This window comes from Ammospiza nelsoni, chromosome 15 (assembly GCF_027579445.1).
Source record: "Ammospiza nelsoni isolate bAmmNel1 chromosome 15, bAmmNel1.pri, whole genome shotgun sequence".
Lineage (NCBI taxonomy): Eukaryota > Metazoa > Chordata > Aves > Passeriformes > Passerellidae > Ammospiza > Ammospiza nelsoni.
In genome coordinates, this window is record NC_080647.1 from 19,543,425 (window position 1) to 19,602,361 (window position 58,937).

Consider the following 58,937-nt stretch of genomic DNA (forward strand, 5'->3'; position numbering starts at 1 on the left):
CACAGGTCAGGATCCCCCCCTCTGCAGGATGGAGAGTATGGCCTGGCAGAGGTGCTTGGAAACCGAAGGGCAGGTCTGAGAGCAGGTCTGTATAGCTCAGGTTTATACTGGGTAAAGGTAGGGTGGCCATGCTGGCACAGGGCTGGAATACATGCTGCTGCTTAAGGAGCAAGGATGTCTGGAGCAGAGAGCAAAGAGAGCAAAGCTGCGGCCAAAGCTCAGCTCTGCTTAGGCAGCAACTGGGAACAGAGATTGCTTGTATTTCCTTAGTGAATTTCCGTTCTGGCAGGCAGTGAAGACCAAGCGGAGGCTCAGTCCTGAGCTGGGCGGGAGGGACAGGGACAGAGGAGGATAATGAGAGATGAGAAGACGCTCCGTTGTGGGCGCTGGAATCCCCGGGCTGGAGTCACGAAACAGCAGCAAGGGAATAAACCCCTGACTTCTGCCGGCAGCCTCTGCTCCGCTACGGAGCCACTGCTGTTGGACTTGTGGGGACAAAAAGGGGAAAAGGAGGGGCAGGGAGTCCCACAGCCACCCAAGGCCGGGCTACCCAGGGGCTCCCGGCAGAGCCCAGGGCCCACCTCGGCCGCTCGCGGGCCGGCCCCGTGCGCGGGAGGGGAGAGGAGCCGCGGCCGCCTCGGGCACGGGCGGGGCCCGACCGGCCCGTGGCTGAACGCTCGTCCCCACCTTGTGGCCACGCGGGGACATTGCACGGACCGCGGGGACATTGCGAGCCCAGGGAGCTGCGTCAGCGCGCGCCGGCACGGGTGTTAGAGACGCGCGGTCCGTTATAGCGTGGGACGGTATGGTATGGCATGGCATGGCATGGCATGGCATGGCATGGCACGGCATAGCACGACATGGCATGGCATGGCACGGCATGGCACGGCACGGCATGGCACAGCACGACACAGTATGGCACGGCACGGCACGGCACGGTACGGTACAGAATGGTACGGTACGGTACGGTAGAGTACAGAATAGTACGGTATGTTACGGTACAGTACAGAATGGTACGGTATGGTATGGTATGTTACGTTACGGTACGGTATGGAATAGTATGGTACGGTATGGTACAGTACAGTATGTTATGGTGCGGTACGGTATGGTACGGTACGGTATGGTATGGTATGGTATGGTATGGTATGGTATGGTATGGTATGGTATGGTATGGTATGGTACAGTACGGTATGGTACAGTATATTATGGTACGGTACGGTATGGTACAGTACGGTACGGTACGGTACGGTACGGTATGGTATGGTATGGTATATTATGGTATGGTACGGTATGGTATATTACGGTACGGTATGGTAGGTATGGTATATTACGGTACGGTATGGTAGGTATGGTATGGTATGGTATGGTATGGTATGGTATGGAATGGTACGGTATGGTACAGTACGGTACGGTACGGTACGGTATGGTATGGTATGGTATGGTATGGTATGGTATGGTATGGTATGGTATGGTATGGTATGGTATGGTATGGTATGGTATGGTATGGTATGGTACGGTATGGAATGGTACGGTATGGTACCGTACGGTACGGTACGGTACGGTACGGTATGGTATGGTATGGTATGGTATGGTATGGTATGGTATGGTATGGAATGGTACGGTACGGTATGGAATGGTACGGTATGGTACAGTACAGTACGGTACGGTACGGTACGGTATGGTATGATATGGTATGGTATGGTATGGTATATTATGGTATGGTACAGTACGGTACGGTATGGTATATTACGGTACGGTATGGTAGGTATGGTATGGTATGGTATGGTATGGTATGGTATGGTATGGTATGGTATGGTACGGTATGGTACGGTACAGTACAGTACGGTATGGAATGGTACGGTATGGTACAGTACGGTACAGTACGGTACAGTACGCTATGTTACTGGGATGCCAGCACAGGTAGTAACAGCTGTGTAGGACACACAGGTCAGTGGGTGCAGGAGGGGAAATGGCTCAGGAACAGGCACTGGAATTGGGATGTCTGCATCAGGGGTGGGCAGGAGCAGCTATGGGACACTTCTGTAGGGTGAGGCCACTTCCCTGAGCATGGTGATGAAAGTGATGCACAGGATGTGAGAACAGCCTCAGGACTTCTCACCCAACTCACACGTGTTCCACTCTGCTCTCCAGAAGCTGCTGGCTGAGTGCCAGGACCAGCAGTGGTGCCAGTTCTCAGTGCACAGCCAGGTCTTTGGGCCAGACCCATGCCCTGGGACACACAAGTATCTCATCGCTTCCTACAAGTGCCGGCCAGGTGAGGTGGAGCACAGTCTGGGCATGGGCTCTCCCTGACCTCAGCTGCTCAGAAAGGGGCAGGGAGGAGAGCATGGCTGCTCCTGCACCCTGCAGCCCTATTTCAACCCTTCCCTTGGCCTAAGAGAGGTGATTCAGGATGCATCAGGGCACTCAGCGATGTCACTCTCTAGGGAACCATCGGGTCAAGACCGTGTGCGAGAATGACAAGCTCAGGCTGCAGTGTCGACCAAAATCCATCCTGGCCATTTATTCTGCAAGTTATGGACGATTCCTGCGGGGCAAACCAGAATGTGATGTCTTGAACACTGGAGAACACCATATAGGTATGCCAGAATGGTTTGAGACAGAAATGGGGCAGGAGTCATGCAGAGTGTGGCACAAGTCCACCACTGGGCTGTACCTGTGTCCCTTGGCCTCTGCTGGCTGATGCCCAGCAGGGAGAGGCAAGCAGCTCTGCCCATGGGTCCATGCCTCATGTCTCTGCAGAGTGTGTGGCTCCAGATGCTCTGCGCAGGGTCTCCAAGAAGTGCCACCGCAAGGGGAACTGCACTGTGGCTGCTGACAAGGCCACCTTCGGAGACCCGTGCCTCCCTGGCATGAAGAAGCAGCTGCGAGTCTCTTACACCTGTGGTGAGAGCTCCCCACAGAGCCGGGGGCCACTGGTGGAGTGTCTCTGCCCACCCCATGCCAGGCAGGCAGGGGTATGGGACCCCCCAGGGAAGCAGGGACTGCAGGGGAGGAGCAGGGTGGTGATGCTTGGTGTGTGCTCTCCTTGCAGTGCCCAAGCAGCTGCTGGAGGAGGTGGGCCCTGACACCTCGGACCCTTTCCTGCTCTCGGACTACATACACGGTAATGTGGGGGGAAGAAGGTTACACCACAAGCAGTGTGACACCATGTCTGTGCTGGGGTGAACCAGCCCTTCCATGGTTTGTCTGCATCCCTGGTACCAGCCTAGCATCCCTGTCCCATGGTGGAAACCATCCCTTGGTCAGTGCCTATTCTGAGGGGATGGAGGTGGCATCTACTGAAAGCAGGGGAGAGGAAGACACACAGGGTCATCCCTGTGGACAGCAGACACTTGTGCAGGAAGGATGGAGTGTGGTATGGGGAAGGACAGGCAGGAGCAGGCACCCGGGACACGGGGCACTGAGAGCACCTCGTGCCTGAGCCTGCACCCCCTTGTCACTGCAGGTGGCTGGTACAAAGGGCCCAGGTTCTCCAGGCTCCAGGAAGACCGCATGATTTTTTCTAGCTCTCTGGCAGCTTTTGCTCACCTTTGGGGTATGTGCCCTCCCTGGGTCTCATGCAGTACCTGGGGAAACAGGACAGGCTGGGGGGGTGGCTGACATCACGGATGGCCCCAGCTCAACCCAGGGCTCATCTCAGAGGCAGCCAGACCCCAAACCTCTCCAGCAGGGCCAACAGGCACACAAAGGAGCAGGGCACCAAGCACCCCTGCTGGGTTTGGGGTGGACAGGTAGAGTGGGAGCTCAGAGGCGGAACAAGCATCAAAGACCCACAGCATCAAGAGTCATGGTGTGCCTACAGTCCTGCCTGTGGACCTTCCTTTTCCAACAGGCCGCATTACCCAGTGGGTCTTTTCCTTCCTGCCCTGTCTGCAGGCCCTGATGGAGACCACCTCTCTGCAGGCAAAAAATTCCCTTGCCAGAGGAAATTACTCATTTAATCCCACAAGGGATTATTCTTTCCCCTGCTCTGCCTACCCCACATCCCAGTGGAGGTTTCCTTTGGGGAAAGGCCCATTTCAGGACTGGTGGATGCTGATGAGGGTCTAGGTGACACTTCCATGATCACTGGGGCAGGGTCTGTCCTATCTCTGCAGCCTGGGTGGTGAGGGCATCCCTGCTCCCCTCCTCTTACTCCCATATGCCTGGCAGAGGGGCTTTGCAGGCACTGATACCCCGCAGACTGCAGAGCAGTTTGTACCCCGGTGTCTTTCTTTCCTTTTCCCTTCAGGTGTCCCAGAGAAAGTTGCCCTCTACTTTCTTTGTGGAGTCTCAGGAGGCCTCATGCTGCTGCTGTGCATCATCAGCCCCAAAACAACCTTCCTCCAGGAGGTGGGGGAGGCTCTCAAAGACCCAGAGCTGGGCAGCAGCTCAGAGCTGGGCAGGACCAAGCTGCGGGATGAGCAGGATGAAGACATCCCTGATGACAGCTCCTCAGACTCCTCCTTCCGCCGCCTCACCCGCACCTACCGGGCCACTGACAGCATCTTCGGCCCCGAGCTGACGGCAGCGATGGAGGGAGCAGTGGAGCACCAGGACCACAGTGGGGAGATCTGGATGCCCAAGGAGTCAAGCCCATATGCCATACACAAGATCAAATCGGCCACCAAATAAGAACTGGAAGAAAATGGCTGGAGTGCAGCAGAGGGGTGCAGGCTCCATGGGATCCAACATCAGAGAGACATAAGAGTTTAGGCTCCTTGGGGTGACTGGACATCCTGAGCAGCAGCAGGGTCATGGCAGCTCCAGTGTGTCCATCAATCTACTGCTCCACCAGCTGGGTGTGACATGCAGACTCTCAGTGTGATGAGGGGCTGTGTAATGGTTCTGTGGGCCATGGGCTTCTTTGCCACAGATGCCACTAACCCTAACCTAACCTCCCTGTTCTCAGCTTGCATTGTCTGGCTCTAGAGTTTAACCCTGATCAGCTGTGCCAAGCCTATCCTGAGCCCTTTGAAGCTGCTTGCTCCTATTTCTCCTTGGGTACTGGCTTCCACTCCTGGTGCTGCAAACACACCCTGCACTTAGGCACTATGTCAGCAGCAGAGAGGCAGGAATGGCCAGGACATAGGAAGAGGCAGGTGGAGTGGGTGCGCAAGCACAGCAGGCATCACCAGCACAGCCCCCCAGGGTGCATGCCATGCAGCCCTCTGTGCCAAGGGAGCTGCTCCCCAGGCTGGAGCCATTGGCAGCTCAGCATAACCACAGGCTCTCACTACCTGCAGGCATTCAGGAGCTCTGTCATCCCCTGTGGCTCTGTGCTTTCCTCTCTATTTTCCCCAGTGGCAGGAGACCCCAAGTTTTAACTTGCTGTGTTTTTTTCCAGTGAATAAATGCAACAGCTCTTAGGCACAATATCTCTCCCTGACCTTGGTCATTAATAATGAAAAGGGGAAAAAGAACAAGGCAAAGTTCAGCCCTCCTGTGCAGAGAAGTACCTTGCCTCCCATCAGCACTTCTGGCACTAGGCCATGGAAGGCAACAAGCTGGGCCTGTTTTACCACAGGAAAGAATAAGGGGAAGGGAAAGGGGAAAAGCAGTCCATCTGGGACCCAGGAATGATGCTTCCCTATCCTCGCTGCTCTTCTTCAGCCTGGGGCTTCCTCTCTGGCAAGCAATCCTGGAGCAAAGCTCCCCAGATACCGTGCAGAGGGGCTTCTCAGCAGTCCTACAGTGCCAGGAAGCCACGCTGGGGCTGGGGTCTGCTCCAACTCGAAAAGGCAGCACAGGCTCTTTTAGTGCTGTGGGAAGAGTCTCGATGGAAGCAGAAACCCAGCTTTCCTCACGAAAGGGACATGCCAGGCACAAATGCTCTTGAGTCAGCACACAGCAGGAGTCTAGCGAGAGGAGCCAAGGACCTGCATTCTCCCTGATTTGGGGGTTTGCTAGGGGAATGTCGGAGCCCAAGCAGAGCTTGCGGAGGTCTCACCTCCAGCTGCCCCCCAGCATCCATAGATTGTGAGCAGGACTGAGGCCACAGCCTTGCCTCAATACTTGGACAGCTGGCACAGCTCCTGCTGCACACCCATGGCTTCACCTTGGCACTTCTTGCTCTCCTCATCTTTTCCCCACACACCCCACGTCCAGGGGCAATTTCAGCTTTCATGGTGGGAGTCATACCCCTGAAGCAGGGCTGGGATTCCCAAGAGCTTTTCCAGGAGCACCAGCATGGCAGTGCTTTGGAGACTGGAAAAGCCTGCTTCCCAGGGCCAAGCCTGGGCAGGATAGGCAGACGTGAACCTGTCCCAAAGCAGGCAGCTCATCCCAGCCTCCACAGGGCTGTGGGCAGACTTGGAGGGGAGTTTTGGCTGAGGATCTTATCCCACAGGATAACCACTGGCAGTGGGATGTGTCCTGGCTCTGCCTGGCTAGTATGCACCCAATCTGTATTTCTGACTGGGCTCTGCACTGCTTTAACATGCACAGGGAAAGGCAGGCTCCTGGATCCCACAGGATCCCAAACCAACAGCAAGCAAGCCCCAGGGAGCCCCCAGGCCAACGGGGGAAGCAGTAACACAGGGGGAGCTGGGTCTGGAGAGGACAAATGGCCAAGAAGGGAACAAGGTGGGCTGGGGCTGCAGCAACTCTGACCAGTTTTGGGGACTGAAGGGACCCAAGATGTGTGGGACCCAGGTTTAAACCTCCACTTAACCTGTGAGCAGAATTCTGCTCCTGGCTGTCCATGATCCAGGTCTTTCTGCTGGAGATGTGTCAGAGCTGCCCGCATGCAGCCAAGCCATGTGCCTGATCCTGCCCACGTAGCCCTTGGGCAGCAGGTTTAAATCCCCCCAGATGCTGGCACTGCCGTATTTCCCTAGCCAGGGGTTCATCAGCTCCACCCACAACAGCAGCACGTGAGTGTGCATTTATCTGAAAGGATTTTCTTTGGTTAAACGTAGGAATTTGAAAGGTTTTTCTGGGAATCTGGTGGCCAAGGGAAGCTCTCCTCTGCTGCAGTGCTGTGCTCTGCTGAGTTCACCTCAGCGGGGGCTTCACTTGTGCTAGAGTTCAGTGTAGTGCTAAAGCCCCCAGGAGCTACTGAGGGCACAGGACCACTGCATGGTGGTGGCATGAAAGCAAAGAACTGTGCTGGAAACTCACAAAGGAGCAGTGATACACTGAGCATCAAGGATACAAACATGGATCATGTGTCTCATCCATGAAAAGTGGGTGGCTTTTCCAGGACTAGTTTATCAAGGAACAAAGCAAGCTGTGGGTGTGAGTGACAGTCTCCTGCATTCCTTTCCTGATACATGAAGTTGACTCCAAGCCAACTGACAGCCTGAGCAAGCCTTTTCCGAGCTCTCCCTGCCCGGCAGCCAGGCTGCATGGCACGGCTCTCCCCAGGAACTGCAATGCCTCAAGGCTGGTCCTTGATACAGGTGCAGTGCTCTTACCCTCAGCAGATGTTCGATGAGCGGCCGGTATCTCGTACAAGCCCATATCACAGTGACTCTGGCGTGTGCCTTGGTAACTCTGACCCTGTCGCTGCGGATGGGGCAGTCCCAGTGAGCCTCACCCTGAACTTGGTCAGTCATGCCCGTACGACACCACATGAACGCTGCTCCTGTGCTACCTCAGACAGTGAAATTAGGGTTAGACGAGACATAAGAAAAATATCTTCCCTGTGAGAAGCGAGGGGGGGCAGGCCCTGGCACAGAGTGCCCAGAGAAGCTGTGGCTGCCCCTGGATCCCTGGCAGTGTCCAAAGCCAGGCTGGATGGGGAGCACCCTGAGCTCGTCTAAAGTGTCCCTGCCCATGGCAGGGGGTGGAACGGGTTGAGCTTAAGCTTAAGGGACAGTTTGGTCCCTTCCCACCCAAACTGTTCTGTGATTATCCGAGCGATCCGAGCCCTCTGTTCCCGACGTTGGGTTAGGAAGGTGCACGGCCAGCACACCCTGTCCCACAAAACACCCTGTCCCCCAGCCCGGTGGGAAAGGGCAGCCCCCGAGGCCTCGGACCCACGGCTGCGGACGGGGGCGGTGGACGCAGTGGAGCCAGAAGCCCGCGGAGGTCGCTCCACCCGCCCCGAAGGACGGCAAGGCCGGGGCCGCTCCTCGGCCGCCCCCACTCTGCGGCCCGGCCGCCACGACGGCCCCGCAGAACGGATTTAAACGGCGCCCGTTCCCACCAATCGCTGCCCGCCCGGCTCGGCGCTCGCCCCGCCCCTGCCGCATGCTCGCCGTTCTATTGGTCATCGGCGTTGAATTTTAAACCCTGCCGCCCTGCCCCTTAGCAACTGCATCCCTCTGAGCCCGCCGATTGGCCGCCGCCTGGCATCGCCTCGCACTGATTGGGCGAGGCTCGGCCAGTGGTGGCCGGCCGCTACCGAACTGCTACTTTCAAAAGCGCCGGGGCCGGAGGTGCGGCACAGCGCACCGGGCATGGGTGAGTGGGGAGGAGACATCCCGGGCATGGGTGACTGGGGGGATCCCCCCCGGCTGCGGGAGAGCGGGCAGCGCTGGGGCCCGTAGTTGATGGCAGGCGTGGGGACCCTGGAGGATGCAAGGGAGTAAGGGTTTCCAAGATCCCCAGCTTCCCTGGGAATTCCGGGGGATGCAGGAGAGAGGGGAACTTTGGGACTCCCGACTCCCCCAGGGGATCCTGAGGGTTGTGGGAGAGTGGGGATCTCCAAGACCTCCAGCTCTCCGAGGAAGTGCAAGCCCTTGCATCCTTCTCTGGGAGGCAGGAATCTGGGAATTGCCTGTCCCCCCTGCCATCTCACCCAGCAGAGTGCTTTCGGTGGTGGTCTTTGGGGTCTGTGTCCCTTCTTCCCTGGGAGCACCTCTAGCCAGATTTGTCCCGAGCCTGGGCTTGTCTTGGGGCACCACCCACCTGCCGTGCTCAGGAAAGGGATCAGTACTGATGTGCTAACCCCCAGGAGGGATAAACCTCCCCCTGTGCTGCCCCAAGCTAGGAGGGTATCCCTGGAGGCAGGTGGGCAGTAGCCTCCATCACATCATGCTTTGTCCCCAGCTTGCTCACAGAGACCGAGGGAAAGGATGCCATTGCCACGCAATGCCAAGGTGTTGAGCACCAAGCAGTCCCGAGCAGGCAAGGCAGGGCCTGCTGCAGAGAACGTCAATCCTGAGAAGGTGAGCACGGAGCCAAGCGAGGGCTGTAGGGGGGGCTCCTGTGGGGCAGCTGACCACCAACTTCTAACAGCCTCTACTGCAGGAGGAGAGCTGTCATGCCAAGCGGTCTTCGTCCTCACCCCAGGGCGGGCCCAAGAAGAGATCAGCGTTTGGAGACATCACCAATGTGAGTGCTTCTGTGAGGGTGGGGGCTCTGGTACCCCCTGTGAGCTCCCCATGGTGGGGGGCATGCCCCCATGCCCATTAGGAAGAGGAGAGGTCTCCCTGCAGGGCATACCTTGCTTTCTGCTGTGCAGCCCCTGTATGCCCCTGTTCTGACCAAACAGGCTCGCAAGAACCAGGTGGTGGCAGGGAAGAAGGAGTCTGCGAAGGTTGCTCCACCCAAGGCGCAGAAGGCACATAATACCTTAGGGGTGGCCAAGAATAATGAGATCAACCTAAAAAAGTGAGTAGCTGGGGGCAGGGGTTTGCTGCAAACTTATCCCATGGGGACAAGTAGTAGGGGCTTCCCTTGGGTGATGGAAGCTGAGCTAGATGCAGGAGGGAACTAGTAGATCTTCTATAAATGGCATCAGGTTGTGGCAGGAGAGGGTTAGGTTGGATATTAGAAAAAATTTCTTCCCCAGAAGGGCTGTCCAGGCCTGGCACAGGCTGCCCAGGACAGTTGTAGAGTCACCTTCCATGGAAGGATTTAAAAGTCATGTGGATGTGGCCCTTGGGACATGGTTTAGTGGTAGGCATGGCAGTGCTGGGGGAACTGTTGTCCTCAGTATCTTTAAAGGTCTTTTCCAACCTAAGTGGTTGTAGGAGTCTATGGGGATATTTCAGGGGTGGTTTTGCCCCTTCCTGAAGCAGCAAGAGTCTCTGGAAGGCCACTTTTCAGCCAAGAAATTTGGTCTTCTCCCAGCAATGATTTATGCTCTTTTCCTTCCCAGGTCAACGAAGAAAACTCCCCCAACAGCTCCTGCAGAGCCCAAAGTGGATCCTGTGCCAGAGAAGCCGGTGTCTGTACAGGAACCGAAGCCCCCTGAGCAGAGGGTAGGGACCCTGGGCTGCAGCATTGCCCCAGGCCCATCACAGCACCGCTCTGTGGCTGCCACCAGTGGTGCTCTGGGCCTTGGAGAGACTTCAGCCAGGGTGATGGAAAGCTGGGGAGGGGAGAGCAAAGTGCACCACCATCTTCCTTCAAGAATCATCCCCTGGGAAAGAGTGGGGCAGGGACTGCAGGGTGATGAAGGCAGGTGGAAAAGGGGTGTGCAGAGGAGCAGCAGCCTTGCCCCAGCAAGGTGACTGGCACTTGCAGGGCCTCCCCCTTACTGCTGCCTCTTCCATACCAGCAGGTGCCAGCAGTGGAGGACATTGACAAGGAGCAGCTGGGTGACCCCTACGCCAGTGCAGAGTATGCCAAGGAGATCTTTGAATACATGCGGGAAAGAGAGGTGGGTGATGCCTGTCCAGGGGGTGACAGCCCTGGCCAGGGAAGGAGTGACTGCAGGCAGGGCCACTGACTGCCCAGAGGCTCTGACCACTGCACAGGGTGAGAAGGGGCTTGTTTGAAGGTGGAGATATTTGCCGTGTCCCTGACAGCTGGCTCTTTGGCAGGAAAAATTCATGCTTCCTGACTACATGGAGAAGCAGACAGACATCAGTGGGGACATGCGTGCTATCCTTGTGGACTGGATGGTGGAGGTGCAGGTGAGAGGGCACAGCTTTCTGCAGAGCAGCCCCTGTGCTGCCTTTGGCATGTGTGACCTCTGTGCTAGCAGAGGTTCCTGCAAGCATTCCCAGTGTGGAGCTGATCCTCCTCCTGTGTGGGCTAGGGATGAACATACATCCCTCCCTCTAAGCCTGGCCCATAGGTACCCCTGGCCTCTGTGAGGCCTGGAAGGGGCTGGCCAGGCCGAACTTCTGTCTGACACTCTGTTCTGACCCCCACTCTCATTCTTGAAGGAGAACTTTGAGCTGAACCATGAGACACTGTACCTGGCTGTGAAGCTAGTAGACCACTACCTGGTGGAGGTGGTGAGCATGAGAGAGAAGCTGCAGCTCATCGGCTCCACTGCCATCCTCATTGCCTCCAAATTTGAGGTGACTCTTTGTGTGCTCTCCTGGGGTGCAGACTCAGAGGGGCTGTGCCTCTATGGTCCCTGGAGGGGGTTTAGGGAAGGCCAGGTTACTGCCCTGAGAGCTGCCAGGGTGGCATGTCTGTCATGTTCCTCCTTCCTGTCCCAAGGGCTGCAAATACAGTCATGATGGGCTGAAACCTGTGTCCTGGTGTCCCTGGAAAGCCAGCTTCTCTCTGCTCTGCATAGACCATCAGGACACCCTAGTTTACTTAATGCAGGCATGGAGCTCAAGCCAAGGGCTGGAGGAGTATGGACATGACAAAAGTCCCACAGGGTGTTAACAGTCCTTGCTGAGTCCAGCAGCACGTGAACACTCACAGGGCCTGCGGGGTGGCGGTGGCTGGGATCTCCTGAGTGAGGCCAGGATGAGCTCCCATTGGGGTGCTGAGCAGTTGTGCCCCTACAGGAGCGGTGCCCACCATGTGTGGATGACTTCCTCTATATCTGTGATGATGCCTACAAGCGAGAGGAGCTTATTGCTATGGAGATGAGCATCCTCAGCACCCTCAAGTTCGACATCAACATTCCCATCCCCTACCGCTTCCTGCGGCGCTTTGCCAAGGTGAGTGCATTCAGAGGGTGGGCTGGGTGTCCCCAGGCACCCCTTCTGTTGGCTGCAGGGGACAGTGACTCACATCACTGGGGCTTCAGGCTCCCAGCTGGCAGCAAGGAAACTTCGTCCAGGTCCCCTCAAAAGGGTTCAGGGTGTGAGGATGGTGGTCTGTGACAGGCTGGGTGTGTGTAATCCCTGACCTGTGCCCCAAAGGCTGTATTCTAGGTCCTAGAAAGGCTGGGAAGGGGAGCAGCATTGCTCAAAAGGCTGAGCCTTTCCCTGCCCTCCGGCTGCAGTGTGCCCGTGCCACCATGGAGACACTGACGCTGGCCCGCTTCCTCTGCGAGATGACCCTGCAGGAGTACGACTATGCCCGCGAGAGCCCCTCCAAGCTGGCTGCCAGCTGCCTGCTGCTGGCCCTTACCATGAAGAACCTCGGGGGCTGGGTGAGTACTGTCCCTGCCGAGGCACCCTGGGAGGCACTGCAATGGAAAGTGAGTGGGGTGATGCACTAGGGCTGTGGTCAGATCTGGATGCTGATCAGGGATGATGATGACTGTCCTGTCATTGAGGACACAGCTTAGCCCCTGCTGTCCCCTTGCAGACCCCTACACTGCAGTACTACAGTGGGTACAGTGCCCAGGACCTGCACCCCCTGGTGAAGAGGCTGAATTTCCTGCTCACATACCAGCCCCGTGACAAGCTGAATGCTGTGCGCAGCAAGTACTCACATAGGTGAGAGTCATGGGGCTCTGTCTCAGGCCTGTCCCTGCTGCAGGGAGTGGCACCACCGGCGTGCACCCTGGGCCTCTGCAGGGATCTGGGAGCACTGGTGGATGGGTGTGGGCTGTGCTGGAGCTCTAAGCCAATGTGTTCCTTCCAGGGTCTTCTTTGAGGTTGCCAAAGTCACCCCCATGGACATGCTCAAGCTCGAGGAGACACTCACTAGCTCCTAGCCCTACTCTGTGAATAAGCCTGTAAATAATGGGGTACCCTCAAGCAGGGTGGTACCATGTACATAAGTAATAGTAATTTTAACTGAGGAAGAGGCGGGGGGGGGAAAAAAGTCATGTGTAGCTGTTAATAAAATGTGTTTGTTGTACATGCTGGCACTGGAGCCCCAGCAATGTAACTTCCATGTGTTGTGATGAGACAGAGGGTGAGAGCATGGCAACTGGTGGGGAGCAGGAAGCTCGGGGGGAAGGCTGGAAAGGTATTCTCAATTCCCTCCTCCCCACCTTCCCCTTAGTAATGACACTATGCAAGCAGCAGCAATCAGTATCTTCTCTCCAAATATTTACACAGCATAAATACCCACATGGGGAAGGGGAAACTTTGCTTTGGCTCCAGCTTGAGCACACAGAGGGTTGCCCCAGGTGACCATCTGACCCTGACGGGGTGGGACTGGTGGTCAGACCACACACCTATCAGGGTAGACCTCTGCTTCAGTGTCTCCAGCCCCACAGGCTGGGGGAGAAGCAGTGGCTCCAGGGTCACTCGGGACAGAGTGGTAAAGCGAGGCAAGCGGGGAGGCTCCATACATATGGGGCAAGGGCAGGGACCTGTTCCCCTACCCAACCCCTGTTCCCTGGGGGCAGCACCCACCCAGCACCTGGACTGGGCTGCTGCCCTGCTGTCAGCCTAAGGCAGGTTGCTGAGTTCCTTAATGGCCTGAAGGATCCTCTTCATATGGCCCACTTTGGTGATCCCCAGGTCCTGCAGGAAAAAGAAAGAGGAGGTGATGCATTTGCAGGGGGCAGCTCTTGGCCCTTGCTGGTAGACAAGCCACAGGGTGTAGGATGAGGCACAGTCCAGCTCCCCATGCTCTCCCTTGCTAGAGCATAGTGCTTGCTTGAAGCCCACTGTCCTCTTGAAAGCACATCCCCATGCCTGAATGCAGCTGAGGGTCGGGTGCTGCTGATACAGCGGGAGGACCAAGGCCACCCTCCTCCCCTGCTTCCCTCCCCTGTGCAGAAGCTGCACAAGCTCAACTCTGCAGATCAGATGCAGGGCCAACCTGCCACCAGGAAGGATAGGGAGAGGAGGGATGGAGGACACCATGCTCCCCAGGGCTGGGAGTCCCTCAGGAGGCACAAGGGGGTTGTACCTTAAGGTCTCTCCTCTCCAGCAGAATCAACTCTGAACCCTGGATGTCATGCCGAACAAAAATGTCTCTGTATTCCCCTAAACCAAGCGTTTCCAGCCAAGCTGCCACCTCCTCGGAGCCCCACTTGTCTGCTAGCAGGGAGGAAAACCACAGTGGTGGGCTGCTGGGGCCTGTGGAGGCAGTGGGACACAGCAGCGCAGGCAGCAGTGATGGCAGCCTGTGGTCAGCAGACAGCATACCCCCTCCCACCCCTGACTCCAGCAGGGCCAGAGGCCACAGCCTGCTCGGGCTGCAGAGGTCTCTCCTCTCCTTGGCTTACTTATGGAGCACCTGAGCTGCTCCCCCACAACCAGACCCCCAGCTGTGGACAAGGGACTTACCCAAAGGTCTGAGCTGTACCAGAGCCCCCTTCTCCCCCTAGCCAAGGAATTATGGGGTTGGGGTGCTCTGCATGTCTGATAATCAGAAAAAGCTTTAAGCGGCTCTTGGTGACAAGGGTGCCACTCCCAAGCAGCCCCGTTCCCCTTTCCTGAGGATTCTTCCCCAGCATTCCCGGAATAGGAGATTGAGGGATAGGACAGCACAGGGGGGTCCTTTCTAGCATGGACTGCACCACCTGTCTCTCCCTGGCACACTGCTCACTTTACCTGGGAGTGCACTGTTGGCTTTCTGCTTCTGCAGCTTGTCCTTCTCCTTCCTGGGCTTGGGGATGTTGAGGCGAAGCTTAAAGCTTCCCTTGCTGGCACCTTCCTGTGAGAAGCCAGGCTTGGTGGGATGCTACAGCTCCCTGAGGCTGGGCTGTGCCAGACCCCGGTCCCTGTGCACCCACCTCCTCGGCAGGGTGGGCAATAGGGCCCAGCCAGTGGATATCCAGCAGCCGCTGCAGCTCCTGGCCCAGCACACTCAGAGGGCCCTGAAGGGCCTCCTCCTCCTGCGGTGAGTCCAGCTGTGGGGGACAGGGCCCATACCCAACCCTGCTGCCACCCCCAGAGGTAGCAGCCTTGAGGGGCTTTGGGTGCTCTCCAGTCCCTCACTCACCGCCTTCCCATCCAGGAATGCCCTGGTCTCAGCCCACAGCTCTTTGATGCTCAGCACCATCTCCACAGCCATATTCCTGCTGAGAAACTGGGGCACAGAGGGGGTAACCCCTTGAGCAGCAGGCCCCCATGGGGCCTGGGTAAAGGCTGCCTTACACTCCCAGTCCCCACTCACCTCTGAAGTGCCAGCAGCTTTGTGGGAGAGGGCTTCACTCAGTGCCAGGGAGCTGGCATTGACTGCATGCGCCAGCTCCTGCTCCATGGCTTTGTGAGCCTTGGCTGCCTCATGGATCCTGTGGGTGACAGGGGCTGGAGCTGCCAGGGCTCCCCTGGGCTGGGCACAGCATGGCGACAGCACAGTTCCCTCCTCCCTGTGCCCACTATATTCCCCTTCCCACAGTCTGACCTGGCAATGAGGGTCTCAGCAACCCGTGAGACCTGCTGCAAGAGGCTGCTCTCCTCCTCGGTCAGGTACTCCATGGACTGCTGGGAGCTGAGCCGTGGCCGTGTGGCTGCTCGGTAGCTCTCCCCTTTCTGCTTGTCCTCCCAAGACTTGAGGGTGCTTTCAAATGCCTGCGGGGGACAGACATGGCCCCTCTGAGACTGTCATACCTCCCCATGTCCCTTAGCATGGTTTTGCTGAGCTCCTCAATCTCACCCGGTCCCTTGTCAGCATCTGGGCTCTGTTCTTGTGCTGGATTTTGATGATGCCAGGTGGCTGGATCCAGGCCTCTCCATCCACCTGCACAGGTACGCCCTCGTCGCCCCGGATGGTGATCTTCACCACGCGGCACTGTGGGGCACACAGCCCAGGGGTGGCATCAATAGCTGCCAGGCTGAGCAGAGCCACACTGCTTCAGGCTCCACTGCTGCCCCAACAGTGTTCAGGCATTAGTTGTGGCCCTGCAGGGTACCTCACCACTACCTGTGCAATGCGATGGTGCTGGAGGTTGATGACCCGTGACACGGCCATCTGGATGCTGCCAAAGACTGCCACCACCTCCAGCTTCTTGTCATCAAAGGATGGAGCCCCAAAGTTCTGTAGAGGATCACTACACATGAAGACATCCATTTTCCCCCGTGTGTGCCCAAGGCAGGGACACCCTAGCCCTGGGGTATCTTAGGACTGGGGAAAGGACATCACGCCACCCAACTCATCTCATGGTACTAACACTCACATTATCCTCCTTGGTGCCTCCCCAGAAGTTGATGCCCCCAGCATAGCTGGGGATGTTGAGGACAGCAATGCCCTGCAGGCTGGGCAGTGAGATAGGCACCCCGTCACACTGCAAGAGAGGGCTAAGCCTGGGGATCTGCTGTAATGCTGCCCCTCCCACCCTTTCCCTGCTCTCCCAGCCCTTTACCTCCAGCTGTACCCGCTGCTCCAGGTTCTTGTAGGTGCGCTGCAGGAGCTCCTTCGTGCCCAGCACCCCATACCACATCATGTTCTTGGTGCGGCTGCTGTGGGGCAAAATGGAACAGATGAGGGGCTGTGGGCTCCCCACTGCCTGTCACAAGCTCCACACCCTTCCTGGGGCACTGTGCTGAACAGTCCCGGATGGCTGGCCCCACCTTAGTTTCCTCAATTCTTGCTACCTCCCAGAAAAGCCAAAGGTGCAGCATGTTGCACCCAGATTTCGACCCTTCCACGCCAGCATGGCAATGTCCCTCTCTCCAGCTGCAGAGCAAGTAAATCCCACCGAGTCCTCAGGTCTTCACCCTTTCTGAGGTGTTTGCAGCCTGCCACCAAGGGGTGCTCATCCCAGCAATGGATGCAGGTACAAAATCTGCTGCAGGAAGGATCTCCAACACAGTAGGCCTGAGTCACCCCCATGGCTCCCAGCAACTTGATGGCACTGGAAAGCCAGGGGTACATGTTTTTTCCTGGGGGAAATCTAGGGGTTCCAGCCAACCTGCACTTCTTGGGGTGCTCATCACGTTTGTTGTTGAACTCCAGGGAGATCTTTGCATCCAGGCCAATGCCAAAGTAGTTATTCATGACACATTTCTCCAAGAAGTGTCTGAAATCAGCAAGAGGGAAAGCAGGTTGAGCAGCAGCCACACATCGGTGACTCTGGGCTGGCACCAGAGGATGTGCTGTAACACCCACTGGAGCAGAGTGGCTGGCACTGGAAAGCCAGAACAAAACTAGCAGGGATGACTGCTAGTTTCCCTCAGTCATCATGGCACAGCCAGGACCTGCCTGCAGGTGGGAACACCAAGCTCAAAGCATCAGCCAGAGATCCCACACCATCCACAGGCAGGATCCCCCAGCATGGGCACTGCTTGGCCAAGGAGGGCCTGGTACCAGGGATGCCACACTGGTGAGCAGCAGTCTCCTCAAAGGGGCAGCATGGTACCAGCTCTGCTCCTGGGCAGCAAGAGTGGGCCAGGGTCTCCGGGGTAGGCAGAACACCTGACTCACAGGGTGCTGGGGTCTTCAGGGAACTGCAAGCTGCCAAAGGTGTCTGGCCGCTCCAGGAGGATGGAGGAAGATGCAGAGGTCACCGTCACCCGCCGGGAGCCTGGCCAGGGTGACAGGGAGGTAGCTGCCACATGGGTTCTCACCCTGAGCCCATCCCACAGCTCACCCCCATGCCCCCACAAAATGCCACATGCCCTGCTGGGATCTTACTGAGCTTCTCCTCCTCCTTGTTGAACTCCTCCGAGCTGTCCTTGCTAGGGCCCACACTGCCCTGGTAGGCTTGGGTCTGCTTGTTCTGCTCATCCACAGCTGGATACAAAGAGGGGCATGACAGGGAGTCTGTGCAGCCCTGTAGCCCCTCCTCGTGTCAGGCCTGTGGGCTCGAAGGGCCCAGGGTGGGGCCACTGCTGCCATCCCAAGGATCCCAGGGGAGAACAAAGACATGGGTCCAGCACCAACCCAGTGTGGCTTCACAGCCCCTGCCAGGTTGCTGCAGCAGCAGGGAAGCTGCCAGGTCCCACCACTCCCTCACCTCTCTCTGTCTGCTCAATGATTTGCCGCAGGGCTTTCTTCAGGCTGTTTGCCCGCAGCATGAGCTGCTCCTTGGATTTGAAGATGCGAGGCTGGGGGTTGGGATTGAAGCTGCCAGCTTTCTCCTGGTCCTTGACATCAGCGTGGGTGGCCTGTGCCATTTCTTCAGGGACCATGATGGCCTGAGCTTCCTCATTCAGCTCCCGCACCAATGAGTCCAGCTTTTCATTCAGCATGGCGCACTGTGGGACACTCACCCCACTCAGTACCTGCCACAAGCTGCTGCCCCCCACCAGTGCTGGGTGCTTCCCTGGGCACTATGAGTGCCTGGATTACCCCCAAGCACCTGGACACCCCATGCCTGGGCACCCCAAGCATGGCACACCCCAATACATGCTCAACGAGCATAGGCCTGCGGAGCAGCCCATCCCCTGTTCACAGGCTGTGCCACCAGCTTGACCCAACCCTCCAGCTCCCCTGCAACACACCTTCCGTGCCATCAGCTCAGCCTCCTGCTTGTTCTCCGTCGCCCTCTTGTAAGCCCGCCCAACTTCAGTCACAAAGTCATTGACAGTGCCACAGAGGAACCTGCCAAGGGAAGTGGCTGGAGGTCAAGAGGGGCACAGCATGGCCAGTGAGGCACAGATGCCAGCCAGGGCGCCTGCTGGGGTAACACCTGCTGCTCCAGAAGGCCAGCACAGCCAGCATTATCTGCCAGGCACCAGCACAGCCGGCAGCTTCTGGAGGCCAGTTGAGACAGCCTGGCCGAGGGGGGTGCAGTGGTCCTGAGGACAGGACCCAGCCCAGCAAAAGGGGCTCCTGGCACCCCCATCAACAGCCCCCTCCTTACTTTGCAGAGGAGATCACCACTGAGTGCTTGTCTGACTCCAGGATCTTGGCCAGGTGGAAGGCAACAGAGTCCGCGTAATGGGAGATCTGGACCTGGGGGACACAGGTGGAGACAGCTGGACACCTGCCACCTTGCCATGTGCCCCGCTCAGGGATGGAGCTTTGCCCAGCCAGCCTTGAACTGTGGATGATCAGCCCTTATTCAGCCCACTCCCCACCACTGCTGCTGGGCAGAGGCAAGGTCAGTCACATCAGGAGGGAAACTGGGGCAAGGGGCTGAACAGGAGCACACAGAAGAGTCCAAAGCAGCTGTCCAGAGGCAGGCTAGCTCTACCTCGCCTTCTGCCTGCTCCCAACTGCATATGCCAGGCTGAGACCTGCCAGGCTCATTTCACTGCATGCAGCTAACTCCAGCCCCCTCAGAGCCCCAGTCCCCAGGGACCCCCAGAATAACCTCTTCCTGTGCCACGCCTCCCTGTGTGTCCCTGAATTGGGTTGAACAGGAACTTGCCCTCCAGCCTGCCCTCCCCATCTCAAGCCCCCAAATGCCAACAGTTCCCACCTGGATGTCGGAGTCCCCATTTTCCTCCTCTTTCAATGCTGAGGGGGACTGCTTGGGGGCCTCATAGGTAAGCACACTCCACCTGCCAAACAGAGACCATGGCTGCTTGTCATCTCCTGGGCCCCTAGCACAGGGACAGGCAAGGAACTGGGACAGGCTTCCCAAGAGATGCTAGGGTAGGAGGGACAAAGAGGCATGTATTCCATGCCCTGCTCACCGGTCCAGCATCTTGGTGGTGGCCCTTTCCAGCTTCTCCAGGATCTGCAGCAGCTGAGTGTCATCGTCACATAGGCTGCCCCAACCCAAGACCCGTGCAAGGTCATTACCAGTCCCCAGCGGCAGGACACCCAGCTGACACTGCAGGAGAGAGGCAGAGTGGGGGGGCTCAGAGCAGCCCCCAGGGGCACCTGTGACACCCCCAACTCTGCTGTGCCCATTGCTTGGCAGCACCTGGGGAACACAGAGTGTCCCAGTGGTGGGGATGGTGCCAACCTGCACTAGTAATGCCCGGCACTCCCAACTCACCTGCTTGTGGAGGCCAAGGGCATCGATCTCAGAGAGCACCCAACCCACGCTGCCATCCCCACCACACACCAGGATTCTGAAGGTGGAGAACTTCTGGAAGAGGCGCAGCCTGGTTGGCGAGCAAGGAGAGAGGGAATAGGTGCTGTGCCAGCTGCCCACTGGGATCCCAGCAAGGCAATTCCAGGGTGCTCAGGCTGGTGCTTACCCCAGGTGTGGGCCCCCATTCATGAGGTCAAAGACTTGGGCTGGGTTGAGGAACTGCTTGAACTTGCGCAGAAACTTGACACCTTGGTTGTCCCCACTCTTGGAGTTGACAAAGGCCAGGAGAGGGCTGGAGCAGGTCGAGGGGCAGGTGGCTTTCCAGAAACCTGCAGTAAGCCCAAACACGAGCCCCAGCTCTCACTGCCCACACACACTTCAGGAGAGCAGAGTATGAACACTCCATCTGTGCCAAGCCCAATCTGTGGGGTGCTGGGGCAGGAGGGGCAGTGATGGGGATGCCCGGGGGATGGTGAGGGGCAGAGGGAAGAGGAAGCACTATGCTTTTAAAGAAATGAGATGGGGAAAGAAATGTGCCCAAGGCAGAGCAGGATTGACAGCTGGCCCAGAGCCCGCACCTGCCTCAGGCACATCTTGGCTATCCCAGTTCCCTGGCTGGTGTCTGCAGGCTTCTTCCCTTGGCAGACCAAGCAATGCTGCAGCAGGGACCATATCAGCCATCATGCCACTGGCACCAGCCCCACAGCTATTGCCCTTAGAGCCCCATGGGCTGCCACCAGGAGCACCCCCACCACAGCAGGAGCATGGAGGTAACATCCCCACAGCCCCCCCCTTCCTGCCTGGCCATTGCTCCATCTCCACTCCCAGCCCAGCTGAGCGCAGCAGAACACAAAGCACTGAGAGCTGCTGAGTCAGAGCGTGGGCTGCAGTGGAAAAGCTTGCTGCCAGCAGCACTCATATGCTGCAGCAGGACAGCATGGCAGGACGAGGGGGGACTGAGGCCTTGCTAAGCTGTTCCCAGTCTGGTGGGCAACAGCCACAGCCACGGATGGCTGTGCTGCTGGAGAGGGACAGGGCAGAGATGCTGCCAGGGATCAGCCACCAGCAGCCGAGGCTCTGGAGCTGAGGAGCAGCCGCGTGATGGTTACCCTGACAGCATCCCAATTAGTAACAAGGCAAATGAGCCACCGGCTGAGCTGAGTGGTGAAAAGCAGTAAAGAATGAAGAAAGAAATATCCGGAGGAGAAGAACAGATTTTACTCAGCGGAGGCCAGCTGGGCCCCTCAAGAGAAGGAGACAGCTGGGGCGGTCCCCCCACGCTCCACATGGCTTCTCCCTGCAGTGTCCCGTGCCAGGGCAAAGCTGTGCTCTGCACTGCCAAAAAAGCAGCTGAGCTTCAGACACTGAGAAATAACCCAAGCAAGAGCTTTATCCTGCCTTGAGAGATGCTGAACCATTGAGGTGCAACAGAGGACAGCCCACCTCAGGGGTACAGGGTCGGCACTGCTGATCCCAGCACAGAGGCACCATGTCCTCAGCCACTGCAAGTGGTGACCTGGCAGGAGCAGCTAAAGCCACATGCAGGCAAGAAATGCCACCCCAAAGCCCACAGAACACCACCAAGCCCTGAAACAGAGTGCAAGGCAACAAACAGCCTTCAACTAAGGGAAGGGCGTTGACTCTGGAGCCTACTGAAGGTAGCGTTCCTGCTGCCCCACAAAACAGGCACAGTGCAACAAGTCAAAGCCTCCAGAAGACCTCAGAAAGCACAGAGCCCTATCCCAAACAGCCTGTCCCCCCCACCAGAGCAGCCCTGTGCCCTCCCCAACTCACCATCAGAATCGATGCTGTTCAAGGCAGTTGGCGGGATGATGGACACTTTGTACTGGCCCAGGGGGCACCTCTTGCCAAGGAGCTCCTTGCAGGCACTGTGAACCTGGGAACGCAGGAATGCCTGTATCAGCAGAGCAGGGGGACGCAGCACCAAAGTCTCAGCATCGGCTTTCCCAGAGATGCACACAGGAGGGGCAGTGCTGTCTGTGCTGGGAGAGGGGTGAGGACAGGGTGTGTGGGTATATCCTTACAATGGCCTTGCACCAGAGACAGCGCCAGTCCTGCAGTCTCCGCACGCTACCACAGGTGCGGTCACAGACAGCACAGCGTGCACTGACAGGCAAGTTCCCCTCCAGCCACTGATGGGGCATGGCCACCTGCAGAGAAAAGCAGCTACCAATAGCATCCTTCACACTTCAGGGAAAGATCATAGGCAACCTCTTTCCACAAGCACCATGGAGGTAGTGCCATTTAGCAGGGCAAGCTGGGTCTGGGACCCCTCCCATGTCCTCTCACCCCTGCCCACCTGGCTGCTTGAAGCCATCAGCATGTTAGGCAGGGCAGACATATCCCCAGAAAATGTCTGGAGGTGACCCCCCTTGGACAGCAAAAAGGGATCCTGATACAGGGTTCCAGAGGAGGTGTCCCCAAGCTACGCCCCTGCAGAGCCAAGCCCAGAGGCCGTACAGTGCAGGGGACAGCTACAGTTTCTTCCTGCTTCCTGATTTGGGCACAGCAAGGCTAGTTCTGATGGAGGATCTGTCCTGCCAGGATGCCTGACAGGGACTCCCCTGCTTACCCCATCCTCATCCTCGATGATTTCAATGCCGATGGAGGCCAGAGTTGTCCACTTGCAGTTGTTTGTGGCTCTCACGGCACAGCGCTTATGTGCCTTGAACTTGCAGACTGCATGGGGAGGAGCAGTGAGGAGCAGGGAAGGTCCCCACAGCATGCACATCCCTGGTCCCAAACCTCTCTGCATCTGGGCAGTGGGCATCACCCTGCACCACTCCTGCTCTGACCCAGCCTTGAGAGGCTGCCCTGCCCTGATGCCAACCCCTCCCCACGTCCCAGCAGGATGCCAGTGCTGACCTTCGCAGGAGAGGCCATGGGAGGTGACCCCTGGAAGAGCTTCACGGCACACGTTGCAGAAGGTGGGGCGGGCGTGAGAGCAGGCGTACCAGTTGTGCATGCCCGAGAAGTGCTCCATGTTGAACTGTGTGGCCTGGAGACACAGCCCTGCCCCATCAGTGCCTGGCACCCTCAGCCGGCACTCCCTCTCTCCCGGCCTCCTGAGTCCCCCCAGCTCAACTCCTCTCCTCCTTGTGGGGCTATGGCAAGGCCAACAGCTCTTTACTGGCAATCAAAGGCACACAGAGGGAAACACACTCCACACAGAAATACAGATCCATTCAGCACCCTGCCCACATCACCTCATGTATCTCCCACTTCTGGACAGATTTCAGGGCCGTGATCCAGTCCTCCATCTCCTTCCGGTTCTCCGCACATAAAATGAGCTTCCTGAAAGGCGTGATCACCTGCAACAGCCACCATCCCCACGTTCTCTGGCAAGGCCACTGCCAGGCCAGCCAGAATCCAGCACAGACCCCAGCAATCTCTGGCACACCAGTGCCGCCTCAAGCAGCAGGAGGCGATGCCATGGAGTGCTCCGTGGCTCTAGGGGGATGAGGGAGGTCTGTAGTGCCTCCCCACACAGTTCCAAGGTCTCCACAGGGTGCAGTTGGTAGCCCCACACCTTCCTCACCGTGAAACTGTTGTTGATGTTCTTGGTGCTGGTCTCGGCCACACTGGCATCAGACAGGTCCACCTCATCAAAGATCAGGGACTGCGAGGGAGGAACCAGAGCCCCAGTCCACCAGGCAGGGATCTCTGTCCCCTCCTGGGCTGGCAAGCTCAGGTCGCCCCCAAACTGGGCATGTTGGAAGCACCCTCCAGCCTACCTTGGCATCCTTAGCATAATAAAGTGTCCTGCCTCGCAGCTTGAAGTATCGTCTCTTCCACCTCTGGAAGGAGCTCGTCTGCTTCAGCAACAGCCCCTCCTTTACGCTCTTCTGCAGAGACCACAGTGTCCTGAGCTCCTGTAGCCCCCCAGGATCACCAAAGCCACCATTTTCCCCTGTGACACCAGTCCCCAGGTCCCCAGGAGCACAGATTGGACATTCTGGGGCTCACTCTCTGCTGCATGTAGCAGGGCAAATTATGTTCCCTGCCTACCATCGCCTGGGCACTGGGCACTGCCTGTGTGATCTGGAAGGAGGCTGCTGGGCATGGCAGGACTAGAAGATGCAGGTCTCCAGCAGTGCAGAGGCTCCCCTGTTGATTCTTCCTCTCCATCCCCAGGGTAGTGCCTGGAGATCCTCACCCTGCTGCAGCTCCCTAGAAGCCAAGGGCAGAACTGGAGCCAGCAGAGCTTCCTTTAAGAGGAGACTAGTGCCCCAGAGATAGCAACTGCATCCTCAAAGTGGCATTACCTGGGCACTGCGGCCCCAGCCGGCTTGGAGAGCAGAGCTGGAGCAGAGCCGGAGTGCAGCCAGCTCTGCCTTGCCCCCACAGCCCCTGGAGAGGACAACCTGGGGCTGAGGGTAGCCTGCAGCAGGCAGAGCATCCCCTACAGCCCAGTGCATCGCTGCAACCTGGCTGCCTGTTCTCTGCCCCCTGCCGAAACAGAGCACCTGCCAATATTTACCCTTCTTGCAGTGGTGTTTACAAGACTCAATTAATTAGTGTTTGCAACATGGCTATGAGCCTGAAAGAGGTGGCAGAGATGCTCTGGCACTGCCTCATCTATGATTGTATCTTCTTTAAACACCACCGGCAGCTCTGTTCAGCTGCTTCTCTGCAATTAGCTGCCACAGTGGTTGTATCCAATCCAGGCACATGATGACAAGCCCCATTTAACAGCAAATTAGCACTGGGCATGAGGGCACAGCGAGGGAAGCATGGCGGGGCTCTGCACTCCTGTGCCAACCCATGTGCTGCAAAAGGTGGCAGCCAGGCACCCATCAGCCTGCAAACACACCAGCCCCAGGTCTCAGCCTTAATCTACTGCCCCATGGGTCTGAAGCAGATGGCCAAACCACCAGGAATAGCAGAAGCCTTCACAAAGAAGCTAAAACCCCACCTGGGGTGCTCCCTGAGCTTCAACTATCCAAATGCATAACCCTCCTGAACCTCCCTGGGGCACCCACCACATTGTTCCCTGCTCTCTTCCAGCTTGGAGTTTGAAGAGGGATGTTCTAAGCCTTTATCACTCCCCAAGACTGCTGCAGAGTTTGGCTGCGGTCAATCAATCACCATGGTGCCTCGGAATGTCAGTGCAGGCTCAAAGAGCCCAGCGGTCCCCGGTGCCAGCACCCCACTGAGTCCTTGTCCTGGCCTCTCAGCTGTGAGAGCGCACAGGGATCCCTCCAGGGGGGTCCAGCTGTGACCTCAGACCCGCACACAAATCATGCACCCAGAAGTCCTTGTCCCACACCAGGGGACAAGCCAGGGTCCTGCCATAGCCCGGGGGGATCCAGCCCCAACCACCACATCCACCACACCTGGCTGCCCTCATCAGGCACAGGTTCCATGTTTGCTGCAGTCATCGCTGTTGTTGCACAGGACAGGCAGTGTGTGACAGCGAGCAGTGGTGTCAGGAGCTGTGACGGTGAAGGGCGGGGAGGCCATTGGAAGAAAAGGATGACAATGAGAAGGAAGAAGGGGCGGGTCCATGATGGCGCCTCAGGGCTATCACAGCCGGGGCTGAGGCCAGCTGGGCATGGGCACCCTGCCTGGCTCCAGGGCCACGTTGGGGGTAGGACACAGCAAGGACGGGCTGCCTAGGAGGGTGGCACCCACTCCTGCGAAGGAGGGTCAGAGCCGAAACACCCCCAGCAGCAGCAGCAGCTCCTGACAGTAGCAAAAAGTCATCACCCAGCCCCAAGATGTCACAGCCCTGGCCGTCCCAGGGACAGAATGCAGCTGCCTTAAAAAGCAGACTCGCCCACCTTCACCACCACACTCGTGATAGCTCTCCCACCTTCACCACAATACTTCCAATACCCCGGCTGGGGAGACTGTGCCTCAGTTTTCCACCAGTGCAGACTAATCCCTAGCCAAACCAACACGGGGCAGCAAAATTGGTGCAGAGAAGCTCAGGGGGCACCTCTCCCCACAGCCACCCTTTCAGGCTGCTTTGGGCATCAAAGCCCAAGCCCTCTGTGTTGCCATGTGCAGCATTTTGCTGCACAACTCCTCAGGTAAGCCGCTGCCCATCCAGGCTCCATCATCCCTGGTGTGTGATGCCACATGGTACAGGTTCCATTGGTGCCCACATGGGGCCAGACAACCCCTCCCAGGGGAAAATAAGGCAGGTCCCCTTTCCAAAATAAGCCCTGGAGTCCAGCTGTCCCATGCTGCCTGGGCAGGCACACAAGTCTGGGGTGACGGAGGGCTGTTTTGGGATCTCACTGTGGTAAGCCACCCACCTAGCTCATTTTTGACCATGGGTCTCAGCCAGCTGAGACCTGCTCCAGCTGTTGGGGCAGGGAGCAGCTCCCAAGTGGCTCCACGGTTTTGGACCCCTGCTTTTGCAATGAACAACAGAAGGACACCTGAGAGGCACCTGATGGCCAAGGCCAGCTGCAGGCCCAGCCACACAGTGGGAATGCATGCTGCACAGCATTGCTGGGTGAGCCCAGGGTTTCCTCTTTGCAAACAGGAAAGGGGTGACAATGGCAAGGGCAGACAGGCCATGCCAGGGTGGCATCACCCCTGCTGTGCCAACTCCCCAAAGCCCTGTCCAGAGCACCAGGGTCACCACAATTGTATAGTAAGTGGCTATTAGGTACCCTAGAGCTCAAAAGAGCTGGAGCTGAGCACCTGTAGCACAGGGACTGCCTCTTCTTTCTGGAGAGTTTTGGGGACAATGGGAGCGCTGGCTCACTGGGCTGGGAGCTCTGCACTAGTCATTGCACAGCTGTAAAACACAGTGTGCCACCCACACCCTAAAACCAACCCAAGCCACTCCACTCACCCCAACCACAGCTTTTCTTTCTGGAAAGCCCCAGGCAGCACTGCAGGGAGCCTCAGCAAAGCCAGAGCTGGTCTCACCTCAGCAACCAAGGCGGCACACCCAGAGCCACATATAACCTGCCCAGCATCAGCCAGATCCATCTCCCCTGTCGGGCTCTGTCCCAGCACTCCACTGCCCCATCTCGAGGTCCCTCCCTGCTCTCTCCAGCCCAGGGGGCTCAGCACCAGCACTGAGGGAATCCCAGAGGCACAGGGCAGGAAGGGAAAGATGAGAATTAAACCATACAGTGTCTGCAGACAAACTACCACCTCCAGGTCAGATGCAGCTGAAGTGGCAGCAGAGCCTCAGAGAGGACACAGGTAAAAATGGCCCTGGGAGGATGGCCAGCCACGTGCTGTGCCAGGACTGGGCAGGTTTCCAGAGGCCATCATGCCACAGGCTGCCTGTGTGCTCAGCACAAGCAGGGGGCTTGAACGGCAGTCCAGGGATTCTTCCAGGTCAGGCTACAACCCGAAATGCCAGCCCTTGCTTCAGCCCTAAAGCAGAGCCCCAGGATGCTGCTTTGTTCCGTCACCCCCCTCTCCCAGCTCTGTCACCACCATTCCTGGCAAGAGCCCATTGTGAATCCAGGTCGGACCACAGCTGGGGCAGGAAGGTTTTCCTGCTGGGATCGGCTTGGACAGCGAAGCGGTGCCTGGAGAAGAGCCAGGAAGGTTGTTACCCAGGAATGCCATACATGTGGCTCCTGAGCACCACACTATCTGCCCACACAGCTGGCCACTACACCACTCCTGAAGGGACATACTTGTCCCTGTGACCACACGATGCCTCACCCAATAGGAGGAGAGGGGAAAGAGGATAACTTGTCAACACACCGACCTGCATTGCACCAGCATCATTCCAGGCAGCCACCCTCCTGCTCCAAGTGCAGCAGCCCACTGGGCACAAGCTGGGGTCCAGTTGCATAAGAGCTCATCCCCCAGCTGAGCCAGCAGGCACCAGGACAGCAGAGCAAAGCTGGCAGACTTCAAACAGCCCAGCTGCAGGGCTTCCACCAGCTGCTAGGCACCTCACAGGCAGGAGTCAGTTGGAAACCTTATCAAGCTTTGTGACACAGCAGAGCTCTTCTGGCACTGGGCAGTCAAGGGGCTCGGTGCCTGACAGGTGCTATGGCCCCACAAGTTCAGCTGCTCCCAGAGGATGGAGCTTTCTGCCACTGTAGGACCAACCACAATATCCCTTCCCTGTGCTGGGTGGATGCTTAAAAGGAGATTCTAGCACCAGTCCTGACATGCCCTCACATTGTGCCCATAAGACCATTAAAAGGCAGCAGACAATTAACAGGAGGAGAGGAATGAGGAAAGGAGCCCCTAGAAGAACCTAGAGCACATTATCCAGCAGCTGCTTTTTAGAAATGAGGTCATCCTTCCCTATCTACAGCCACATCGGTCCCCAAGCATCATGCGTGCAAGCATCCTGCATCAGGCCAACCTTTACTAGTTCACCCCCACACCTTGTGCCCCAATGCTGGTGGGAACAGCCCTCCCACTCTGCCCAGCAGGAGTGGGAAAGAGCTGATGGACAACAATGACATTCACATAACAGAAAAAGTTAGCATGGAGAGGGCAGAGTGCTTGAGTAACCTCACAAACATCCAGCTAGTGACAGTGGGGCTATCTTCACACCCCAGGCACCAGCTTGGTGAGCCCTGATTAATGAGAGCAAGCCCAGCCTCTCTGGTCTCAGACAGTGTTTTCTTGTGTTGAGGTGCAATTTCCTATTTTTTCATTTCTCTCCATTGGCAGACACCACTGAGAAGAGCCTGGTTCCCCCTTTGCTGCACCCTCCCTTTCAAAAACCAGGGACTCCGTGGTTACAGTCTCCCCTCCGGGCTGAACAGTCCCAGCTCTCCCAGGCTCTCTCTGTATGAGAGATGTTCCAGTGTCCCACCAGTGTCAAGTCTAGAGGGTGCACTGCCCAGGAGCTGTGGTCCACCCTTCTGCTGCAGAAGAAAGGTTTCCAGGCCTGGCCCCAGCCAGCTCTACCTTCTTTCTTCATCTTTTGGCCAGGATTTAGCACTCAGTGGGCAACATTCCCCACAGCCTGGCTCTATAGCACTGCCTCACCAGGCTCCCTACACCTGCCCAACACCCCACTATGCATAGGTACAGCTTACCTCATTCCTGGGGCACTCTGAGCCTGCAGGGTGCTCAATACCTGCAGCAAGGACAGGGGTACCAATAACCCCACTGACCTCCCTGAGCCCCATGGGAGGATTCTGGTGGGTCCCTCAGCTTCACCAAAGAGCTGTGATGTACCTCAAGATCAGGAATTCAGGAACAGGATTCCCCTTTCCAAACAGCAGACAAGCCATGGTTACCCCTGCTCACCATGGCCATGAACATTGTTCCCATGCCACGGGCAACCCTGGATCCCTGGCATGCACCCCGCTGTGTTCCCCTTGATGCCCCTACCTCCCAGCTTGGGTGCAATCACCCCAGGACCTGTCACTTGCTGAGCCAAACAGCACTGCTGGGTCACTCTCTGCCTCCACTCTGGGAGGCAGCTGCTGGGAGAGCCTGTGCTGAGGCAGTGCCGGGGAATGAATGCCCCAGACACGTGAGCAGGATGTGACCCACCACCCCTATCAACTCAAATGCGTTGGTGAGCCCCAGAACCAGGCCCTCTCTTCCCTTCACCTTCTCTACAAGCCCAGCCCTAAGGGGACCAGTGCTGGGAAACAGCATCACATCCCCCTCCCACTCTGCACTTGCACACCTAAAACCTGGTACAGGCAACCGGCAGCCCCCAGATGCATTGAGGAGGATTGGGGGGGTGGGGGGAGAATGTCAGCAAGACTCCATCCATCCTGGAGCCTTTCACTCCAGTAGGGACACCTGCATCTGGCAGTTGTTTTTGTCACTGAGCACAATGACCTCGCTGCCCCCACAGCAATGCTGGCACAAAGCACCCCACAGGGTGTGCACAGTTCCAGCCTGGAGGTGTGGAGTGGGGGGGATGTGATTGATGTGGAGGCTTGACGAAGGGATGTGATCATGAGCTTTCAGAGTGCAGAAGCACTGGAACTGGGGAGCAGCAATCAGAAGGATTCAACAGATCCCAAAATGATCCTCACCTATTCCTGTCCCAGGGGCTGGACAACACCCTGGAGTGGGAGAAGCTGCCTGCTTCCATCACCAGAGACCAAGGCCTCCCCAGTCAGTGTGGATGGGGTGGGGGTCCTGACCTTTCCCAGCCCCGCAACATAGCAGGCTCCTATAGACCCTCTCAAGCACCCCACCCACCACATTTGACCCAAAATATGACAGTGAGCCCTGACACCCCACCACCTGCTGTCTCAGGAGCTGCCACTCTGGCACTGAACTCTCCCTTATAAACTGTGTTCTTTAGGTACCTGTCCCTGGGGTGCAGGCAGTGATTCCCTCTCCCTGCCCCAGCCCCACCTGGGTGCCGAGGATGTCAAGACAGGGGTGTCACTCAGGAAGGTGCCTGCCATGGCACACACCCTGTGGCTGTGGCTGGAGTGACAGGCAGCACATGTGCCGTGTCAGGGCTGTAAGCCTGACCTGGATGGCAGCAGCAATGTTGTTGTTGTATTGCACTAAATAGGAATTTAGTTACACTGGGTGTTGGGGAAAAACGTTTTTGGGTCACGTGAATGGCATGTTCCCCCTTTCACATGGGTTCCCCTCACATAACTTGGTTCTGTATGCCTGTGGTCTGTCCCACGGATGGTCCCTCCCCTCACCCCTCCCGGATGTCGCTCCCATTGACCGTGGTTCTCTTTCCCCGCCCCCACCACCTGGGGCACAAAACCCCACTGCAGGTGAGGCACGCCCTCTTTGCTGCCTGGGTGGTCGCCGACACCAGAGGTGATCTGTCCCACACTAATAAATTGGACACTTTGACCCACGTGGCAGGGAGCGCTTCTTGTCACTTATCTCGTTCATGCGGTTCTGTGTGGGCTTGGGTCCTGAGTGAGCTGGGTTTGGACTCATATAAACCCAGAGATCCACGGATACTGCACAATGCCATCCAAAAATCCTCATTTCCGTAGGAAAGGATGGAGTCCATCCAACCAGATGCCAGGCTGGCAAGTGCACTCCTGCCCATTCTGGACCAGGGCAAAGGCATCCTCGGGAAAAACACTGAACCACAACACTGAAAACACAGAAGTGGCAGGGGAGGCATACACAGCTCACTCTCAGGCCCCTTCAGCTCCAGCCCTGCCAGCTCTCACTCTCTCCCCTAGCTCCATGGGCTGTTAACCCAGACATGTCATTTCCACCTGCTCATCCATCATGCCACCTGCCTCCCCTGACACGCTGCACAGCATGACCTCCTGCATGGCTAATTGCTGATGCCAAGCAGGATATGGGCAGCAACCACCGCAGGCAGGGAGACAGTCTTTCCCCACGTGCAGCCTGTCAGCAGCGAGTCCAGAACCTGCTTGTGGTATGGGGGGCTCTGGCGACTGGGCTGTGGCTCAGAGCATGCTCGTGTTCCTGTGCTGCTGCTGTAGGACATGGGCATAGCCCAGCCATCTGCCCCTTCCCCTCATGGTTCCTGGCATTGATGGCTCCCTGTGATGTCCCTGTGCCCCACAGCATGGCAAGTGCTTCATGGCAAACTCCAGCACCCTTCCAGAAGGGTGCTGAGGGCTCCTACACAGAACTAAGCATCCCCATGATCCTGCACACTGGCCTGGCTTCCCACTGTGCCTCCTCCCCAACACCCTGCACCACCATAGCCCTCTTCACCCACTTGGCAGCCAACTTGGAGAGGGCAGAGTTGATGCCAGCCCACTTCAAAGAAGGGAAAATTGAGGTATGTTCCTTGAGCAGCCAGAGGGACTCAATAAGAGCCCCTTCAGTGCCCCATGCCCCAGAAGTCTCTACTACCAAGTGGAAAAACCCCACAGTGCTAGGTTGGGAGCATGCAATTTCCATACCCTTGAGCAGGTATCCTCTGCCCCACCTCATACCAGTACACGAGGCTTGGCACAACAGCCAAGACAGGGACAGCAGGAGGGGAGCCTGCCCCAGCTCCAAGCATCCCCACAGCTGCCACCAGACCCACACTGCCTCATTCCCCTTCCTTCATGCCCTCAGCACCCAACACCAGAGTCCAGTAATAGCCCTCTTTTCCACAACTACGTTCCTATGCTGTGTTTTCAGAGCTCTTCCCCGTGCCGGAGCAGCACAGCCACCAAATCCCCACTGAGGAGAGGCTGGCACGGGAAGCTGGCTGTAGGGGGATTTCTAGCAGCCCCCGTGTGCCGCCCAACACTGCAGGCACTGCCTTGACTCATTCCACCACCTCCTTCCCACAGCTGAAAGGTGGATGCAAAGGATCAGCATGTCATCCAGAGCATCCTCCAAGCACTGTGTCTGCATCCTCCCTCCCCAAAATGTCCCCCCAAACCTCCTTCTCTCCTCACATCCTACCTGGCCACTCGGCCCAGGTTATTTCTGCCAGCATTGCATTTCACTGTCCTGACCTGGGACCTCTGACCACGCACTCCTGTCTGGCTAAAGGCACCACACCCTGTATTTTGTAGGGGTAATCTCGTAAATTTTGTAAGCTATCAAAATAGCTTTTTCTGAGCAAACTGTGATACACACACACACATACTCCAGCTGCTGTCATGCTAATGGCTGGGAAATACGAGTGTCACGTCTGACCTCAAAGGTGCTCCCATCTGTCCAGCAAACCACCACTGGGGACTAGATCTGTGGGAATGGCACCTGCAGGGGAGCTGGCACAGCCAAATTGATCTAGGGCACTAGGAAAGATGCATGGTTCCATTTTGCCACCCACCAAGCCCTACACACACAATGCCTGCAGCAGGGTGTGGGATCCGAGGAGCCTACAAAACTGTCATGACCCTAAATCTCAGTCCCAGAGCATCCATGGAGCATCCTAAAAAGAGTCCTCTTCTTCCAGGGACAGGTAAGGGGTACCCAGGGGATACAAATGCAGCATGAAGGCAATGTGGTAGGGGCTCTCTGGGTATGGGAGAGACCCTGTTCCTGAATAGTGGGATGAAATCCGTGCTTCACAGCCCCATGGGACCAATGCTGACACTACCACTGTGAGGTTTGCATGTTTCTATGTGCCCTCCCACAGGACGCAGGGGCCAACATCCTCCCAGCTGTGGCTGGGTCAAGCCTGCCAGCAGCAAGAACCTGGTACCCATTTACACCCTGATAAACTCCCCTGCCTTGTCCTCAGCAGTGACCCCACACCCAGCCAGCCCCTCACCACCGGCATCCCCCACCCCTGACCTTGCTTCTCATCTGCCCCGAGGTGGAAACCTTCCGGATGAGCTTGTGAGAACTGTCCTCCTGCTCGCCCTCGCTGTCGGATGACTCCTCACCACCAGCCTCAGGTGAGATGGGTGTCAACTTGTCCAAGTCCAGAGATGACACTGATTCCCGGGTCTTCCTCGAGAACAGGTCCCCAGGCACCAGCTTCTCAGCCATCTTCCAATCTGGCTTGGGTCAGAGCTCTGCAGCCCCTGATGACAGCCCTGAGAGGACAAGGACACATAGGAATGGAGGAAAAGCCCTGAAGAGACATGCATGCCCCCTCATCCTGTAAGGCTCTGCTAGCTGGGAGGTGCAGCCCTGGAAATCAAGAGAGATGGTGCATCCTTGCCCAGAAATGACACTCAGGGTGGCATCCTTGCAGGCAAAGTTTTCCTTCCTTGCCTTTTTTTTCACTGTCCCAACTATTCCTCAGCCTACCTGGCATCCCAATGTTGTCCCTGACTTGGGCACAGGAGACTGCGGTTGCCCCATGCTCGGGCATTGGTACGTTGGTGCATAGAGGGGTGGAAGCCATTCCCACAGCCTGTGCTATTTCTCCTTGTTGCCCACCCCCGAGGTGCTGGGCTGCGCTGCGTGGCCGGGGACAGCACAGGGATCTCCATGAAAAGCAGCAGCCGGACCCCGCCATCCGTCTGGCTCCGGCAGCTGGAAAGGGATGGGTGAACCTCCTGCGCCCATGGCTCGCGAGCCCCGAGCAGGTGCCTGCGGCTGGACTGGGATGGATGGGGGAGCGCGGGGCTCCCGCATGCGGGGGAAGCCGTCCCCATGGCATCCCTGCCGGCCCCGAAGGCTGAGGAGGGACTGGTGGGGGCACCTACCCCGACAAGCGAGCCTGGACGGCAGCAGGGCTGCCGTGGCGGGGTTGGGGGTGGCAGGGGCCACCCCACGGCGCCGTGCCGGGCCCCACGCACCTACCACGGGCCGGCTCCGCCGCGCCCTCCCCCTTCCCCGCGGCTGCCGGCAACCGCGGTGCCGTCTCTCGGCGCAGCAACAAGCGTTGCGGGGAGAGGGAGGGAGCGAGGGCAGCGCTGCGGCCCGCGCCCCCCCCCCCGCCCCCCCCCGCCGGGTGTATTGCCTCCTCCAGCCCCGGGGCTGCCGGGTGCCGGATCCCCGCCGAGCATCCCGCAGCACGCCCGGGACGGAGAAGGCGGAGCGCCCCCCGCCCCGCACACACCTTTCACGACCCGAGCCGCCGCCGCCGCTGGTGCAAGGTCGCTCCTTCTCCGGCCCGCCGTCCGCAGGCCCCCCGGCCCCGCCAGGACGTGCCTCCGCAAGCGGCCCCGGCCCTGCCCCTGCCGCAAGCCCCGGCCTGCGCGGCACGGCGGGCGCTGCTGCGCGGCGCGGGCGGCCCACGCACGGCCCCGAGCATGCGGGCACAGCGGGCACCCGCGCGCCCCCGCGCGCATCCGTGTGCGGCACCCGCGCGGGCACGGGAGAGCACGTGCACGCACGTGTGCGCTGCCCGCCCACGGAGGCGCGGCGGGCACACCGGGTGGGTGTGCTCACGCACATACGTGTGCACAGGCTCGCACATGCACGGGCAGACACGGCTTCCACCGTGCACAAACGGACGCTCCCCTCGCATGGATACATGCATGGGCCCGGGAGAGCACATGCACCACTGCAGTGCACCTGTGTATGCGCCACCCACGTGGGCAGGGCCAGCGCATGCATAGGCATCACAGCCGCACATGCGTATGTACCTCCACACAGGCATATGCACGAGCAGTCACAGACCACACGGGCCTGCGCACCCCGGGCACGGGAAAGCACATGCACCCCGTGCCTGCACATAGATTTTTGTGGGCATGGGCGAGCATGTGCGCTACCACTGTGCACATATTTGTGCATTCCCCACATCGACAAGGGCAGGCACACGGCTGGCACAGGTGAGCATTCACCCTGTGGCCACGCACATTTTTGTGCACATACCCACACGCACACCCCACGCATACGTGAGCGTGTGCACCATTGCCATGCAACCATATGGGCATATGGCGTTACATGGAGGCACGGCCGAGCACATACACAGATGCTGCCACACACTTCCACGCACACACAGATGTGCTGGCAGCCCAGAGGGCCGGCCATGTCCTGAGTGCATCTCCAGCAGGGTGGGCAGCACGATGAGGGAGGAAGCTTCTCCCCATCTGCTCTGCTGTCCTCTGGTGACATGCCCAAGAGTGCTGGCTCCAGATCAGGGGTCTCCAGCACAAGGAGGATGTGCTGCTGTTAGAGGGGGTCAAGAGAACACCACAGAGATGCTCTGAGGGCTGAAAACAATCTGCTGTGGAAACAGACTGTGAGATATGGGGTTGCTCATCCTGTAGAAGACGAGGCTCCAGTAAGACCTTAAAGTAGCATTTCAGTATATCAAGGAGGTTCCAAAAGGAGAGCTTTTCACAGGGCATGTAGAGACAGGACAAGGGGCATCAGTTATAAAGTGATTTATGGTGTGTTTGGATTACACAGAAAGAGGAAATAATTTATCATGGGTGTGGTGAGGCACTGGCACAGGCTGCACAGAGAAGCTGTGGCTGGCCAATCTCTAGAAGTGTTCAGTGACAGGGTGGATAGGGCTTGGAGCAACCTGACATCCCTGGAAGATGTTCCTGCCCTAAAACCCTAACCCTAACCCTAACCCTAACCCGAACCCTGCCCATGGCAGGAAGAATTGGACAGAATATCCTTCAATAATCCCCCCCACCCCAAACCTTTCTGTGATTCTGTGGTGTGCATGCATGCAGATAGCCCTACAGAGGTGTGATTGCATAGAGCATGCCCTGGAATGTGTGTTGGAGCACACACACATGCATGCACACAGGGGGTGTGCCACCAAACATCTGGGGAGAGAAGCTCCGGCCTCACTTTCCATCCCACAGTGTTGCATGGGCTTCTGCACTCATCTCTCACCCACTGCTGCTCTGGGCTCTCCATGCTGGCAGAGCCCCATATCCCTTCCTTCCTGCTGGGCCATTCTGCCTCAGTACAGGGACAGGAAGCGCTCTCTTGTCCCTTCCCAATGCATGGCTTTCCTTTTTGGGCTGTAATGGACTGTGGGAGTGAGGGGGGTCTACTATGTGTACCATACTATGGGGTTTGGACTTTTATGCTCCAGGATTCCCCATCTCCCTCATGTGGCAAGGGTCTCTCATTAAAGCATCACTACCTGCCATATCCTCATCCTTCCCCAGCTCAGGTGTACGGGACATTGTGGGACAAATCTGGGATCTGTGTACTGGAGAGATCATCATGATGGGGAGACAGACACCAGGGCCAGGGGCTACCCTACCTTTGTGGGTTCTGTTTGCAATTCTGGAGTCTCACAAAGGAATCCCCAGGACACCCCATGCCATGGCCACATCCAGCATTGAGGGTCCCTGTGTCCAGCAAGCCAGCCATGCTGCCATGCTGTGGGCCGATGGTCATACCTGGCAGCAGCTGGAGCTGCATGGAGGGACAATGGTGTTTTGAATGGGTCATGGGGCACAGTTTCCCTGTGCCTGCACTTATCCACATGCAAGGGCTTGCACAAGTAGCCCTATGAACTCGCACTTATAAACGTGGGCATGCATTCACATGTGCACATCAGACATAGGACAAGTTCCCCCGTGCATGCATTCACCTGCACGTGCAGCCACTTGCCACTAACACTTGTGTGCAGCTGCATGGATCTGTGCCCTGTACATGTGCACTCACACATATGGCATGTGTTCAACTATGAGAACATGCATGCTCAGAGGTGTGTGCATGCATTCACTTATGTAAGAGTTCAGCTGTGTGTGCTCACGTGTATGTGCACACATCCAACTGTGTGTACATGTTCACTTGTATGCACTGACATACATGTGCCGGTATCCCCTGCATTGCCATATGCTCGCACTCCACACATTTCCGGCCACTCGCCAACACGCTGCTGTGTGCATGCACGTGTGTACACCGGTGTGGGGGTGTGTACCTCACTGTGGGGGTGTGTACGCACTGTGGGGGTGTGTACGCACTGTGGGGGTGTGTACCCCACTGTGGGGGTGTGTACGCTCTGTGGGGGTGTGTACGCACTGTGGGGGTGTGTACCCCACTGTGGGGGTGTGTACGCGCTGTGGGGGTGTGTACCCCACTGTGGGGGTGTGTACGCACTGTGGGGGTGTGTACGCTCTGTGGGGGTGTGTACGCGCTGTGGGGGTGTGTACCCACTCGCCTACACTCACACTGGCCCCGTGCACTTGTGCTCACCCTGGAGCATCCCCGGGCCCCTCCCAACATCTGCGCACGCGCGCGCCGCTAGACCCCCCCCCCCCCCCCCCCCCGCGCGTTCGCGCGCACCTGCGCTCCCACACCCACACGCACCTGCACGCGCATGCCCCATCCGAACACTGGCGCCGCCCAGCGGCCGCCGGCGCTCCCGGCGAGCAGAGCAGTTCCCGGGGAGGGCAGCGGGCACCCCCCTGCCGTACCGCGGTGAATCGAGGCACCCCGGTGAATCGGGGCACCCGGAACAGGCTCAGCAGCAGCAGCAGCACGGGAACATCCCCCCGGGCACGGCCACCCCCTCCCCGGGGCTGCCCCAAAAGTTCTGGCAGCTATGCCCTGAGAGATTGCCAGGGAAAACCCTGTATCCACTACCCAAGCGCCGTGACTCCTACATGCATCCCGGCATGTAGGATGAGTCCAGGCACTGACCCGTGCCCCAACTCAGCCTAAGAGCACTGGGAGCAGAAGAGACCCTGCCCACAGCTGCACTTCAGGTGCCCCCTGTGCCACGGGGGCATTCAGCTTCCAAGAGCTTGCTAAGCCTTGATTCATCCCAGCTGGAGCAATTACCCTCTCTCTGCTCCAGTGCCACTTGTTGGGGTACAGGGACAAACCATGCAAGAGACAGCTGGAACAGAAGTGCAGCTCCTGCTGCTGCTTTACTGTTAGAGATACAATGGCATGCAGCAACATGCAGGCAGGGCTGCTGAACCCCACCACGAGAGCAGCATGGCCCCCAGGGGGTGCAGTCTTTGGTCCTAGCAATGATTCTGGGGTGGTTGAGATGGAGGGAATGTTGAGGACCCCACTCCTGCCAGGCACCATCCCACAGTAGAGTCAGGCAAGTGTGAAGTGTAGTGTTTAACAGGCTAAAGGGTAGCCCAGAGCAGGGGTAACAACACAGCAGGGCTGCTGCTGGAGCTCACAGGCAGGCATGGATGCTGCCTGAACCCTGGGCTGGGTTGTCCAGCTATGGGGCCACACCAAAGCGCTGCTGCCTACATGCCTCCCCAAAACGTTTACCCCCCTGCCTCAAGCTCCTGCTGGTTGCATTAAACCCCTGCGCAAAATCAGTATGAAGGCACCTGCTCATGCCCTGGAGACAGGTGGACAGTGGCAGGGGTGACATCTAAGTGCTATTTGTGGCGGTTGCAGCAGAAAGAAGGGGACAGGTACCCTGTTTTGTCCTTAATGTGGTTTTTCCTCTATTAATCGCTCCTGGTGTTGAGCTAGAAGCTACAGGTGAGGGCTGGTTGAGGCTGGGTTGTCTCCATGCCTACAGCATTGGTGACAGAGAGTAGCGCAGGCCTCAGTGTATTTGTCCCAGCATCCATGCCCTGGCAGGGTACCATCCCAAGACACAGGTACACAACACCTACTGGCACTCACCTCGGCCCCCTGTGGTCTCTCAGCCAGCAGGGAGTGGGTTAAGAACCTGCTGGCCGGGACCATTGTTTCTGACACAATGAGGAGGAAGAGGATGCTGGGGCTGAAATTCCTTCAGCTCCCCCCCCACACAGATGGACAGAGCTGGGCAAACAGACAGGACAGTCGGTGAGCATGGTTTAACCCTTTCAGATGCTGCATGAATAGTAGCTGGGGGATGTTTAAGGCATGTGATGCAGCACCAGATACAAGACAGGCACTGGTGTCCAGGACAAGCTGGAGGGACCTCTTAGGCACAGAAAGACCCATGAGAGTGGTGGTAGCATCCATCCATCTGGTCTTGCTGGGCCACAGGCTGCTGAGTGGCCAGAGCTCATGACAGCTCTGTGGCACAACTCCTGTCAGCACCTGGACTGGCAACCCCCTCCCCTGCCTGGTAAATCAGAAAAATAAATAAAAGGCAGGGGCTGGACAGATGAACAGACACCGGGAGAATCCACAAGGGGCTGGATCCTCTTTGGTAGCAATCTGGGATCACAGCCAGGATCCCAGAGGGAGACTGGGTAGGGGGGCTAGCAGTCCTTGGAGGCCTGGCCAAGGCTCTCACGCAGGCACCTGAGCTGTTCCTGGCCCAGCTTGATCTTCTCTTCCAGCTCTCTCTGCTCAGCAATGAGGGCTGACTTCATCTTGACGAAGTGCTGGTAGTCCTGGAGGTGCTCAGGGGGCAGGTACCGTGCCACCATGGCACCCACTGCCTCCTCACGCCGCCCCACATGCTCCTTCAGCTCTTTGGCATCCTCCAGCTGTGCCACCAACAGCCGCTGCTTCTCCCGCAGGGCCAGCTGTGGGAAAGACAACTGGCATTGGCAGGGCATCCTGCAGCCCAAAACCTCGTGGGCGAGGGTCCCCTCCCCCATGCCCACCTTGTCCTCAGCAGGGGTGTGTGGCCCGAGGCTGCCCAGGGCAGTTTCCACCCGGGCCAGGCGACCCGAGAGGGAGAGCAGGAGGTTGACCACCTTGTCCAGGTCACCCACGAAGAGGCGGTACTTGTCGAACTCCCCTGGGGTGCAGAGGGCTTGCAGGCGAGCAGCCACATCTTCACCCAGTGCCCCATTGGCACTAATGTCCTCCTGCAGCCCCCGCTGTGCCTCCTGCAGCACCACCAGCTTGCGGCTCAGACTCTCGATCAGCTGCAGCTGCCAGAGCAAAGGGGTCAGGGGGAACTGGGGCCACTCCCCATGGAATCAGGGGACTGGCACGGAGGCGTAGGGGCGCTGTGCTGGGGCTGACAGTACACAAGAACCTTGTGGTACCCCAGGTTCCCATGAGCTACTGGCAATTCCCAGTCCCCACAAGAATCTGTCAATGTACCAGAGTCCATGTGCACCTAATGGATGCCCCCGTCCCTGTGGGTATCTGGGAACATCCCAGCCCCTGCAAACATCAAGCATCTGTAGATGCCACTGGTCCCCACGAGCATCTGGTGAGACTCCCAGGTCCTGCAAGCACCTGACAATGCCCCTGGTCCTTGGAGACATCTGGCAATGCCCCAGGCCCATGTGAGTATATGGTAATGTTCCTGGTACCCGCACGTGTCCAGCAATTACCCCCATGCCCATGAGTGCCTGGTGATGTCCCAAGCTCCCAGGAACAACCAGTGATGCCTCAGTCCCTGTGAGCATCCAGAAATGCACCCAGTCTCCATGAGCACCTGGCCAGGACAGTGGGGAACCACAAGGGAATTGTTCCCAGCAGGGTCTTGTACCTTCTTTTCCACCAGCTCATGGTCCACCTCCTCCTCCTCATCCTCCGAGCTCCCCTCCACTACCTCCGGCAGTGCCTTTACCTTGTTGAGTGGCTCAGTTTTGCCCACTGCAACACCAAAGTGCACTGGGAAGGTACTGGAGCTGGCAGCACTCCTGGGAGGCAGCGAGATGGGCTCAAACCCTTGCCTGGGGAGACAGAAATACAACGATAAGCACTGGGGGTGTCAGCCTGCCCTTGGTATGGGGCCCAGTGGTGTGACAGCCCTACCTGTCCTGTGCCAGGGCCTCCAGGTGCCAGTCCTGCTGGAGACACTTCCGCCAGGCCGGTCGCTCCCCAGCCACCAGCAGCTCACCCATCACCTCACTGGCGGTGCCAGGGGAAGCCAAGGGGGCGAGGACACTGGCCAGGGAATGGTCCCTGACAGCCACGTCCCACAGTCGTTCCTCAGAGTCCATGCAGCGGGGCTGGGGCCAGCTGCCCTGGCAGCTCACCCCCTCCACTGCCCCAGAACTGGGCTTAAGTGCCTCCGGCAGGGCAGGGCAAGAGCCACAATGCAGGGACAGGGAGCACTCACCCACCCCACGGGGACTGGCATGGCCCTGTTCCTGGTTCTGGATGAGCCTTTGGGGCTGCTCCTCCATCTCCCCAGACCGCTTCATCTTTGTCCGCTTCTCCCCGGCTCCTGACACCCTGTCAACACCCACCCAGGGCATGTCAGCTCCCCTCAGGGCTACAGCCATGCCAGGGAAAGAGGTCAAGGACAGGGACAGTTCACAACACAAAAATCCCACATGGTGCTATAAGGATTAGGATGCTCTGATACAGGGTACAAGAGCCCACCCCCATGCCATGGCACCACTTGCCTGCAAATTTCAGCGTTGGCAGCATCGGTCCCAGGAGTCCTGCGGAGTGATCTGGGGGCCTCAGGTCGGGGCCAGGCACCTGACGGAGCAGGGGGGCAAGCAGTGTGCCCCCAGGACTGGCCTTTCTGCTCCCCGGTGAGGCTCTGTGACCGCTCCCTCACTGCCTCAGCAATGCTGTGGATTGGCATTGGGGCAGCAGAGAAGGCAGAGCCATGCCCAGCACCATCTGGCAGGTGCTGGGATGCCCGACGCTGTCTGTACTTCTCCCAGTCGGGCGGAGGTGGGCGGGGAGGTGGAGGGCCCTTCTTTTTGGGGATGCTGGGAGGGTCCAGCTTGGCACGGAAAAGGTCCTTCTGGTCGCAGCCCCAGGGGCTGGAAGGTTCCAGGTTGAGATGGCTCTCAGAGAAGGCTCTGCCCCTTAGTGGGTGGTGCAGCGGATCCGGGGGGCTATCAGGGCTGTGGGCCAGGTGGTCACTATCCCACAAGAGGTCGTGCGTGGATGTGGCCCGGTAGCAGGGTGGCCACTCTGGCTCGGTGCTCTCAAGGCAGGTGTGGAATGGGCCAAGCCTTGGGAAACCGGGTGGGTAGCTGGAGAGCTCACTAGGAAGAGAAGGAGGCACCCATCCTCCCATACACAGTCACCCATCTGGCAGTTCAGGCCTATTTCATGCCCTGCCTCATTTACCCCAGCTAGTCATCCAGTCACACTGGTGGGAGAAGCTCAGGCTTATCTGCTGGGCACAGTTCCCCAGAGATGGCCCCAGAACCCTGGGGAAGGGTAAGGAGGGACCACCTTTGCTGTGGACACCTCCTCACACACTCTTGCCCTGCATGCCTCCTTCTGCCTCAAAGAGCACCAGCCAAGGATGGCCAAGGAAGTATGGGAGGCACTTTCTACATCCCAGTCAAAATCATGGCAGTCCCCACATCCCCCAGGCAGTCCCCACATCCCCTGAGGTCCCCACTGAGTGGCACACACATCCCAGCACCGTGGCATTTGGCATGGGCTCACCTGATGGACTGGCTGACTTTCCTGGTGATTGAAGGTGGTTCCCACTCACCCTGAGGAAATTCCTGTGTGAGAAGGAGGCAGTGTGAAATCCATCCCCCAGCACCGCTGTCCCATCCCCATTCAGGCACAGAAGACTTGCAGGCAGTCTGCAGGGCAAATGGGGGAACAGTACCCCCCACCCCAACCCAGGGTCATAGTCCAGGGGTGCAAGGGAGTGTCAGTGCTGCTCCCCAGCACAGTCCCACAGGGCATTACTCACTGGGACGAAAGCTCTCCGGAGGGGCCAGGCATCACTCTCCTGTCGCCCAGGATGGGTAGCTGGGTAGCAGCAGTCAGGGCAGCGCACCCAGGACACAGGGTGACAGCGGCATGTGTGGCCACGGGGCCGTGGTGGCGGGCACAGGTCCCCTCCACAGCAGCGGCAGGGCTCAGGGCGCAGGGGAACCCCGTAGGGGTAGGAAAAGCCCCGCAGGTAATCCAGCTCCCCTGGCCTCCCCAGTGGCTTGTAGCAGTGGGGCTGCTCCCGGCAGCACTCAGCATAGGGGCCAGCGGAGCCAGGGCGGCTGGGTGAGGGTGGGCTGTAGGGCTGGTCCACAGAGAGGCGGCGGACATCCCGGTGCTCAGGGCCAGGGGGCTGGAAGGTGCTGGGATCACCTGCTGGCGGCTTGCTGTGCCGGGGTGGTGTCAGTCGGCTGCTCTCCTCAAAGAACCGGCGGCGGTCGGCAAAGGGCAGCAGGACTGCTTCGTCGCTGCCCCGTGGTGGTGGGGAGCTGCAGGCCGCCGGGCCCTGGCTGTAGCCCTCCAGTTCACTGTGGCTGGGCGAGTGTTGTGGCTGCAGCTTGTTTTCCGGAGACCAGCGCCAGCGGCCCCTGGCTGTTGGCACCACCCGCTCAGGGGACAAGGGCCCTTTAGGGGCTGGGTCAGGAGTGGGGATGCCCCGATCTGCAGAGCGGCCAGAGTTCCTGCTCTCCTCACTCGGTGCGGAGCTGAGACACTCAGACGGGGCAGGCTGTCGCTCTGCCAGTACACTGCCCTCTGGGGGCTCCTCAGTTTCCTCCACTGGCTCCTCACCAGGCAGAGGTGCACCAGGACCCCGGCTCTTCTGCAGCTGGGCCTTGCGCCGCTGGATCTCGTTGCGCAAGCTGGTGGCAAAGCGGTCGCTGCGGCGGCGCATCTGAGCAGAGCGGTGGGGAGGACCCCCAGCCCGCCGGGCCCCTCCCCGGCTCTCCTCCTCCACTGGCCCCTCAGTGCTGAGTACTGGGCTTGTCCCCCGGCCATCCTGCCCGCAGGCTTGCTGCAGCTCAGGGCAGCAGCGGCAGGGCGGTGGGCGGCAGCCAGGCTCTGGGCAGTGCGGGGGATCCTGGGCAGCCCCTGTGGTTCCCCCTCGGCTGCCCTCAGGATGCAGCGGAGACAAGGTCCAGTGTTGCCCACTGGGGGCTGGAGAGGCTCGCCCGCTGTTGGTGCCCAGTTGGAGAGAGCGGAACTGGGAGGCCAGCAGTTGCTCGGGAGCACTGTGACGGTGCGACACGTGGCCCTTGAGAGGGGACATCAATGGGTTGTCACCTGCTGTTGTGGCATCAGGCACTTGGTGCATGCTGTCATCCACGTATGGCTGGTTGTCAGACTCCATGCTCTCCCCCAGGAGTGGCTCAGCTGGGCAACGGTCCGGGTGGGAGCTCAGCATGTAATACTGGTCAGCAGAGAGACAGTCCTTTGTGGGGTATGGCGCCAGTTTCCTCCTGCCCACTATTTCTGCCTCCCCATCCCGCTGGCAGAGGAAGGTGTCAGAGATCCACCGGCCCTTGGCATGCAGCATATCCGCTGACATTGAGGCCTGGCACTTGTCCCCTCTGCCAGCTGGGGCTGCTCGCAGGCTGTCCCTCCTGACAGGGGGCTGGGGGGGCACTGGTGCCCGCCAGGCCTCAGGGTGCCAGCTGGCAGATGGCTCAGCCCCTGTGGTCAGGTAGTGCCTGTCAGGGGCTTTGCGGGGGCCTTGGAGGCTGGAATCAATGGACACGGCCTCTTCAGGACGGAGAGAGAGGGTGCAGTCAGAGGCAATGGAGCTGGCAGAGAAGGAGCTGTAGGCTGAGTCCCGCTTACTGTGGTACATGCCCTGGTCAACGGGTGAGGGGTCTCCTTCATAGCAGGCCTGGCTGGGATGGTCCAGGCTCTCCATGCTCCCGATGGAGCTGCTCCGGTCAGTGCTGCAGTGCCAGGACAGTGGGTTCCACTGCAGGGACAGCTTGCTGCTGCCTAGCCCCACGTCAGTGTTACAGGCACCTGCTGCCCCTCATCCAGCTCCACAGAGATTCCAAGGAGCCCATCCCCCCACACACACCCTCCCTGGGACAACGGAGCACAGGGCAGCACTACCCCAACCTGCCCTTCACCCCCGGGTTGGGGCCACCACCAAGGTTGCCTGGCACTGGCAAGGGGAACAGGCACAGGGAACACAGGGTGTGTGTGACTCCAGCCACTCGAGACCTCCCAGCTCTGGCAGCCGGGACAGTGGGACTAAGCAGCTCCTGGCTGTCTCCAGCAGAGCCACCGCCCCTTCCTGCCGGGAGCCGGGAGTAAACAGCCGGGGAAAGGGTAGTGCAGGATGAGGAGGGATGCCCGAAACTACCGTGGGACCCCCTATGCCACCCCCACTGCCACAACCCAAGGGGTGTCCTTGTCTGCCCTCTCCCCTTGCACAGTCTCATAACTGCCCCCAGGGTCTCACCTGACATCACACCCCGAAGGCCAGGAGAAGCTGAAGGCATCAGCCGGGCAGTGCATGGTGGGGACGTCTGGGCGGCTTTCGGCAAGTTTGGCCACATGCCAGGAATGGGGCCGGAAGACGGGCACGCTCCTCCTGCCAAGAGCAACAGCGGGAAAGGACAAGAATGGGGAGGAAGCCAGGCCAAGGAACCGGGGCTGAAGTCACTTCCTACGGGGTTTCCTGGTCCCCCCCAGGCCAGTGCCCGCCCAAAGGGGATGGCAGCAAGGAGGGTCCAGTCCTGCAAGCACCCGGCACTGGGCAAGGGGATCTCACAGCTCACCCAGCTGGCCAGGGCTCCCCAGACTGCAGCATCCCTGTTGCCGCATTAACAGGAGACCTAGGACACAGCCCCTGCATAGCCCATAGGCAATGACCTGAGAAAGGCAAGCATCTCTGCTGGGACTGGATTAGCTCCACCAAGGGACACTGGGGCCACATCTGTCTCCACTGCAAGCCTGACCTTCCCCCTTGTTCTTTTGTCCCTCAGTATCTGCAGCAAGCACCAGCCACGTCATGTCTCTAGGAAGGGTCCTGTGCTGGTCTCTGTCCCACCCCTCACAGCATCCACAGGAATCTCCAGCCCACCCAACAAATGCCACTGCACAGACATGGTCAGAAGCCACCTCCTGTACCTCCCAACTGCCAAGTGCTGCCACATTTAATGACTGGATAAGAGCGGCAAGCTGTCAGGTCAGCACAGGGACTTCCCAGAACCCCCAAACTCACCATGGATGATGCTGAGCCCCAGCACAGTCCCGTGGGATCCCTGCCCCTTGGGCAGTGCCCTTGCGCCGTCCCTGCCCCTGAGTGCTGCTGGAGCTGGACTCAGTCAGGATGCAGCCAGGGAATGGATGCAGTTGGAGGGGCTGGGGGGGGAAGGGACTGCAAGGCCCAGCCCTGCCTCTCCTTCCTTTCCCAGGCAAGCAGGCAGGCAGGAGGCAGGCAAGCAGGCAGGAAGGGAGAGGAGCGGCCACGCTTGAGGATACCGCCCAGCGAGGGGGTGGTGAGCCCGATGCACTACCCTGGCTCTGCTGGATGTGGCACGCCCACTTAGCGGGAGTGCTGACAGCAGCAAAGGGGCTGCTCCCCACCCTGTCCCAGCAAGGGGCACCTCCAGGTTCCTGCCAGTCCCCCAGGCAGGTGAAGCCCCACTGGCCCTCCCTGTGTCCCTTCCACAGCACTGCCAACCTGCGAACAACCATCTTCAGAGTGCGGTAGGAGCCCTTGATGAGGATGAGGGCCTCCTGGCGGGATCCGTACAGTGGGGTCCCGCTGATGTTCACCAGCTCATCACCTGGCTGCAGCCGGCGGGACAGTGCAGCCTTGCCCCCATCCTCCACCTGGGTGACAGAGAGGGGCATCAAGGGGGGCAGGGGCACAGCCCCCAGAATATCCCAGGGGATGTTCCATGGCCACCGCATGTCAGGGGAGAAAGAGGCTTCCGAGAAGGTACCTGAGCCCCAGGCACCACAGAGGGATCTGTGGGGCCAGGCTCTCCCCCTTCTCTGGTCGCGTGAATTTCTGAGCAAGGGCATCAGGGAGGGGAGAGAAAGAAAAATGTCCCATCCCAGCAGATTCCCTCGCAGGCAGCACAAGGGCCCTTTGTCCAGCATGGATGCCAGCCCCCTGCTGCTGCTTCCAACCCCACATAGAGCCTGTCTGGGCACCCGTGGTGATTTCAATGCCCAAAGGATGCTATCCCACCCTATGTGCACATAGGAGACAATAGTAGAAGTGCTGAGCCCTGGCACATGCCTACCCTCCCTGACACCCACGGCCAAAATGAACCTGGCACCCTGTATTGCTATGCTTAGAGGAAGTATAGCCATGGTGCTGCCAGCACATGAGATCCTGGCCCATGCCCTCTGCCCTAGCTGGTAGGTGCAGTCCTGGCAGCTCTGGGACAAGCAGTGCCCGGCTGGGCTAGGCAGTGTCCATTGCCAGCACGGATCTCTGCCCATCCTGCCACTGCAATGGCCAGGGATTGCCAACTCCACACCACCGGGCTGGCGACTGGAGCTGCTTCTCCGTGGTGGAAGTAGCACAGGGCATGCAGGTGCATGGGGCAGGACCTGGGGTGCCCCATGCCCAGTGTGGATGTGGCAAGACCCTATAGCCACCTGCACGGCAGAGCTAACCTGGCCCCATGCTGGGGCTCCTGCACCCGCCCTGCCCATGGGCTCTTCACCCTGCCCAGTTGCTCCCAGGCCTGGCCAGGGAATGACCTCTGCTCAAAGTGCCTGCACAACCAGTTTGGGCAGCAGCCAGACCTCAGTGCCAGGGAGCACACATGGCTTCCTAGCAGGTCAGTCATTGTGCATGTGCCCCTGGGCACCACTTTCCAGCCCTAATGCTGGGCAGGGCTCAGGAGGTATTCCACTACCCCTGGACAAAATGTCACCTTAGGAGGGAGAAAGGCAGGGGCAGCCAAGCCTCCTTCCCAGAGCACCACTGCCCCATGGCTTTGCCTGGCATAGCTGTGCCCAGAACAAACAGCTCTTCCATTTTTCCAAGGATCTTAGCACTGTAATGCCATACCCAGGCTGGGCACAGCCCAATGTGCCTGCCTGTGCAGGCAGGCTGCCCTCCTACCCAGATGTCAGCCATGGGGCTGCCTTCCTGGCAGGGGACTCTGACTGTCTGTGAGAGCTCCCAGTCCTACCATGCAGTCAGTGGAGCACCTGGGTTTACCCCTTGCCATGCTGCTGCCCACCACCAGGCACCAGCAGAGCATGCAAGGCAGGTTGCACCTTCACCTCAGTCCTCTGTCCAGACACGTGCCCACCAGCCCTGCCTGCCACCGCCATGGGGATGAGCCAGAGATAAAAGGTGTCCCCACTTGCTGCAGGACACCACTAGGTCTGCACCCATGTCTGGGCCATCACATGCACTAGGATGGACAGGCTCAGCCCTGGCATCACTCACAAGGAGCTAAATTTGGCACAAACAGCCCCTTGTTCTGCCTTTGCCACCAGTGAACTCAGCACTGGCAACCAAACGCCACTGCCTGCTCCCTGCCTGGCTGAGCCAGCCCAGGACACTTCCCAAACACCATCCCTGGAGTTCGCTCTGGGCCCCGATGGTGGGCACCAGATGGCTCACGGGAATGTCTGCCTGTCTCAGGAGAAACTTGTCTTAGGACTCACAAGCAGAACAGTGCCAGAGCTGTGCTCACCCTGCGCCACACCAACCTCCCGCCTTGCCCCTGACGTGCTCAGGGAACCTGTGCCGGAGGGCGTTTGCAGCCCCATGGAAGGCTTAAGACCGCATGTGAGCACCGCCGTGGGACTCTGCCACAGAAAGGGATCCTGCCCGGAGTGGGCTCAGAGGCCAAACTCAGTCATCGTGGGACGCCCTTCCTCTTTCCGGCCCGCACCCCCCGCACCACAGACGAGGGCCGCCCCCTCTCCGCACACACCTCGGCCGCAGCGGCGGAGCGGTGACCCCGGGGGGACCCTCCCCTGAACGCACAAAGCGCTGGAACAAGCCCCTTTTGTCTACCGAGCACACGCGGTGGCTGCGTGTTCGTGGGAGCGCGGGGGCCGATACCCCGCGGCCCGCAAGTCAATCCCCTTCTCAAAAGTGGTGAGTGAGGAACATCCCTCCTCCGGCGGACCCACGGGGACCCATCACCCCGAAGGCCAGCAGCGAGTGGGCACGCGGGCAGTTACTCCTTCGGCGCCCGGCTCCCCACCCGCCGGCGGTGCCACCTCAGGGCGCAGGGCTGGGACCGGAGCCACTTTTCCAGCTCCCCCAGCCAGACCGCGCTGGCCGCGTCCCGCCGAGGGCGTGGAACGGCCCGGGGGCGCAGTCGGCCCGGCTCGAGGCACGGAGCAGCCCCGGGGCCGCCAGCCCGGCCCGCCGCACCCCGGCTCAGCAGGACGGCGACACCGGGCGGGCAGGCGGCCAAATCGTCCGGCGACAGGACCCCGTCCGGGCACGCCGGAGGGGTGGCTATTGGAGTTCCCCTGGCCGCTGCCTTGCGGGTCTCCCCGCGGAGCGATGCGCTGGCGGGGGCCGCAGGAATCGGTGACCCTCTGTGTGGCGAGACGTCGGGGCCGCAGGGGTCACCCTCACCATTTGCTCCCGACTGCGGCCGGGCTCCGCTCGGCATCGCACCCCGGCGCCAACCCCGTCCCGGGCACGGTCCTGCCCCTGCCTTCCAGAGCATGACGGGACGGACTATGGTTCCCCCACCGTGGCACTAAACGTCCCGCAGAGTCTGGTGCACGGAACGCCCGGAGGCGCGGCACCGACGGATGGGCACACAGGGGCCTGACCTCCCCCGGCTACAGCCCGCGGGACGGGACCGGGAAAGACGTGAGGGAGAATGTGGGGGCCGCCCCCGACGCCAGCCCAACGGATGTGCCAGAGGAATTTCTTCCTGCCGCCGGGCCCGGGCTGTCCCTCCGCCCCTCTCGCTCTCACTCTTCACTGCGACTCTAAGTGGAGGGCCGCGGAGATCGTAGGTGCGAGTGGCCGTCCCCGTCCCGCTGCGCCAGGATACAAGTCCCCGCGGCCCGGGCTCCCCGCACCCCCGACGGCGCCGCGCCCCGGGTGTCCTCCCATCTCCCGCGCCCCGCCACGGGCGGGAGGCCCCTCGCGGGGGGATGTCGCGGAGCCCACACGGGGCTCTGCCGGCTATTCCTACCTTGGAGACGATGAGGGGCTCGCCGTGCTCTAGCCCGCCGCGCAGCGTGAAGCCCCAGGGCGCGCCCCCCTGCAGCTGCACATGCACATACTGGGGGGCGCCGGGCCGGCCCTCAGCCCGCTCCATGGCGGCTACAGCTACAGCCCCATCCCGGCCCGGCCCCGAACTGTGGAGGAAATTACACCCCCGCCCGCCCGGGCTGAGCGGCGCGGGGCGAGTGCGGGGCGGGGCCGCTCCGCACCGGGACTGCTCCGCCGCCGCCAATGAGGCGCGGGGGGACGGCGGCGGACAGTTCGGCACGGCACAACACGGCGCGGCTCAGCACAGCTCATGGCATGGCTCTGCACACAATGGCACAGCACAGCACCTCTCTACTCACTACCTTGGCATGCCGTCCTTTAGCTCAGGGACCTGAAGTGAGCTGCTTGGCTTAGCTTGGTACAGCCCAGCAGGCGTATTTCAATTCAGTCCAGCTCAACCCAGCATGGCATGAATGGAAGGCTGGCAAACTTCACTGCAGCACGATACATCACAGCTCAGCTCAACGTGGGATGGCAGGGGGGCCAGCATGGGTTAACTGACCCAGCATGGCTCGGCCTGGCATGCCTCGGTGTAGTTCAGCTGGGTTGGCACATTGTGGCTTGTCTCAGCTCAGTTCAACATGACACAGGGCTGCCAAAGTTAAGTTTGGTACAGCACAGAACAAGCAGGGGTCTCATCTGGCTTAGCTCCACTTGACCTGGCCCAATTTTGTTCAGGGCAGTTCAGCTTGATTGACTTTGATAAGCAGGGCTGGCAGAGTTCAGTCAGCAGAGCCTGGCCTGGCTTGACTTAGCTTTACCATGCACAGGTTCAGCTCAAAATGACCCAGTTCAGCACAATATGGTGCCACTGGGAACGCACACCAGTAGGGACTGCTTAGCACAGTTTAGCCTGGCACAGTGGCAGTTCAACAGCACTCAGGTGGGTACAAGGGGGTGGCAGTAGGGTGATGCAACCCCCCTGACTCCCCACCATGTAGTCACACTGGTGCCCCAAGCTCCATTGCCTGCAGGCCAGCACATGCTGCTGGCTTCTGTCTGACCTACCCATGCCAGCCCCCACCCTGTCCATATCCTGCCGGGCACCTTAGGGCATACCTAGCACTTTGGCCGTTCTTCACCCTTGTCTTTTCCCTGCTACACCCAGGAGAGGCAGCTGTACCACCTGGGGGAAATTGAGGCAGGGGGAAGAGCCGGCAACAGCAGCCAGGGATGGTGGGAGTGGATTGGCATGGATTCCCAAGAGTCCTGCTCCTCCCTTCCCGCCTGGGGCCATGACTCTTACTCATCTCCTTCCCAGACAGCCGGCCTGGAAAGCTCTGCTCTGCAAGCAGCGCCTGCAGCCCTGGTTGCCCGCCACGGCCTGGGAGGGTCAGCTTGCAGTGCCAGGCTGGTTCATTCAGTGCTGGAAGGGTCTCAAGTTTTTCTTGCTAGTCCCTGTCCACAAGCACCTGTCTTGAACTCTGCCTGCTCCCTGTGCAGCCCAGCTTCAGCCAGACCAGTACAGCCAGAGTGTCACAGGGCACAGGGGGAGTGGTACCTGGGCTATTTGTATTGCTAGAGCCCACCCAGGAGAGATTCATAGCTCCCCCCATACAGCCTTGACATGTCCACCACTGACATGTCCACCACCCCAACCCCACCTGCCTTGTAATGCCCCCAAATCATGACTGGCTGCTGCCATGCCCAGACTTCCCAATGTTCACTGGCTCGTCTGCCCCTTGTGCGCTTTCCCAAATGAGAAACAAGGGCTGCCTGGCCAGGCAAGAGGGCTCTTGTGCCCTGGCTCTTCACTTGGCCCCATAGCACATTTAGCACCACACACACCCCTACACAGCCCTTCCAAGCCCTTAGCACTGTGCCCAGCTGGCACCAGAAAGAGTGGGCAGCAGACACCAGTACAATCCCTCCAGCTCTCCCCATGTCCCTGTGTCTGCACCAGTGATTCCCAAGCAGTGTGCTCACCCCCTGGCCACTTCCATCCCAGCAGGAGAGCAACACTGTACTGTGGGTCAGGGCACAGCACCAGGGGCTCTGGAGGTGGGACTTGCTGCAGCTGCCCACACCACACTGTGGTGTGCCCAGAGGGTCTTTCCCAGGCAAGCACTGTCCCCAGTACAGAAAGTGACTTGAATGGCCCATGCCAGCGAGAGGGTGAGCATCACACTCACCTCTCAGCTTTGAGCAGGTGCTGGCAGAAAGACGTGGAAACTGGTCAAGGTAGGCAAAGTTGCAGGCATGGTGATGGTGGTGGCAGGATGATGCCTACAGTGGGGTACTGCTGGCTTACCCAGACATACTTACCGCTGCTGGGCTCAGGGTCACTCTGCTCACCCATGTGTCTTAGTGCCAGCTGGATAGAGTGAGGCACTGGGCAGCCTGGCTGTGCTGCGGGGCTGTTGGGGAGCAGAACTCCAGGCTGTGTGCCTGCTTGGGGCAATGCAGACCAGCATGCAGCAATGGGCACAAAGGTGATGAGCCGCTGATGGAGTGTCAGCACAGAGTGGAGGTAGCTGGAGGGACTCTCATTACATGAAAGCACCCTCTCAGGCTCTGTCTGGCCCCACTCCCCTGGGACCCAGGGAGGTTCTGCCTCTTTAAAACCTGATTGAGTCCATGCCTTTAAAATGGGCCTGGGCAACGACCTCCTCCCTGTAGGAGGAGGCTGAGCCGAGAGCAGGTGGGCTGAGTGAGCTGGTTCTCCCACCCCACTTCACCCCACGCCCCTACCCCAGCACCTTTACAGCTCCCATAGCCAGGCTCTGTTGGGCCAGCTTTGCTCCTGGTCTGGATTTTAGTCTGGAATTTGTACCCCTTTTTGCATACAGATTCCCCCCACCTTTCTGTTCCTGTGCCAAGCTGAAGCAGCCGGTGTGGTTGTCCTGTCTTGATAGGAGCTGGAAGCACGCTGGGATCCTTTTGCGAGTGCCCACAGTCAGCTCTGCCTCCCAAGTGAGGAGAAGCATGATTGCACGTTCTCCTTAATTCTTCTGCTGGCCAGCCCCACCCACCTTGTCCCTCTTACCTGCTCCCTGCCGACACTCACCTATCATGGCTATGCCCTACCCTTTCACCAGCCTCCTCCTTCTCCTTGTTTTGCCCCTTTCCCAAGCTGCGAACCAGTCCCCACTGCCCCTTGGCTCCCTGCCTGCTGTCCCCACCCTGCCCCTCCTGCAGGCCCTGCAAACGCGGGCTCCAGGCAGCCCAGGCTGGCAGGCGGGGCCAGCCAGCGGACAGCCCCTGCGCTACATGCTGAATCTGTACCGGCGTGCTGCTGACCGCGAAGGGCGACCCCGCCGCAGCCGCAGCCTAGGCACCAACACCATCCGCCTGGTGCAGGCCAGCTCCCATGGGGGTCAGCCCTGGGCAGGTAAGGAACCGGTGAGCACTAAGGATGGTATGTGTGCTTAGCAGAGCTAGCAGGGTGGGCTTGAGCTCTGAAGGTGAGGTCTCTTGCCTGCTTCCTTCCCCCTCTCTACAGTGTCCTGGCTGGGGTTGCACTTGGCTGTGGGGTTCCACTTGGCTGGAGTCCAAGGCTGTGCCCCAGGGGTGAGATGGGCAAGCGCATAGCTGGCCCTTGTGTGCCCTTCTCTCCTTCCTACTCTGCCTGATGCTCTGCCAGGCTAATGGTGTTGGTGGAGAGGATAGGAAATGTTGCAGACCCTTTGCCCTTCATTCCACCAGCAAGCCTTGTCTCATGGCTTCTGTTTGCTGCAGCTTCTGCCTTGTGCTGGGGCAGATGGGTGTCACAGGCTCTGCTGTGCTGTGTGGGACTGTGGCAGCACCATGACAGAAAGGGGTGCTCCACAGTGCCTCCTGCACTATGCTAACAGGGTACTGGTCACTGCTTCCCTGCAGGTCGCTGGTACTTGCAGGCCCTCACCTACCACATGGAGGGCCAGCCAGAGGTCGAGCACCTCCTCAGAGCTACTGTGGTCTACCTGCCCAGTCTGTCACTGGCCCACGGTCGCCTTCTCTGTGCTCTGGAGCTGGTGATGGCTGGCGAGCCGCCCAGGGTGCTGCTCAGCCCTACTGCCCGTTCCCATGATGGCTGGGCCGAAGTTGATGTCACCCCTTACCTGGTGCTGGGGAACAGCAGCATGGGGAGCCTGGCACTGCGGCATGTCTGTGTGCGTGCTGGCCGAGCAGGAGGCCACCATGCCCCTGTGGCCCCCGGCCACCCTTTCCTCCTTCTCTACCTTAACGACACTCAGGCAGGGTTCACACCTCTGGCAGCAGAGCCCCACCGACACCGACGTGATACAGGGACATTGGCTCATGACCTGCCCAAGTACCTGCGGGAGCAGGGAGGGGAGAAGAGTGACTGTTCCCTCCGCCCCTTCCCTGTCAGTTTTGCACAGCTGGGCTGGGACCACTGGATCATCGCTCCTCACCGCTACAACCCACGCTACTGCAAGGGCACCTGTCCCCACCTGCTCCGCTATGACTTCCATGCACCCAACCATGCTGTGGTGCAGAGTTTTGTTCATCAGCTTGTGGATGCCAATGTGCCCCGGCCCTCCTGTGTGCCCTATCGCTACAGCCCCATCAGTGTCCTCATGATTGAGCGCAATGGAGGCATCCTGTACAAGGAGTATGAGAACATGATTGCAGAGTCCTGCACTTGCCGGTAATTTCCACTGCCCCAGCACATCACCCCTGGGCTCTGCCTCTTCCTGCAGATCTGGACTTTAGGGTTTATCTTGCTCTGCCTGAGGCTCACTTGGCTCATCTCCCCTCCCCATGCAGCGCTGCTCAGTGGGGAGGTTTTACAATGACAGTTTTATGTAAATTGTGGGTTTTTAAAGGCAGGAACCTGTGCTGGGGTGGTTGCCCCATGGCATCTGTCCTTCTTGCAGCCCTCATGGCTGCTGCCTGGTTTTGGTGGGCAGGGGGGCTTGGCCTGATGTTCTCAGATATGAGCTGTGTCCCTAAACAGGAGTACCAAGCTCTTGGGAGGTGGCTGGGAGTCTCCTGGTGGAGGGAGGGCAGGGAGGGTAGGAAGTCCAGGTGTCTGTGTTTTGCATCTGACATATTGGTGGTGTCAGGATCTGATGTGACCCTGCCTGTGGCATTCCTTCCCAACTCACGTGCACCCCATCCCTATCTAGTCTCAGCTGCAGAGGCATCTCACCAGGCTGAGAATTTGGGCTGGAGTGAGGAAGCCTCTCTCCTCCCCTGCAGTTCTGCTCTGGAAGGGCTGTGAAAAACTGGAGGGACCTGAGCTGCCATCTCTGCTTCTGGTGCTAGAGGCAAAGGCAGCTGCCTGTGCTGGGCTCTGCCTGCTGTTTCCTCTGACACACCTGTTCTTCGGCTCCTTGGCTTGCCCTCTAGCAGGGCTCAGGTCTTGTTCCCAGAGGTCAGATTCCTGTTGCAGATGTCTCTCTACCTTCTTGCACTCTTGCTGTCACACAGGCCTTGGGCTCTGCTGGGCTCCTGGCATGTCCCTGTTTTCAGAAGGATCAGTCCCACTCTCAGCACCCCTGCTGCCTGACTCTTCTCTATTTCTTGACTGTGAATAAATAAATTGATTGATTTTGCTAAAGACCATCTTGGCCTGTTCTTGCACTGCCCCTAGGGTGCAGCAAGTGCACCCTGGGATAGGTTGCACTAGGCTGTATCCCTGTGCCCTGCCTTTGTGCTTTCACTGGAGGGGGTGGTTCAAGCAGGGCCTATGAGAAGTGCCTCCCCTGGGGCATTGACCTGCCCTAGTGCAGAGGAGACCAAATGTGGCTGCAGGCAGCTGCCTCCATGGGTCTGGGAATGAGAGATGCCCCACATCCCTCTGTATGGGGCAAGTCCTAGGAGACCATGGAAGAGCAATGAGCCAGGTCTCCTGGGGCTGTCTGTCACCATGGCCAAGGCATTTCTCTGCTGTTGCTATTGTGGGTAGGTATCTGCAAACAAACCTGACTGTTGCTGGATATGATGCCCTGTCTGCAGTGCTGGAGCAAAATTTCCATTCTTTGAGCAGCAAGGCATAGGTGGCAGCCATCATCCTTGGCACCAGTGCTGTCACCTGGGTGCTGTTTCTCCACAGCTCATGCTTTTGCCAGGGTCTCCTCTTGCTTGGGGTCCAGCCCCATCTGTTATTGCTGGCCCAAGCTCCATGGGGATGTTTCAGCAGTTTTATTTTTCCCGTGTTTGCTGTTGGGTGGGCTGCTGTCAACTCCAATCCCTCCCTTTCCTGCCAATCTCAAAGTTTCTTTCCCATCCTGGAAGACTGAGAAACCACAGAGCCCCAGGTTCTCTCTTGCCCCTTGTCCCCAGCTAGCCACATCTTGGTGATGAGTGGGGAACATCTGCTTTTTTGGAAGCTCACATATCTGAGCCCTATCAATCATTAACCATGTTCTGTTGATTCATGCAGACAAGTGATGATAAAAGACATGGAGAGAGGCATGCTCCCAGCCCTGGATACCCCTAGATGCCAGTGCCCCCCTCACCCCCAACCTGCTGCCAGCACCCCTTGGACCAAGTGCTCACCTGGGTGAGCACTGGAGTTTGTCACCCCAGCCCCGTGTCCATTTATGCACTGTGCCAACAGGCTCTTGAGTCTTTTGGGATGGGCCCCTTCCTTGAGTACCCATGGGTGCCTAGGGGCTGCTCCAGCATCAGGATCACCTCTGTGCTGTTTGTGGGAAAGGTGCTGCCACAGAGATGGAGGAGCAGTGATTCAGGGAAAGATTCACTGTCCCCAGATGACCCCAGCTCTGTGCCTGCATCATTGCTGGGACTGCCAGGTGCAGGGTGCAGTGACCCTGGCCTGTTGCCTGGGTGCACCTTGCAGGGATGATCTTCCTGCAGATCCCGCAGCTATGTGAGCCTCTTGGGCACAGCCTGGCATTCCATTGGGGACCACCAGGAATCCTGGCTTTGGGGACATGTGCCCCAACCCACCCTCAGGTAGGGATCTTGCCTGTGGAGCTGCTGCTAGCCCCTTTCTCTCCCCCAGGCCAGCTAGTGCATCCCTGTTCCCTTCTGCCTTGTTCGAGCTCCTTCCCCTGCCCCAAACCCCACACCCCACACTGAGGCTTTGTTTTGTTTCCACAGGGTGCCCATTCACTATCCCTCCTGCTGCCCTCCTAAGTGGGCATGCACACCTCACACCCCACATCCTGCAGGCTGGCACTGGGCAGAGGGGGGATGTGTCCCACGTGCCCTTGCAGTGTTGGGGTAAATCTAGGCTGGGCACAGTACAGGGGCACCAGGATGGAGATCACCCAGCTGTGGAGAACAGGTGCTCCCCAGGCACCTTGCCAGGACTGCAGCTGGATGCAAACGGTGCTAGCCAGAATCCAGATGCCTTATGGGTGCCCTGCAGAGATACTGGCAGCCCCCAGCTGGGGCTGTTTCTTTGCCCAGGGCCACTGAAATATTTGTGCAGAGCCATTACCTGAGAGGAGCAGTGCCTGAGAGGAGGCACCTGACAGATGGAGTTTGCAAGACTATGGAAGCCTCAGCACTCAGAATGGCTGACAGGGCCAGTGCAGTCCCCACTACCATCCCCAGGAATCACCATCAGCCTAGCACTACTCCTGTCCTTCCTCTTGCTTCTTTACAGCGCCCTCCAGGGGGCTCTTGGCATGAAGGGCAGGTGCCAGGTGACTCAGGACATTCCTCCCTTCCCCATCTGCCCTTCTGGGTGTTCCAGGAGCCCCAGGGGGTGGGAGGCATGTGGCCCCCCAGATGGCCCATGCAACACCCTTCTAGAGGATGGAGAGCAGCAGACCCCTGGGTGCCCACTGCTGGCACAGCACTCAGTGTGTCAGCAGGGCCTGTGGTAACTGGGGACCCCTGCTCATCCCCTGCATCACCCCCTGCCTAGGCTTGTGTGCATGACTGGGACTCTTAATGTGTCTCATCCCTACAAGCCCTGTGGCCTGCTCCTTGTACTCTGATGTCCCCAGCCATGGGGCCTCACAAGTAACCCAACCCCACCAACTTTGGGAGTTCTCAACTCTAGGACCCCCACCCCATTATTCCTCACTGCCCACCAGGGACCTCCTGTGCCCACCATTGTGGTGTCCTCCAGTTCCAGTGACTCCAGCCTAGGCACCCCCCAGCAGAGCCCAGCTTTGGCCCCCCATCCAGCTGCCTCCAGCTCAGGGATGCTCTTCCTCTGCACACCCTGGCATAGTGCTCTTGGCTGCTCTGCCCCACAGGGCTGGGGGTGTGCCCCACCACAGTATGAGTGCCGACAGCCACTAGCATCCCTAGGAATGTCCACTGCGCACTAGAATCCCCAGAGACCAAGGGACAGTGTGCACTCACTGCTGGGACAGGACTCTCCAGCAGCCGTATGTCCTGTGGGCTGGGCCAGGGGGAGACTGTGCTGCTTAGCTCCCTGGGGCCATGCCGTGGCTGGGCTGCTCCAGATGCTCTGTACAGAAAATAAACCTAATGCACCCTGCCCACGTTCAGCACCTTCTTGCCTCTGCCCAGCTGTGCAAAGGCAGATTACATGGATGACAGGATCATGTGTGCCTCAGGGTGGCACATGGCACCTGCGGGGTCCTGTCTCTCGCCCAACAGCTGCAGAGTCCAATGCAGCACCCACTTGGCCCCCACCTACCCAAAAGGGTCCCTGGGATGAGGCGTGCTGTGGTCTTCAGGAGCCCACTGTGTGCCCAAATGCTGCTGGTGCACCTGTGTGGGTGCACATCTGTATGATGCACGTGTCTGCCCACACCTGTGCATGCAGGTGTATGCAGTGTAAGCCTGTGTGTGCCCATGTGCATGATTGTGTATGTGCATGGGAAGTGTGACTGTGTGCTTATGCATATGTGTGCTTATAGGTGAGGGTACTTGTGGGTATCCACAGGTTTGCACACCTGTGAATGTACATAGGTGCACAAGTGTGTGTGTATTTCTGTGTGCTATGGACACACAGAAAAGCAAAGCATAGCTGTGTACACATGTGTGCGTGTGGAGGTATGTGTGCACACGAGTCTGCCTGTGCATGTGTTCCAGTGCAGGTAGGTGTGTAAGTGCACACCTGTAAGTGTGCATGTGTGTGCATGCCCATGCTCCTACGTGCACGTGCACACCTATGGACGTCTCCATGCCTCTGTCCACATGCGTGTCTTTGTCTCTGCACCTAGCTTATGTGTGCGTGTCCGTACAGACGCACACTGGTACGTG

The 58,937-nt window shown here is 58.9% G+C and overlaps 5 protein-coding genes across 11 annotated transcripts in view; 3 read left to right on the forward strand and 2 right to left on the reverse strand.

Moving 5' to 3' along the window:
• Positions 1 to 5,361, forward strand: part of LOC132079934 (protein eva-1 homolog C-like) — a 10,367-nt gene extending 5,006 nt beyond the window's left edge. The window contains exons 3-8 of the mRNA XM_059482833.1: positions 2,152 to 2,275; positions 2,448 to 2,600; positions 2,764 to 2,907; positions 3,056 to 3,127; positions 3,470 to 3,559; positions 4,256 to 5,361. Coding sequence (XP_059338816.1) covers positions 2,152 to 2,275; positions 2,448 to 2,600; positions 2,764 to 2,907; positions 3,056 to 3,127; positions 3,470 to 3,559; positions 4,256 to 4,638 — 966 coding nt within the window. The 3' untranslated portion in view covers positions 4,639 to 5,361. The remainder of the gene's footprint in view (positions 1 to 2,151; positions 2,276 to 2,447; positions 2,601 to 2,763; positions 2,908 to 3,055; positions 3,128 to 3,469; positions 3,560 to 4,255) is intronic.
• A 3,022-nt stretch (positions 5,362 to 8,383) lies between these two features.
• On the forward strand, positions 8,384 to 12,910 carry CCNB3 (cyclin B3). 2 transcript variants are annotated; one of them, XM_059483071.1, is made up of 12 exons: positions 8,384 to 8,412; positions 9,001 to 9,119; positions 9,202 to 9,285; positions 9,446 to 9,564; positions 10,055 to 10,157; positions 10,457 to 10,558; positions 10,722 to 10,814; positions 11,070 to 11,207; positions 11,652 to 11,807; positions 12,095 to 12,244; positions 12,403 to 12,533; positions 12,682 to 12,910. In XM_059483071.1, the coding sequence occupies exons 1-12, from the start codon at positions 8,409 to 8,411 to the stop codon at positions 12,752 to 12,754; spliced, it is 1,272 nt and encodes a 423-aa protein (XP_059339054.1). In that variant the 5' UTR covers positions 8,384 to 8,408; the 3' UTR covers positions 12,755 to 12,910. The 2 variants fall into 2 exon arrangements, with proteins under 2 accessions (XP_059339054.1, XP_059339055.1); XM_059483072.1 differs by having other exon boundaries at positions 8,391 to 8,412; positions 10,460 to 10,558.
• A 163-nt stretch (positions 12,911 to 13,073) lies between these two features.
• Positions 13,074 to 34,285, reverse strand: LOC132079921 (diacylglycerol kinase delta-like). Of its 4 annotated transcripts, none has more exons than XM_059482808.1 (30): positions 34,233 to 34,285; positions 33,014 to 33,258; positions 23,629 to 23,739; positions 23,433 to 23,495; positions 23,101 to 23,205; positions 22,760 to 22,892; positions 22,467 to 22,573; positions 21,919 to 22,044; positions 21,668 to 21,770; positions 20,040 to 20,202; positions 19,835 to 19,943; positions 19,527 to 19,666; positions 19,310 to 19,391; positions 18,749 to 18,840; positions 18,387 to 18,486; positions 17,900 to 18,140; positions 17,578 to 17,676; positions 17,368 to 17,467; positions 16,856 to 16,963; positions 16,307 to 16,403; positions 16,121 to 16,228; positions 15,868 to 15,981; positions 15,601 to 15,735; positions 15,349 to 15,515; positions 15,118 to 15,235; positions 14,944 to 15,030; positions 14,735 to 14,851; positions 14,553 to 14,655; positions 13,906 to 14,075; positions 13,074 to 13,514 (listed from the first exon to the last, which is right to left on the reverse strand). In XM_059482808.1, the coding sequence occupies exons 2-30, from the start codon at positions 33,209 to 33,211 to the stop codon at positions 13,440 to 13,442; spliced, it is 3,471 nt and encodes a 1,156-aa protein (XP_059338791.1). In that variant the 5' UTR covers positions 33,212 to 33,258; positions 34,233 to 34,285; the 3' UTR covers positions 13,074 to 13,439. The 4 variants fall into 4 exon arrangements, 2 of the variants coding, with proteins under 2 accessions (XP_059338791.1, XP_059338790.1); XM_059482807.1 differs by having other exon boundaries at positions 23,433 to 23,513; XR_009419483.1 differs by lacking the exon at positions 13,074 to 13,514 and having other exon boundaries at positions 13,912 to 14,036; positions 14,735 to 15,030; positions 23,433 to 23,513.
• Positions 34,286 to 37,936: 3,651 nt separating this feature from the next.
• On the reverse strand, positions 37,937 to 49,920 carry SHROOM4 (shroom family member 4). 3 transcript variants are annotated; one of them, XM_059483111.1, is made up of 10 exons: positions 49,753 to 49,920; positions 46,290 to 46,441; positions 45,063 to 45,194; positions 42,597 to 44,541; positions 42,338 to 42,399; positions 41,326 to 41,925; positions 40,730 to 41,152; positions 40,461 to 40,647; positions 39,619 to 39,891; positions 37,937 to 39,537 (listed from the first exon to the last, which is right to left on the reverse strand). In XM_059483111.1, the coding sequence occupies exons 1-10, from the start codon at positions 49,876 to 49,878 to the stop codon at positions 39,268 to 39,270; spliced, it is 4,170 nt and encodes a 1,389-aa protein (XP_059339094.1). In that variant the 5' UTR covers positions 49,879 to 49,920; the 3' UTR covers positions 37,937 to 39,267. The 3 variants fall into 3 exon arrangements, with proteins under 3 accessions (XP_059339094.1, XP_059339095.1, XP_059339096.1); XM_059483112.1 differs by lacking the exon at positions 46,290 to 46,441 and having other exon boundaries at positions 49,753 to 49,874; XM_059483113.1 differs by lacking the exons at positions 46,290 to 46,441; positions 49,753 to 49,920 and having other exon boundaries at positions 42,597 to 44,567; positions 45,063 to 45,175.
• A 2,542-nt stretch (positions 49,921 to 52,462) lies between these two features.
• Positions 52,463 to 55,338, forward strand: BMP15 (bone morphogenetic protein 15). The gene is made up of 2 exons (XM_059483055.1): positions 52,463 to 53,163; positions 53,652 to 55,338. Exons 1-2 carry the CDS (start codon positions 52,845 to 52,847, stop codon positions 54,425 to 54,427), a joined length of 1,095 nt encoding a protein of 364 aa, XP_059339038.1. The 5' UTR covers positions 52,463 to 52,844; the 3' UTR covers positions 54,428 to 55,338.
• Positions 55,339 to 58,937: the final 3,599 nt, after the last annotated feature.

Bases quoted from the DNA above. Each gene is read 5' to 3' on its own strand.
- LOC132079921 (XM_059482807.1), bottom strand. From the start codon at position 33,211: ATGGCTGAGAAGCTGGTGCCTGGGGACCTGTTCTCGAGGAAGACCCGG. The intron at 23,740-33,013 runs GTCAGGGGTGGG...TGGTCTCTGCAG, and splicing joins CGGGGCAGATGAGAAGCAAG to AAGAGCGTAAAGGAGGGGCT. The intron at 18,487-18,748 runs GTAAGGAGGGGG...TTCCCTTGGCAG, and splicing joins GTGGTGATCTCCTCTGCAAA to GTTCCTCTGTGGCACTGTCA.
- SHROOM4 (XM_059483111.1), bottom strand. From the start codon at position 49,878: ATGGAGCGGGCTGAGGGCCGGCCCGGCGCCCCCCAGTATGTGCATGTG. The intron at 46,442-49,752 runs GTAGGAATAGCC...TCTGTCACCCAG, and splicing joins AGCCCCTCATCGTCTCCAAG to GTGGAGGATGGGGGCAAGGC. The intron at 39,538-39,618 runs GTGGGCATGGGG...TCTTTCCCACAG, and splicing joins ACACCCCTGCTGAGGACAAG to CTGGCCCTGCGGGAGAAGCA.
- BMP15 (XM_059483055.1), top strand. From the start codon at position 52,845: ATGGCTATGCCCTACCCTTTCACCAGCCTCCTCCTTCTCCTTGTTTTG. The intron at 53,164-53,651 runs GTAAGGAACCGG...GCTTCCCTGCAG, and splicing joins TGGGGGTCAGCCCTGGGCAG to GTCGCTGGTACTTGCAGGCC.
- CCNB3 (XM_059483071.1), top strand. The intron at 9,120-9,201 runs GTGAGCACGGAG...CCTCTACTGCAG, and splicing joins AGAACGTCAATCCTGAGAAG to GAGGAGAGCTGTCATGCCAA. The intron at 11,208-11,651 runs GTGACTCTTTGT...GTGCCCCTACAG, and splicing joins TCATTGCCTCCAAATTTGAG to GAGCGGTGCCCACCATGTGT.